The sequence below is a fragment of the Artemia franciscana genome, chromosome 3, assembly GCF_032884065.1.
Source record: "Artemia franciscana chromosome 3, ASM3288406v1, whole genome shotgun sequence".
NCBI classification, from domain to species: Eukaryota; Metazoa; Arthropoda; class Branchiopoda; order Anostraca; family Artemiidae; genus Artemia; species Artemia franciscana.
In genome coordinates, this window is record NC_088865.1 from 51,637,135 (window position 1) to 51,709,223 (window position 72,089).

At 35.5% G+C, this 72,089-nt stretch overlaps 2 protein-coding genes across 5 annotated transcripts in view; one reads left to right on the forward strand and one right to left on the reverse strand.

Moving 5' to 3' along the window:
* The first annotated feature begins 934 nt into the window (after positions 1 to 934).
* Positions 935 to 30,174, forward strand: LOC136024659 (uncharacterized). The gene is made up of 6 exons (XM_065700087.1): positions 935 to 1,080; positions 18,344 to 18,461; positions 19,791 to 19,947; positions 22,401 to 22,522; positions 26,068 to 26,264; positions 29,911 to 30,174. Exons 1-6 carry the CDS (start codon positions 950 to 952, stop codon positions 30,065 to 30,067), a joined length of 882 nt encoding a protein of 293 aa, XP_065556159.1. The 5' UTR covers positions 935 to 949; the 3' UTR covers positions 30,068 to 30,174.
* A 32,614-nt stretch (positions 30,175 to 62,788) lies between these two features.
* Positions 62,789 to 72,089, reverse strand: part of LOC136025392 (uncharacterized) — a 79,323-nt gene continuing 70,022 nt past the window's right edge. For all 4 annotated transcript variants that reach the window (XM_065701383.1, XM_065701382.1, XM_065701384.1 and 1 more), the window contains exon 5: positions 62,789 to 63,188. In XM_065701383.1, the coding sequence (XP_065557455.1) occupies positions 62,995 to 63,188 (194 nt within the window). In that variant the 3' untranslated portion in view covers positions 62,789 to 62,994. The remainder of the gene's footprint in view (positions 63,189 to 72,089) is intronic.

Genomic DNA, 72,089 nt, shown 5'->3' on the forward strand with positions numbered 1-72,089 from the left:
GCTATAAAACTTTTTATTTAAATATAATCCATTTATGCAAGAGAAAACGATTGTTTATTTGACAACAATTTAAAATACTTTCAGCTGCAGAAAATGAAGTCAAGCCTTGTATAATATATGCTTTAAATCAAAATATAGTTTATCTGCCTTTAAAGTGAAAATACAATGAAAATTTATTTAATCTGCACGAAAACAGACATTGTTTGCGAATAATCATCTCCATATGGTAAGTCAAACAGTTTCAAGCATCATATAATCGAAGCTTTGAAGAATTTTGTTAAACCTACATGCGTCTGAACTTAACATAAAAGTTAACTCTGCAACTCCAAGCACAATTGAGGGAAAATTATTTACCCTTGGCTCACACCGCTACGCTCTTACGCAAAAACTGTGTCAAATTTTATTCATTTTTGACGTAGATTTATGCGTCATAACGTTTTAAAGCAAAGGTTAAAATGCTTTTATTGAGCTGCTGAAAAAAAATCATCCGTTATTTTGAATTGAAAACTGTTTTGATCAAAACATTGCAAATAACAGAGAGACTATTTATATTTATCAGAAATCGTCAGCGAATTTACCCCAAAGGACGTAAGGCCTTTTCAGAGAAACATTTAATTACTAAGAACTGGGAGGATAATTTCAGGAAAGTCAGCATAAAACATAAATATCATATAATAAATTTGGCTGACGTAATATAAGTGAGACTTTTGGATTATTTTGTTTGACTCCTAGAACTTGATTTAGCTAATTTTCTGTGTCTCTTCTGTTTACATATATTACTAGTTTCCGTGCTTCAACGGCTGCAAAGACCTTGGATTTCTGTGAACATTATTGCAAAAAATCACGTAAATATATACCAAGGATTAGCGAAAATCTGTTTAGTATGTTTCGGAGAAAATTTTCGACTGGAGCAAAAATTTACATGAGCGAAAATTTAAACTTTAAAAGCATGACCTGGGGATCTATAGCCCAAAAGTTCAAAGTTAGTGCAGATGATGTGGCCTCTATTATAAACAACATAGAAGTGAAGTCTCACGAAACTCTGAAAACCCACAAAGATGATGTTCCTAGCAATATCGTGTAGGTATTCTTAGATCTTGTTAATTTAACCCAGGGTAGGCAAATGGTGGGCTAGGCATATTTATCTTACTCTTGTGGAAGTGGTTGAGCTTGGAAATTAATCTTCCAGGGATATGTTTATAGTTAACCTTACTCCATAAAGTTGTTTCTGAGTTTTTTCTACTTGTCTTCTTTTCCGAGGCTTTGAAAATACATGCTTAGGAGATAGGTCTTAACTTTGTTTTTTTGCCTACTGTCTTGACTCTAGTGATTTCTTTGGAAGATTTGCTGAAATGCCAGTTTAGGGGCTTTTTTTATTTTAGAAAATAGAGTTAGGTGAATAAAACTCCTTGAAATTATTCCAAAGTCTTAATAATTCCATGGGAAGATGTTTGAAGCACTTACAACTGCTTGTTTAAAATGACAAAGGAGTGGACACAGAACCATAAACATGATCATTAAATTAGTAGTCAAGAAATGTCTCTCTTACTGTTCTAGTGTGTCTGTATCTAGAGAGCTGCTATTCAAGACCTTTATCTTGGGTGTTTTGCCTCTTTTTCCATGGCCTATTAATAGTATAGAGCTATGGCTCATTTGAATAAAACCTGATAGCCTAATAAGGCTTCTTGTTCTATGCTTTTTCAAAATTAGCCTACTTCCTTTTCTGATAATAAATCTTGTATCCTACCCACTCCTGACTCAAATATAAACAAAAAAAAAAGCCAAATCAAAGTGAAAACTTAGACCAAATTAGGGAATTTCCTAGCTGCAGTGCCCTCCCAAGCCACAGTGCCCAAAGCAACTGCCCTCTTCCCCCCCCCCCTCTAGAAGTAATTCTGTCTTCCAATGGTTTTACATAGTTCTAAATATTTGTTATTATTGTTTTGCCCCTCCATCTGTTTTATATTCATTATGAATAGGTTTCTTGACCTCTCAAAATCATTAGATATAGAAGAATTTAAGATCCATCATATATCAAATATTATTTTAAAATAAGTTAAAGGGTTTTGGGAAATTTAGAGATGACTCCATGAATTACATAGAGACAAGATGAATACAGTATGAGGTGCTGTTTTATGTTTGTTCTAACTATAATAATTGTTTCAGTTGTAAACTAATTTGAAGCCCTTTCCCACCAATAGCCTTATTGTAAATAATGAATTGGGTGTCACTTTAGGGTCTATTTATGGGCTTTAAAGTGAATGTGGTAGTGAAAGGACTATTGCATTTAGAAATGAATTATATAGAGACAAGGTGAATACATTGATGATGGTGATGATTTTATTAAGTGATTAAACCTTTACAAGTATTTCACTGCTAAATGTCTACAAACTAACACTACATAGGAAGAAAAAAAAACAGACAATAGAATAAATGAAATTAATAAATGCTACAATCAAAGGCACCAATCAGGTATAAATATCAAATATTAATATCAAACCAGTCTTGTAGTTCAATACAAAAATCCATCCAAGCATTTCCTTAATACTTTATCAGAAATTACTAAACTAGGACAAAATGGGAAATTAATTCCTAAAGAATGCAGTTCTAGTTCCATACTAAAACATTGTAAGAAATAAACAGGACAAGTAAACAGATAGTGGCTACAAGTTTCACTTTCACCAAAAATGCACTCTCTGGTTCTAGCTTTTCTAATTTTATTTAAGAAATAATTAGCTGACAATGTCCTGTTATAATTTGGGTTAGCTGGTGTGTAATATTCATTTTAGAAGCAGTTATTAAATGGTCTTTTGATGGAAAGAATTGTATTGGCCATGAGCTCACTCTATTAGTGAAACCTTGATACCACTTTTCATAAAGAAGGTGAATAAATTGCTCAATTCCTTTTTATGCTCTTTCTGCATAGAATTAGTATTTCACTTGTAAGCCTAATTTAAAGACATTGCCTGGTAAAAGCCTTATTAAAAACAAGGAATTAGAAGTCATTAGGGTTTTACATTGCATGTATATTTAAAACGATTATTATATTTAAAACTTCCTTATTTAGATGGAAGGTGAATACACTACTTGATGCCTTTATTGATGTTCTGTCATATTTAACATATTTAACTTTGAAGCAAAATAAGGTCCAATGTTGAATATGTTTGGCTCCATTGTTGATATGGCAATTAAAACAATTTACACAAAATATAAAACAACAGGGTTGTGACTATGTTTATAGCCCATTGACACACCTTCCAACTAAGAGTGTGCTAGGATAGATACAATTTAAGCCCACTTAGGAATGGTGACCACATATAGGTATGATAAAGGGGACCATTTTCCTGTAGTTTAGAGTAGACACCACGGCAAAACATCAACTTTCTGATAGAGTATACAAGTGAGTTGAGTATGACAAGCAGCATCAGCATTCTAGCATAACTCTTATATATGCATATATATTAACCACTATGTATGAGACACAGACAATGGGCAGCTCTAGTTGTATCTTGAAGGTTTGGCTTCCTGCTCTTTTGTCAAGTCTCCTTTTAAAAACTTCAGCTTATGCTGAAGATGCTGTCTTCTTGCTTAAACACTTCCAATTATTGATAACCCTTTGGCTAAAGAAGTCTTGTCTAATTCTACTGTTAAGCCTGGGCTTATGAAGCTACTTAGAATGATGTTGTGTTTGTATTTTGTTGGGTAACTGGGTAAAGAGATTATTTAGGGGTTGGCTGACAAATTTATACATGAGTAGCATGTTGTTCCACTTGCATTAAAGGATCAAAGATGAGAGTTTTATGTTAGATAGCCTTTCACTATATGGTTGCTCACAATGTCCAGATATGCACTTGGTGGCCCTCCTTTGTATATATTCAATGAATTGTATATCACCTTTGCAAAAGGACCAGCAAGGCAGGTTTCAAAATCAAAACTGGTCTCACAATTGCTTTGTATAGCTTTAAGAAGATTCCATGTGATTGGCTAGTAAGTGTTCTTTCCATAAGTCCAAGGCTAGAATTTGCTTTGGAAACAGTTTATGCAGAGTGTTCATGGAACTTCAGAAGATCATCTATAGTGACCCCCAGATCTTCGCCACTGGTGCAAGTTTGGAGAGGTATGGGGGATGATGTCTAGTTATCATTCATAGTGTATTGGTGCAGAGGACTATTGTGACTGAATGTGGTCAAGGTCAGATTGTATTTAGGATTTATCAGGTACACCAAATAGTTTTGAGCCATCAGCCAAGCCTAGGTCTGAAAATCAGAACACAATTTGCATTTTATTCAAAATAATCCTTATTTTGAGCTGAATCTTTCTATTTCTCATAATATTAAAAAAGAAAATACCATTATTCTTAAATTACCTTAAATCATATCATCCAGCATATAGATATTTATCCTGGAAATAAAGTAAAAGAACAAGTGAATTTAGATTAACAGTTTAATATACATATACTCATATTTATTCCTTTAATTCTTAATGATTTTGGATTTATAAAAGTAAAAAAAGAAATCAATGAAAATGAATTTTATTTTCAGCAAAGTGCAAATTCAGTTCCGGTCTTTAGAAGGCATGGGGCCATCAGCCCTACTCTTCTTAGTTTATGCTTGTTTTGAGTTTGACTTGGTTATTTGAAGTAATTTCTGTCTGTTTTGGGTTTCATTTATTTATTCGTCATGATTTGTGGTGGTTTTACACTTAAAAGATTATTTGACTTAATTTCTGCTCATTTTTGGTTTAATGTAGCTCTTTATTACTTTTCTTTGAAAACTAATTTTATATAAAAAATCTATTAATTTCTATTTGTTTTTTATTTATATTTTCTTTTTCATTGGTAAATAAAAATATTCTGATTGTTTTTTTTTTTGTCTATAAGAATTCATATTTTGTCACACTATTTATATATTTGACAAAGGTTTTCCACAATTTTCAAAAGTATGCACTGTTTTGAAAAAATGAACAGATAGTATCATATCCTTTGGTTTAGTTTTACACCTCAACTTTTTCTGAAAACTAAAACTTAATGCTCTTCCTAAAACATTGTATATATACGATTTTGCAGCCTGGATTCATTTACTGTCTTTTGATTTAGTTCAGTTTGTAAAAGACGAAATAGTAATAGTGGCAGGCCTGAAAGTTTCAACTTAATACCCACAGTCATTCTTGAGATATTGCTAAGATGATGCATTGACAGCTGGCATGCCCACAGTGCCTTTGATTCTTTTTTAAAGCAAGAGACTTTCCATCAAAGTTTCTACTTAATACCCTATTCTACTCTTGGATGCTCCACATGGATGCACTTTAGCCATTTTGATTTAGTTCAATAGTTGCAGTAGTAGTATTTGTAGAGTATATATTATTGTCAAAAGTGGTAATAATTTTGGTAGCTCTTGGAATTCCAGCTAAGCTATACCTGTACCTAATACCCTAAGCTGTTGCTGGGATATTGGTAATACACCTCTTTTACAATATACGTGTGCATAGACTGTACCTATTCAATTCAGCACCGCCCTTACTATTTTCTGAAAGTTTATAAATACCTTCAGTGTTAGCAATATTAGTATCCACAGTAGCAAAAGTAATAGTTGGGGGCATAGGAGTAGTATAAGCAATGGCAGTAGTGGAATTAGCAGTGATCAGTGATAGTATTCACATTGTGTCTTTTTTGTTGAGTTCAGAATCCCCCTCATGCCCTAGTAGACCTAACTAAATACATTTTGCTGTTTCTGAGATACTACTGATACATCCTATTGATAATCTGCATGCAAATAACATGTTTTGATCTAGCATGACATCCCCCTCAATATTCCTTGAGAGTTCCACATTAATACTATTAGCCTTAGTATTATTAGTACTAACAGCAGTAGAAGTACTACTACTCCTGTTAGTCATGTCAATGTGAACATATTGCATTTTTGTTAGTTCAACCTACCCCTCAATATGTCCTGAAAGTTTCAGCCTAGTTCTCTAAGCCATTCTTGATATACTAATGATACAGCCTTTTGATAGCCACATAAAAACAAAGTGTATGTAATACATGCATACACACAGTTTGTTTCAACTTAATTTAACACACCCATCAGCATTTCCTGAAAATGTTTCCTTAATACCCTTTGCCCTAGCAGTACAGTAGTGTTAGTAGTAGTAGAACCAGTAGTATGCATGTAGTACCTTTTGGTTGGTTTTACATCCCAGTTAACATGCACTGAGAGCTTCAGCTTAGAATTTTAAGCTCTTCCTAAAATATAGCTGCTACAGCCGGTCAATAATATGTCTCCACATTGAGTGTTTCAATTTAGTTCCCTATCCTCTGAAAGTTTTCCCATAGTATCCTTAGCTTCAATAGTTTTAATAGTAGCCATTGTAGTAGTATTTGTAGTTTAAGTAGCAAGGGCTTTATACTAGGTCCTCTTTTATTTTTAATATTTATTGATTGGATTAAGTATTATTTGTCAGAGGCTGGTATAATCCTTTTTGCAGACGATACTCTTTTACTTGTAGCTGCTCCATCAGTTGATCTACTTTTTGATAAAATGATAAAGGCAATGACCGAGTTTATTGAGTGGGCAGATTTCAATCTTTTGACATTAAATTATAATAAAACTAACTACATTCTATTTTCTCGGATATCTAGTATTGAAACTAATTTAGAATTAATCAAACAGTTCGTGGTAATGACCGCTAAAGTTTGATTCTTTCTCGCAACTCTACTTTTTAAAACAGTAAAAAACTTTAGCGTAAGGAGCGGGGTGTCGAGGAGGAAAAGCCCCTTTCATATACGGAGTAATTTCTGTTCGTTTTAAGTTTTAATGTCGCTCCTTACTTTCATTTAAAAAAACTTGTTTTTTTATTTAATAATAAACGGAAATCAAATAAAAAGAGTAAAGGTAACAAAGTATTTAGGTTTTATGATTGATGAAAATCTATCATGGAAAACACATTCAAATATTATAGCTTCAAAGTTGTCCAGATCTCTGGGTGTGCTTCGCCAAGTTAAAAACCTAGTATCCTATAAAATTCTTCGATTACTTTATTTTGCTATTTTTTACCTGTATATTTGCTATGGTTGCTCTTTATGGGCTAGTAATTTTGTATCATGTTATAAAAAAAATCCAAAATAAAGCCGTTAAACTTTTATCACCTAAAACTTTATTTACTCATAATATTAATGAACTTTATACTAAGAATCAACTTTTTGATATTTCAAAAATAAGAGACTACCAAGTTAGTATTTTCACATATAAATTTATTAATAATATACTTCCCTCTTCTTTCGAAAATTTTTTCTCCATTAATTGTGATCTTCATAGCCACAATACACGAGGGCATCAAATCTGGTACACCCATTTAGAAATACGGCTAGAGCTTCTTTCGTGATTAGAAATTTTGCCCCCTCTGTATGGGATATTATTCCAATTGAAATAAGAAATTCGAGTCATTTGGCTTCCTTCAAAGCTGTTGTTAAGAGATTCTTCCTTGCCAAAGAATAGTATGGTAATGATGCAAAAGTATATTAATAAGCGTGAGTGTCATAAGTAGAATCTTTGTATGTAGTAATATGTAGAGTAGAGATGACTGCCACCTGTTGCCAACAAGCCCAAAGGGGCTTTCTTAGCAGGTGCAGCAAAATGTTTTGTATACATGTTTTTGAAATAAATTAATCTAATCTAATCATTTATAGCAGTAGTAGTGAAAAAAGTCAGTAAGTATGACAGTACTAGACCCTCTAGGTCCAGATTGGTGGTGTTAATCTCTGTTTTGTGGCCCTTCAGCCAGGAAGTGCAATGGGGGTTTGGGGGCCAGCCATCCAGGTACTTATTCAGAGCTTGGTTGACTCTGGCTTAGCTTACAGAGAACAATAACAGTATTAGTAATAGTATCATTAGTAGTACCAGTCACTGCAGTAGTTGTATATACATTTTGTCTAATTCAACATACCCCTTAATATGCCCTGAAATTTGCAACTTAATACCCTAGAGGCCTAGACCATTCCTGGGATATTGCTGATATGTCCTTTTGACAACATAAATACACAAAGTTTGTTTTGGTTTAGCACAACATCCCCCTAAACATTCCCTGAATGTTTCACCTTTCTATCCTTACCCTCAGTAGCAGTAGTCATAGTAACAGTAGCAGAAGTAGTTGTTACAGCTGTATGTACAGAATGCCTTTTGGTTAGTTCAGCATTCCTCTCAACACACCATGGAAGTTTCAACTTAATGCTCTCAGTTATTTCTGAAAAATAACTTGTACATCTTTTGGCAACCTTTCATTTATTTTAACAACCCTCCCGCCCATAAATGTTTGCTTAAAGTTTCGCCTTAATACCCTTAACCTCAGTAGAAATAGTAGGTTTAGCAGTCAATATAGTTGCAATTGTGATAAAATGCACATAGTGCCTTTTGATTAATTCAAATTCCCCCCAAAGTGTCCTTGGTATATTGATCATCCCCTGAAAGTTTCAACTTGATACCCTCAGTCATTATTGAGTTTCCTGCTTTTTTGACAATCTGTATGCACATAGTGTGTTTTGATTTAATTCAACACTGCTTCAATCCTCCGTGAAATCTTTGCCTTAATACCCTTAGCTTCAGTAGCAGTAGTAAGTGTAGTTGTATTTGTAGCAGTAGTAGTAGGATGCAAATATTGCCTTTTGGTTAGTTCAACATTCTATTGAACAAACCCCTATAAGTTTCATCTTCACTCACCAAGCTATTTGTAAGGTATATTGTTGATGCAAAAATAACAGTTCGAATAGAGATAAATCCTTTGATTAGACAGTGAAAAAACAATGCCAAAAACTCTGGATATTTTGATCACATGTACTGTGATCATAATCAGCATCATCAAAGGTCACTGCATATGCAGTTGCTATATTCAGAGTTTTTGTCTTTTTTTTTTCACTATCTAATTAAAAGAACTTATCCCTGTTTGAAATGTTATTTGTGTGTCATAGAAAGGCGGTGTGGTCTTCGAAAATACCCATATTTTGCTAATATGCCCTATTTACAACCTGCATGCAGATGGTTTGTCATTCAGTTCTGCCTCCCTCCTCAATATTTGCTGAAAATTTCACCTTCATACCTTTAATCATGGTTGTAGTTACAGCAGTAGTAGTAGTAGTAGCAGGGCTAATTCGATTGGAAAGTGGAAGTTCTAGTTAAGAATCAAAAGTGATCAGAGGACAACTAGCCCCATGACCTTTTTTCCCAAATGCATGAGATAAAAATTTTTAGATGGCTATTTTATTAAAAATAGTTTAAAGGTCAGATAACAAAAACCCCGGTGTCGAAACAAGTCCCCAGGGCCAGGGGGAAAACGTTGTAAGCTATGCCATGAAGCCATATATGGTTTTTGTAATTTCACAGAGGGCTCATTTGATTGGAAATTGAAGTTCAGTTTTAAAGAGTCAAAAGCTATTGGAGGACACCTAGCCCCTCCTCCCCATGCCCATTTTTCCATGGGATACAAGGGATGCTTGTATAAAATTCAGAGGGGGGTCATTTGATTGGAAATTCAAAGTGGTAGTTCACTTTTTAAGAGTAAGACTGATCAAAGGGCAGTTAGTCCCCACGCCTTTTTTCCCCAAATGTGTCACATAAAGATTTTGAGATAACCATTTTGTTAAAAATAATTCAAAGATCATATAACAAAAACTCTTGTGTCACACAACTGCCCCCCAGGGTTCGAGGAAAAGTGTTGTAATTTATGTCATGGGGTCATGTATGGTTTTAATGGAAGGGACTCTCGGATAAACTTCAGAGAGAGCTCATTTGTTTGGAAAGAGAAAGTTCTAGTTCACTTTTTAAGAGTTGAAAGCGATGGGAAGGAAAATAACCTCCCCCCTCCATTCTGTTTTTTCCCCAAATGCATCAGATAAAAATTTTGAGATAATCATTCTGTTAAGAATAGTAAAAAGTTAGATAACAAAAACTAGTGTTGACAAAACCCCCCACGGCGGGGGGCAGGCATTTTAAGTTGTCCTGGGGGCATATATGGTTCTTATGGAAAGGGTGCAACTTCAGAGAGAGCTCATTTGATTGGAAACTAAAAGTTCTAGTTCACTTTTCAATAGTCAAAAGAGATCCGAGGTAAAATAGCCCCCCTCGCCCTTTTTTCCTCAAATCCATCTGATAAAAATTCTTAGATAACAATTTGAAAAACCATCATTGATTTTAAAAATTAAAGAGTTTTGATTAGGTTCAAATTAGAATCGGACCTGATATGCTGGTAATTAGGTTGACATACATAATTTGAAATTATTTTTTCGAAAATTTGACCGGTTTTTAGCAATTTGTTAAGCAGATTGTTAAACCAAGGATTTGTCTTGCAATTGGCTTGTTTTAAGGAAATGTTTGACGTTGCATGCTAGAAAATGAGGTTGACAGAGACAATTTGAAACGATTTCTGCGTGAATTTGACAGGTTATTAGCTAATGGTTCTGTGAAGTGAATATTTTTTAGAAGGTTGCCATAGACAATAGGTTGTTAAATTGATAAATATTAAAAATCAAGAATTTGTCTTGAAACTGGCTTCTTTTAGGAAAATATTTGATTATATGCTAGAAACAAGTTCGGTTCACTGAATGTACGCTGAGAAACCATCACTGATTTTGAAAATTAAAGGAACTTTTAACAGGTTCATATTATAATTGGACATGGCATGCTAGTAATGAGGTTGACATAGACAATTTGAAATGGTTTCCGCTTAAATTAGATAGGTTATTACTAAATGGTTCTGTCAAGTGAATATTTTTGGAAGGGAACCATATAACAATGGTTTGTTAAATCAAGGATTTGTCTTACAATTGGCTTGTTTTAAGGAAATGTTTCTCGATGCATGCTAGAAAATGAGATTGACACAGACAATTTGATATAATTTATGCCTAGGGGACATATATGGTTCTAATGGGAGGTATTCTCGTATAAACTTCAGAGAGGACATTTGATTGGAAATTGAAAGTTCTATGTCACTCTTAAATTAGTCAAAAGAGATCCGAGGGCAACTAACCCTCTCCCCCCCTACGTCGTTTTTTCCGCAAACCCATCCAGTAGAAATTTTTAGATAGGCATCTTTTTAGAATAGTTGAAACATCAGATAACAAATACTTTGGGTTTCACACATTCCCCCAAAACTGGGGTTAAGTGTTTAAGTTATGCCCTGGGAGCGTATAAGGTTTTTATGTAAGAGGTGGTCGTGTAAATTTCGAAAAGTGGCTCATTTAATCTTTTTATGACTCAGTAGTGATTGGATGGTATCTACCCCGCGCACACATATACACACACCCTCGTTCCCTCAAATGCATTCGATCAAAACTTTTAGATAGACAGTCTCTTTGAAATAATCCAACGATCAACTAACAAAACTTTGGGGTCAACATCCCCCCAGGATCCCAGGGGAAGAGTCTAACTTGTGCCCCGGGAGCATATACAGTTTTTAATGGAAGAAGTTGTCTTATAAACAGCAGAGTTTCACACATTCCCCCAAAGCTGGGGGTAAGTGTTTAAGTTATGCCCCGGGAGCGTATAAGGTTTTTATGTAAGAGGTGGTCGTGTAAATTTCGAAAAGTGGCTCATTTAATCTTTTTATGAGTCAGTAGTGATTGGATGGTATATACCCCGCGCACACACATACACACACCCTCGTTCCCTCAATTGCATTCGATCAAAATTTTTAGATAGACAGTCTCTTTGAAATAATCCAACGATCAATTAACAAAACTTTGGGGTCAACATCCCCCCAGGATCCCAGGGGAAGAGTCTAACTTGTGCCCCGGGAGCATATACAGTTTTTAATGGAAGAAGTTGTCTTATAAACAGCAGAGGAGATTCAAATGATTAGAAATCGGAAGTTCTAATTCTGTTTTTGAGAGTAAAAAATGATTCGATGGTAACTAGCCTCCTCCCCCCAACCCTATTTTCTCCAAATACGTCTTATCGATTTTTTCATATAGCCATTTTGTCCAACACAGACCAAAGATCATATACCATAAATTTCAGGGATAACACAGCCCCCAAAGTCTGGAGGCAAGTACTGTAAATTATGGCCCAGGGGCATATAAAGTTTTTATGGAAGGGATGGTCGCATAAACTACGGAGGGGGCTCATTTGATTGTCAATAAGAATTCTTAATGCCCTTATTAAGGGTCAAAAGTGGTTGGAGGGCAACTAGCTTTCCCTCCCCCCTCTCCAAAGCCCTTTTGTCCCAAATGCGTCCGATAAAATTTGGACATAGCAATGGTCATATAAACTTGGGAGGAAGCTCATTCAACCAGAAATCAGGATTTATCATGCCTCTTCTAAAAATCGAAAGTGATCAAAAAGTAACCCCCCCCCCTTGTGCCATCTTATTAAAAATTTTGATAAGATACGAAAAATTTTAATAAAGTTTTGACAAAATTAAAATACATCTTATCAAAATTTAGAAAAATCCATTTCGTTCAAAATAATCCAAAATTCAACTTACTATAACTTAGGGGCTGAGAAATCCTCCATAGTCCTTGGGGCAAGGATTGTAACTTATGTAAATTGCCTGTAATTAGAACATACAATTTTTTGGAAGGGGTGGTCGTATTAACTTTGGATGGGACTCGTTCGATCGGAAATTGAAACTTCTGGTTATTTTATAGGATTCAAAGTGATTAATGGACAAAACTAGCCCACGCCCCACTTTCCCAAAGGGCATCCGGTCAAAACTTTGAGATTTCCAATTTGTTCAAAAACGTTCTAAGGCCAAATAACTATGCTTCCGGGGTTGAACCCCCCGCCCCCAATCCCCGGGGAAATGTCTCTGAGTTATGGAACTTGCTTATTGTTACTTTGACAATTTATTAACTTTAATACTTGGTTTTATTGATTTACTTGGCAACTTCGATTTGCCGTGCAAGCTGGTTATTGTTACTACGATACCTTATTTACTTTGATGCTTTCATTACTTTGATATTTTTTCTTTGATATTGTTACTTTGATACTAGTTTTGGTACTTTTTGATGAACGGTACTTTGAGGGGTTATGCACTTTAAGTGCAGCCCTATCCTAATTGCCGGGACTTTCGTGAAATGTTTCCGAGGATTTCAAGAATGACGCGTTATCTGGTATTGTCTAACCATCGTCTTTAAGATAAGAGCATTCCTTGAAACAGGGGATTCTCCAGTAAGCCATAGATGGTATTATCATTAACTACTGTTGTAGATGGCGATATGTTTTCTTTTCCAGGAACACATTTTAGCTTCTAAGTAGCTTTTTCCGTCGATCTTAGCAAATTTAGGTCTGGTCTAGGAACTGATCATGAGACCCATGATTTCCTACGGTAAAAGAACTACACGTTACTCGACTGAACCTAAAAGTCATTGATGATATCATGTTCTTAGAAAATATATTCTAGGTAATCATTGTATTGTTTCTGGGCTCTAGCCAACTGGTGTTAAGCATCATTTTATTGTAACAAGTTAATTGCGCAAGCAATTTCTCAGTTGGTGTTAGATATATGATTAGTGCTATCAGTGATTTGTTCCCGGTCACAGTTTTGGTATCATTCCGAGAACATGCATACCACAGTAATTTCCGATAATTGCTATACGGACATATTCTTGCAATGGTCAATGAAACTTGTTTTGATCTCCAAAAACTGTAATGACTAAAACCGGCCAGGTATCACTTCTGTAATTGAATGGTCCCGAGCACATTGGTTATCCATTACTACGCTTGCGCATGAGTTGGGGTCCCTATGTACCCCTTCAAGGCCCCAATGACCTCCCCCTCCCAAATTAAAATTTTGTCCTCCAATCCCAAATTTTTGTTTTGAACGGAATTTTTTGAACTTTGAAATTTTTAACTTTTTTTTCCATGTCTTAAAATCAAATTAAATATATTTAAACAAAAACATTCACTTTTGACATTTAAAAAATGCAAAATGAAGATGATATACATTCTATGTCAGTCGTGATTTCTTTCTATTAGAAAAATAATGTTTGTTGTGACGTTTTTTTACTTTGTTTTTTTTTTAACTGAAATATTTTCAACTTTTTTTTATCATGTCTTAAAGTCACATTGAATATACTTATTACAAAAAAATCACCTATGACACTTTAAAACACAAAATGAAGATTATATGAAAATGTCAGTCGTGATTTTATCTATTACAAAAAAAAAATACTTGTTGTGATGTTTTTGTGGGGGTTTAGATTTTTTGGGGGGACTTAGATTTTTTTTATTTGGACTTAGAATTTGCTTGGACTTAATTTTCGAAAATGGGTAAAACACTCTCAAAAGAGTAAGTGATCTTGGTAAAAACTATATGATAAAATTCTATACATTGTAGAACACTCTTTGTAATGATTTCATGCCCGTATCTGCAAAAATGTGAAAATTTGAGTTTTTTCAGAAGGTTGATCATGGACTCAAATATTTTTTCCCTGGGATTATGGTATCAAACCAATAGTTCTAGACAGTCAGGAAAAGGTTTGTTTGATTAGAAATTCAAAGTTCGAGTGTTCTTTTTAAGTAGTAAGAAAGATTTTTCCCCTATAAAGTGATGCTTTCTGCCATCGTGTGCCATAAAAGAAACATTTTGTCTCAAATAAAAAGGGGAAAAACAATTCTTTGAAAATAATGAGATAGTAATTGATTTAAAATCACCAAAGCATTATGTATTGAGCTTCCTGGTTTCAGAGCAAGTAAAGCCATCCAGTAGTGTATTTTCTCCTCAAGAAGCGTGAAGTTGATGCTACTACCTCTAACAACTCACTTCAGCACTAAGGGACCTGAAACCAACTCAGCTATGCACACTTCTCTTCCATCCCAGTATATTCAAAGCCCCCCTTTTACATCCTCCCATGACGAAGTTCCTATATCCCTTAGATCTTCCTTTACGAAATCTTCCGATGCCATTTGGAGACAACCTGCTTTTTTGGCCCTAGACTGTTGGCCGATAATGAGAAGCTTTGGCCATCTGTGATCATTGATCTGCAGAACGTGTCCTAGCCATCTCTTATTTCCTCTCATTATAGCCCTAGAAAGCGGGGTTGAATCACTTTTTCATTCAGTTTACTGTTTGAGATATGGTCAGTCAGTCGGGTATCCAAAAAAAACTGTCGGCAATTTATCTGGAAAACATTTAGTAAATCCTCCTCTGTTTTTTGGAGCACCCAAACATCAAAACTATACTTGACCACTGTCATTACTGTAGCTTCCAATATTCAAATCTTGGTTTGCACACCTATTTTCTTATTCTTCGAAATCTTTTTTGACTGTGAAAAATCACCCTGGGTTATGACACCCCAGGATGATTTTTCTTCGAACACCTTCACTGTACTCACCATCTTTACCAATATTACTGCCTAAGTAACCAAAGTTGCCTACTTCATCGATCTTCCTGTTACCCAACATCGCTATTCACTTTCACTTATTCCTAGTCTGAATGAATTAGTCTTTGTTTTCAAACCCATTCTTGAATCCTGAACTTACACAACCTCTAAATATTCATTAATTTGCTAGTAATTTCATCTAGGATGCTTGAACATCAATATAATCTAAGTCTAGGAGAGTTTTACTTCCTCACTTGATTCTGTGTTCTTCCACTGCATATGTTGTGCTACTTAACTACTAACCTGTTAACTATAATAAAAACAATTCTTATTTCGAGCTATCTGCATCTATTGCCTTTAATATTAAAAAAAAGAGAGAAAAAAATCACCCCTCAAAGCCAAGATTACTGAAAAAAACAAGCAAAAATCAAATGAATACAGTTTAGTATATATACTAGCATTCATTCCTGTTCTTATAATTTTGTATTCCTTAACTTTATAAAAAGATGACATATTCAAACTGTATTTTGTTTTCACTAAAATATAAATTATGTTCTGTTCTTTAGAAGCTACTGGGGAAATCATCCCCACTCCTCTTAGCTTTTGCTTTTTTTTTTAATTTGACTCGTTTGTTTATAGTAATTTCTGTTCTTTTCAAGTTTTGTTTATTTATTTATTGTGGTTTATGATAGTTTTACGCTTGAACAATTATTTGACTTTATTTCTGTTCATCTCGGTTTAATATAGCTCTTTACTTTTTTTTTTCAAAAACTCATTTTGTTAGAAAAGTTTTTTAGACATTCCAGCTGGATATCTTGACATCTTGGTCTGTTTTGATAATCTAAATGCACTGAATATACTGTGATTTTGTTAAGCGGTAGCAGTAATGGTGGCATTAGCAGTATTAGAAAAAATAGTGGTAATATTTGTAGCCTTGGAAGTTTATGCCCAATACCATAGGGCGCTGTTGGGATATTGCTAATACACTCCTTTGATGACCCACGTGCACAGAGTTTGTTTTGATTCATTTGAGCAATACCTTCGCCATTCCCTTAAAGTTTTACTAATACTGTTAGTATTAGTAATAATAGTAATTATAGTCGCAGAAGTAATTGTAGGAGCATTTGGAGTAGTATTAGTGAAAGAATCAGTAGTATTAGTTGTACTATTAATAAAAGTAGCAGTGTAGGATGCAAATATTGTCTTCTGGTTAGTTTGACATTCCCTCACAACATGCCCTGTCAGTTTCAACTTAATAGTCCAACCCCTTCCAAAGATATTGCTGCTTCACCCTTTTAACAACCGTCTTTCACACGGTGTATTTTGTTTTAATTCAAATTCATCCTTAACATCTACTTTAATTTTCGCCCATATACCTTTAGTCTTAATAGCCTTAATACATTAACATGCTCCTGAAATGCGGCTTGTGTAGTAGTGTTATAGTTAAGGGCAGTAGTAGTATTAGTTTGTGCAGTGTGCGTTTTGATTAGTTCATCACCCCGCCCCCCTCAACATACTCTAAAAGTTTCGACTTAATGCTTTAAGCTGTTTGTGAGATATTGGTGATACGCCCTCTTGACAACTTGCATACACATGTTATTTTTTGGTTAGGCCAACATTTCCTGTAGCTTCAATAGTAGCAATAGTTGTATTAGTAGTAGCATTAATAGCAGTATCCTCATAGTGCCTTTTGTTTTATTTTTTCAACGTCCCCCTCAACATTCCTTGACAGTTTCAGCTTAATACCCTAACAAGTTCCTGCCTGCATGTAAATAGCTTGTTTTAATTTAGTTCAATATCCTCTCGAAATTCCCTGAGATTCTCACCTTGATACCCGTAGCCTTGATAGTAGTAGCATGCAAATATTGCCATTTCGTTCATTCAAAATCCCCCATAGTATGCGCTGTAAATTTTAACTTAATGCTCCAAGTAATTCCTAAGATGTTGCTGATGTGAAGATGTTGCTGATAATCCCTTTTAACAACCTGCATTTTCATACGTCTGTTTTAATTCATTTCAAATTCCTACTCTATATTCTGTATAATTTTCACCGTCATATCTTTAGCCTTAATAGTAATTCTCGTCCCAGTAGTTGTAACAGCAGTAGCAATAGTAGCAGTACACACATATTACCTTTTGGTCAATTGAGCATCCCTGTGGTCATGCTTTAAAAGTTTCAGGTTCTTGCTCTAAGCTGTTCCTAAGATACTGTTGATACACTTTTGATAATCTGTTTGGACATAGTTAGTTTTTATTCAGTTCAGCCCCTCCCCCCCAAAGATCCCTGAAATTTTCATCTTAGTCTCAGTCTTCACCTTAGTCTTCACACTTTCACACTTGCTCTCACCCACATTTAATAGACTGTCCATAGCAAGGTGGGCAATTTTATAACGTGCATTGGTTCAGGGCATAAGCCGTTCTTCTTCAGGTGTCTTGTTGGCTACAGTTGTCTGTTTAGGCATGGGAAATCATTTTCAAATCAGCATTATTAAGAAGATTATTTCTGACACTCATGATCATTCTTCTTAGATATATCCTGGAGAAAGATAAACATAGAGTACCTAGTTAAAATCAGAATCAAGTCAGTATTAATTACAGAGAGACTATGAAGAAGAAGAAAACATACCTTTTTTTTCTTCTCCAGCACGATTTGTATTACTGAGCTAAAATTACTCTGGCATGCTTATGTAAATATTTTTCAGTGTATTTATTATCAAATATTTTATATATGTCATATTATCATTTTCCAATCGGCATCATTGTGAAGATTATCTCTGATACCCTTGATCATTCTTCTTGGATATATCCTGGAGAAAGGCAAGCATAGAGCAATTATTTAATTCAGAATCGGGTCAGTATTAATTATAGAGAGACTATGAAGAAGAAGAAAACATAACTTTTTTTTTCTCTAGCATGATATGTATTACTGAGCTAAAATTACTCTGGTATGTGAGACATAGCTTATGTAAATATTTTTTTGTATATTTTATTGCTGAAGCCATCCTAATCTATTATAATATTACTGTATTTTTTCAGGGATCTTCGGCAAATTTGGAAGCTTGATTCAGAAAATGCACAAATAATACATATGCTACAATGGATTGACACACAGAAAAAGTGGTTGAATTCTAAAGAATTTGGAGCCTCATCATGTGTAAGTTATTATTTTGCACAAAATGAAACTCATTATATCAATTTTCTAGCTATATATTTTTTTCTTGTACTCCGTTTTGTTCCATGTGAAAAATACGGGTAATAAATATTTGATGTACTTTCTTACTTACTATGTCTATCCTGTCTAGCAATTAGACTTTACAGTCCCTACCGGTGGTATTGATCTCCGTTTCTTGGCCCTTCTGCCAGAAAGTGCAATAGGGGGTTGGGGGCCAACCATCCTGTGCTTTCGCACACTATTCCTGTTTACCTTCCCCATATTTCTCCAGGTACCCATTTAGAGCTGGCTCGACTCTGGCTAAGCTTACAGAGTCACGCCACTGACCCCCATCCCAAACTGAACAATTGGGTACATTGGGATTCGAACCCGCATCCTCTCAGACAAAGGATCCTGAATCCAGCGCACCAATCCACTCGGCCAGGAGTGGATTGATTTATTAGGCTGAATTTAATTCCAACAAAAAGCTGAGTACACATTCAAAGCAAGGAAATTTGACGAGATTTTATATATTCTTAAGTAGGTGTGCTTCAACTTCATTCTAGGGAAAAGAAAAGTATATTAACATCAATACATAAATGTTATCTAAGCTGTATCTCTAGAGAAATGCGGAAATTGGCATATTATTGTATACAGTTGTAAGGAGAGCAATTAGTGCATTCATAATCCTTTGATTCCTCCCGAAATACTGATGCAATTCAAATTTGAAGCTAATTTTCAAATCTCATAGTTTCAGTTTAAATATTAAACATAGCCACTTCAAATATAAAAATATAAAATAAAAAAAGCCACTTCAAATATAAAAAGCATTGTTGACTTGGTCTCTGAATAACAAAATCATCACAAGTCTTCCAGACATTGTTGTTACTCCATAAAAATAAAACTCACTATCTTACCAGTAAGAAGCTATTTACAGGCATTAAACCTTCCCAAGTCTGTTCATAGCTGCATAGCACGCTCACTCTTGAAAACTGTTGAAAACAGGATACAGTGGGGTATCCTGTGTGCAGTCTATGAATATGCAGGAGGAAGCAAATGTATTTTCAAAATTTGAAGGGGAAATTTCGTTATTTTTTTTTACGTTTTCTATAAAATTGCGAGAAAAGATACTTTTCTATAAAAAACGTATTTTTTCAAAATCTGAGAATTTCGGAATCCATAAATCCTGCCCATTTAAATCTCTGGGTATATTGATTACCGCCATCTTACTTCACAGTATTTCTTGTTTTATGTGTTTTTATCTATTTTACCGTAGTATCTCTTGCTTTTATCTTCGCAATATTAGAGATTACCAATGGAAATATTTAATAGGACATTGAAGAGGTACCTGCAATTCCAGAACTGGAAGTAAAACATGTAGAAAAGCCATCTACAAAACGTATCGATAAAAACAAATTGGATAAGGATATAGCCAAACAGCTCTTAAGAAAAGCAATATGTGTTCAAGCTTCCATGACCGGTTACACGTGTGAGTAAAACTGTTAATTTATCAGATTGTTCTTTTTCGTTAACAAACAGCACCCAACCCATATTTACTGCAACATGGTAAATGAACATCGGCGCCCATAGGGGAAGGAAAGGTAATTTGCACTCTCCTTCCATCTGACAGTAAAATCATCAGAAACTTGCTGAAAGTACTTGAGTTCAGAAGGACCTTTCTTCTTTAGGCATCATTTTTTAGTATTTATTTGTTTGTTTCCGTTTTGCCTGCTATGTTTAGCCCCCATCCCCATCCCTCTGGCCTCTCACTTGCCTAAAATTTAGTGGGTTAATGTGTTTTTTTTTTCATGTATTTTTTTTTATTTAGTGCGTTGACAACTTGTCGAGTTCTTCTCCGTTTTGACAAACTGTTGTGCCTTTTAATAAATTGTTTCATTCCTTCGCTTTCTTTGCTTAAAGTTGATTCCTGGTGTAATTGTGTTGCAAAATTTTGGTCTCCTGTTTTGCTTTTCTTATTCTGTCAATTTTAGTTTATTTTGAGAAAATTGTGAGTGTCTTAATTCCAAAGTTTTCACCTAAGGTGTGTATCTCTGATTGATGAATATGATATTACATTTTGGAAAGCCATATGCATTCTTGCCTGGAGCTAAAAAAAAAGGTTTTTGCTTGTCTTTTAGCAAGACCCTCCAGTGCGTCAGCTGAATCAATTATTTTAGTCTACAATGGAGTGAACTATGGGAAGTTGTTTCGTCAAGCTTCTGTTTCTTCGAGCCACGTTTCTGCTCTCGAGTAAAAATTTATGCTCAAGAAGGTAAGCTAGAGGGCAGACATTCGAGATTCAAGCTATCTTAAAGTGATCCAGATGTGCCAGGATTCCTTGGTTCAAGGGACAAAAAATAGTTTCTAGCAATAACAAAAAATTAGAGATCAAAAAAGGAGCATTTTCCCATGGGTCCCAAAGCTCAATTAGCTAGTTTATCATTTCTGTTGGGTTTAGTATTTCATTTTCTGTGTTTAAGTTTTGTGGCAGAGGAATGACGTAAAATGTGACTTTTAAACTTTAATAGTTTTCAATGCTAAAGAAATTCGAGGTTTCTCTTTGCTTCATTCTCAGTAGTGATGTTAGAAAGTTGGCCCAGGGTAAGAATATAAGTACTTGAACAAAAATCGGTAGGATTTCCTTTTACCTCTGGATGTTATTCCTTGAAGATCTGAGATATGCGCATTGCATCGATTTTTTGGCATAAAATTTTTTTCATGAGGTAAATCATTTTGAAAATTGTGAAAAGCTGACAACTTCTTTGTTTCAGTTACTACGCTCCTTTTTGGGATATATCATTTAGCCCTTCTCTTGAATTGTTCAAGACTAGCCTTTCAGATTCTGGAAGTTCTGTTCATACACTGACACCTGTGTTTCTAAGAAAAAATCCTGCTCTTGGTGCATTTCACTTTTTATAAGACTGTAGATTCCTCAGACTCTAGGGTAAATTAAGGAGGATCAAACGTATTAAGGTTAACAATAATCATTATAACACCCAGGGATTACCTTGTTTACGCTTAGAATAACTAGAGTTGCTAGCTGGCGGGAAGCCTCCTCCGCATTTCTCTTTTTCTTTTTTTTGCACTGCGGTGTTCTGAGAATATTGTAGCTCTCCTATGGTACATAGGCCTTTATCGGTTCTATTTGGGGTTATTATGTAGTTTACCAAGAAGTTACTTGCCCAAACAGAACAATCGCACATAAGCGCACGCATTAGGGCTGTATAGTAAATTAAGAAGTGCAACTGGGATCACTTTTTTCAGTCTCCTCCTAGTCTTTTGGCTGCTTTGATCGACACTATTTTGCAAAGCTTTTCTCAAGAAATATTGCAATCCCAAATACTCAACAACACCTAAGTTATGCTCACAGAATTATCCAGCACATTGTCGAGACTTTGAGGAACAATAGCATGACTAAACACCTTAAAACGTGTTTAAATGGGTTTTCTGTAAGACAGCTCGTAGTTATCAAAATATTTAGCCAGCGGAGGATACAAAAATGGCTGTGTTTTGGTGAGAGCAAAAATCATTAGTTATTGCAACATTCCTTTGGGTATCCCAGGGATAATTTTCCTTATTTTGTTTTCTTTGTAAATAGGCGTTTGCTAGTCTGTACTATTCCAAGAGAGGTGGTGGGCTGATAGGAAGGTGGATAGTGAAGTATTAATTAGTGTAGACTATGTGACCCAATCCCATCCCCTGTTATTCCCCTTATCGTTTTACCTAATGAACTACATTAGTGGGATTGGCCCTCTTCACTTTTATTTTTGAAACAGGGACTAAATTATGATTTTTTTAGGAACTTGAGGCCATGGATGGTATTTTAAAGCACATAGGTATACAGTATTTTAAATATCACGTGAGAAATACTCTTATGTATCAGGCTGTATGATCAAATATTTTTGCGTACAACTAATTTTTCCCATATTCTATTTATTTTAGATTCGAATCAAATGCCATTAGACGTCCTCGTAGATGTTGTTTCAGACTACATTAGTGATTTGGCAAATTTGTACCAAAAAAATGTTGAAAATGAACAAATGCATGCCTCTACTGGATTCTCTGTAAGCAAAGCTTTTGATGTCCTTACGTCTACTGAATGTTTGTTTCAAGTACTTTCTAGTCATTTGCTAAGTGTCTAATGTTTAGCTACGGTGATCCCCCTCCTACTCCTATAAGCTACATCATACATTGGTTTTGAAAGTTATCATTTTACTAGAGCCATCTATTGCATATTCTTTATCTTAGATGCGAGTCAATAATTGCGTATGTCTCCTTCTTTTATTTATTTTTTTTTTGTTTTTACCATTCTTGGTCTTTTATAAATTAATCTTACAACTTGAGCTTTAAAGTAATTAATGTTAGAGAAATAAATGAGATGTTCCCGTTGAAGCAAGTGAAAATGGTGATGAAATTCTAACTGCCTTTCCGTAAGCGAAGAAAAAAGAAAAAAAGACGAGGCTTTTTTTATGAAGACAATAAAAAGAAAATACGATTTCTTAATTTGCGAGTTATCTTTTTTGAAGTATGGCAAAACATTCAATAATTTTATTGGAACTCAAAAATAACAAGTATTGAAGGACAGGATATCTTGTCGCCTGGGGTGACTTGACACCAAAAGTCAAAAAAAAGTTTTGAACTTACCTAGTTCTCAACTATGCCTTCTACAATCCTAAAATAGCTAAAAATTATAAGTCAGATCCTGGATCATTATTTAAGGTTGTTTAATTGAAGTTTTGACAAGATGGGGATACAAGAAAAAAAGCGAAATTTGTTTTGAGCATGGAATTTTGCGTGTTGGTTAAAGGGGTGTGTAAAGCCCAGACTATTACTTTTTTCAGGAATTTTTTATTTTTTGTTTTTTTATATATTAGAGAAAATTAAACTGCCGTATGTTTCACTTTATCTGATAAGCTGGTAATTCCTTGAAGTAAATCCTTCCAAATTTTCATGTTGTAGGGGGCAGGGGCAAATCTTCAGCATTTTTATTGGGGAGCAAGAGGGGTCCATATCTGGATAATCAAGGGGCATGGGATATATAATTTGTTTCTTCATTATTGGAGGGGCCCCTTCCCTCTAAACGACGCATCTGGTAGGGGGTGACTTCAAACCACTATAAATTATGTATTTATCAATGATTGGAAGTGTATTGAATGGCAAAAGGACTGTGGATGGTATCCCGAGTCAGAAAAAAAAATCCTTGAGGCCACAAGTTTACTAAATGTCCGATATGCTTATGCTGTTCCCAAGATGCAGGAACTGCGTCTTGAGGAACAAAACCAGTATAAGATCAAGGGATATCTTATACTGTGACTGTAAATAGTTTACTTATAACATGAGCTTAAGTGAACAAACTTATTAGTGCTACCCACGGCTACCATCCAGTGACAAAACAATCAATCGATTTTAGTCATTTTCTGGTTGATTTAGTGATCTTCTTCTATAACCTAGTGATTTGTGTGCAAAATTAGGGATTTTCTTGTTTAGGCAATATAGAAAAAATCACTAGAAACAGTGATTATTACTAGGGGGTGACGACCCTGGTGCTACCTACAAGGGTTTGAAAGATTTGAAACAGAAACATAGACTGTTTTGAATCAAGAATCTGTGACAGCAGTCAGTGTTATAAATCAATTTTGTGACAATGGGAATTCGTATCAAAGTAGAAAAATTCGTCATTCCAATTAGCAAAATTGTGGTTAACAGGGAAAAAGGTCCTATCAATGTATTAGTAAACATAGGCTACTATTATTCTTCTTTAATAAATATTTAGAGAAGTCTCTATTTTATTCATTTTTATTGGAAGACTTCAGAGTATTTCGCCTTCAAACCTTGTGTAGCGACTTCGTTTGGTCGTTTTTATTTGAAAGCATTTATGACTTTGGTGACTTTTATTGAACAAGGGAGCTAGTAAATTACATTCAGGGTAATTTTGCAAGTCGTTTGCGAAGTATTCTGAAGGTGGTGTACCCTAAGATGGTCAAAGACTTGTATGACCCTTTAATTGCGTATAAATAGGAGAATCTGTTCAAAAGTGAGCTTGAACGAATTTGATTGGTTTCGGTTTTGTTGTTTTATAAAATCAGCTTGGTAAATTTTGCTCCAGATTTGTTCAATAAATATTTATTATTGTTGTTGAGTTGTGAAGAGCATTTTACAAAGGAAATAAATATTCATAAATATAAACTACCAAATAGTTTGTATTCTATTTTAGATTTAAGAAACTTTGGCGAAGGCGGTGGTTTAAAGTATTTTAATACAAACAAATAAATGAGAATGTATCAGCACTAAAATTACTATGTAATCTTTTTTTTTTACATTTTCAAAGTAGCAATATCCCAACATAGTTAAGACCCAGTATTTACAGTAAGATTGTGCTAATCTCTCATAGAAGACAGTAAACTTTATCAAGTGAAACGACTAAGTGGCGTCTATCGCTTTTTTCTATTCCTATTAATACTGAAAACTCATCGTAGCACCTAGCCGTCTGAGACCAGTACAACTGCGCATAGTCCTCTATTCCACTATTTAGAGATCCCCTCTTTACTCTTTCCTGTGAGAGGGAGGGATTAGAGCTCCTTCTTCCTTTAAATCGTTTCTTTTGACCTTATCAACCAATCATCTTTCACCTGCTCAGCACAGCACAAACATATACGAACATTAGCTAAATGTCCTATGAGGTTTTTGAAACACATATAAAACCACACAAGCTAAACCACTCTTCCTGTCCCCACCTTTGCGCACGCGCAATGACAAATCTTTAGCGCGTCGCGACGAGAAACTATTGCTCTGACGGTCTGGGAACTTCCCAAATAGCGGGCTATGAATTTTTCATGTTTGGAGAAACTCTTCGCCACTGTTCGTGTGTATATTTATACTGTACTGTAAAGTATCAACCATCTTAACCTTGCTTTCATTACAGCCCTAGAAAGTGGGATAATACCACATCTTTCGTACAGCTGATTGTTGTTTTTTGGGAATCCATCAAGGACCCAACGAAAAGCAGGTTGTACCAGAATGAGGTGGGAAGCCCCCATAAAAAAAAGGATTTAAAAGAAATTGAAACATCATGGGATAGAGTAAAGAATAGCTTGGAATTGATAGGGGTAGACGAAGAGTATGCGCAGATGTCCTAACCTCAGACGACTTGGTTCTGCAATTAGTAGTAGTAGCAATTAGTAATTAGTAGTTGCAATTAGTAGCATTATTAAAGTGGTAGTAGTGTCACAGATGCTTAGAAGCAGTAGTAGTTGGATAACTGTTTTGTGGCAGTTGGTAATGTTCTGTGGATAACTGATGAAACTTTTCCCCCCAGAAAATTAAGTTCCTTGTAAACACCATCTATCTACACGGACCTGGAAATCGTCGCCCCGGTGATCAGCGTGTTTTTTAATAAACACAATTTTGGCTATTGAGGGGTTACATTCGATGTTTTTTTGACGGTCGGACCCCTCAAAAATGGCCTCTTTAGCTCCATTTCCGCGTTTTCTCCATATTCCTAATAGGGATGTTTTCGATAGATCGTGAAGAGCTTTTTCCGCTTTTACCTTGTCCATTATTGTTTGTTTTTTTAACCTTATTTATCTTTCACCTATTTTGTATTTTATAGGATCCTTTCGAGAGGACTCTTTACGAAAATGGTGTTCATGGGATAAGAGAGTTGAGTTCTTTTTATCACACAAGAGTAAAAAATTATCGCAGAAAGCTGATGCAAAAATGTGAAGCTCTGAAAGGTCAATGTGAAGACACTGCCAATCATATTTACGGTGGATTTGGCGTCCCCGATGACAAGCATACTATAAAAAGGTATGATTTGCTTTTGATTATCATTTGTATCTGCGAAATCTGTTGCACTTAATCTTTGGTCTTTGGAAAGTAGGGATACCCTAAACATTGATTGGAAGCTTAGACCAGACGAAGTCTTCATGTCAAAAGCCTGGACACGGGCAAGGAACCTGGGGAGTGGCAATCCCAAACACTTCTTGTAATACGCGTATTGTCTTTTATGGTTCAGTCTTGGGATATGACTGAACCACAAAACCTGCTGCACTGAATCTGTAGTCCTTATAAAGTAAGTATACCCTACACATTGATTGGAAGCTTAGACCAGAAGAAGTCTTCATGTCAAAAGCCTGAACACAAGCAAGGAATTCGGGGAGTGACAATCCCAAACACTTCTTGTAATACACTTATTGTGTTTTGTAGTGAAGTCTTGGGATATGATTGAACCACAAAACATGCTGCACTTAATGTGTGGTCCTTGGAAAGTAGATATACCCTAAACATTGATTGGAAGCTTAGAACTCTTCATGTCAAAAGCCTGAACACAGGTAGGGAATTTGGGGAGTGGCAACTCCGAACACTTCTTGTAATATGCATATTGTGTTTTGTGGTTCAGTCTTGGGATATGGGTTCTTTTATTCTACAAGAAGGCGAATTTTATTGATTTATTCTCAAAGAGACCAGATCATGAACACAACAGTCTTTGCAACAGCTTTAATTCGAGCATGAGATTTTGGGAGCGTCGGCCCCAACACGTCTGATCATTTTTTGTTGATTTTATGGTTCTATCCTTGGAGCAGCCTTTTTTTACTCTATAAGAAAACATTTTTTTTTATAATAGCCTCTGATTTGAAAAGTGGACTTAGCAAAAAGAAATCTTAAACGTATTAGTATTATTATTATCTTCGTCACTTGCTTATATTTTCGTAGCATGGCTTTCAATCACGGCTAGTATTAAAACGGGAGGGAAGGGGAAACTTAAAGCAGAAAATTCTTATGTTTTTTTCTTACATTCTCCCAAAATTGCCGTTCATCCCCAAGCTTAAATATAAAAATAATAATTTTTTTTAAATGTTATAGTTTTGAAACATACTTTGGGGAATACTATAAGTATGTTACCCTTTTCCAAATATAAAACTTTGAAATTGACTTTGTTTTTTACCTTTCAGTAATGAAGCCCTTTTTTACAAACTGTTTTTTCTCATCGTACCCTTGATTCTCAAAAAGGTTGGCTGCCCCACTGATGTTTTTTATTTATTCGTAGAAAAGGGTACTCTGTACGATAAATTTTGGAATTGAGGTTCCTCTCTTTCCAGTAAGTAAAAAGTCTAAAATATACACTTTTGAACCGCCACACCTAACTTCCAATGCAGTAAAATTCCTAGGTGCTAATCACTAGCTTCGGATATTCTTATGGGTTGGAAAGCGAATGTACCTTTTTAGTTAGATTCTTTGCAGGCACATGAAATTATACTTATAGTCTTTGACGAGATTTTGCTGAATGTATATTACCGTACAGTAATTAGGCTGGTAAAGGGAGATTTCCGACCATCAATCCTTTCCGCTGTTTCACAGAGGCCTGATCAGTTTCAGACTATTATAAAAGGGTAAATATTAACTTAGTCCTTTGTTCCAACAAAATTTGGCTGAAATCCTATGTCCTCTTGTGCTAAATGTGCTTATGACAATAATTTTGGGGTTGCTCCCTTTGTCTTCCCTTACATAGGTTGAGCCAACGCTGGATTATGAAATACCAGAAACAGAATACTAACTGTAACTTCTGACTAAATTTAGTTGGGATACGACATTTCCTCTTCGTATATACCCAGTTAACTAAAATTTGAGTGCCCTGACCTCTACACATAGGTCAGTTTAGTTCCAAGCCCCACAAGCGATAAATTAGTACATTTGCTGTAAAACCACAATATAGATTGTACCAGGTCTCGCCTTCCGCCAATTTTTTTTTTGAATTCGACAGCCCGTTCTGGTATATGTCTCGAATACCAGAATGTAACCCCCCTATTACCTAGTTTGCCAGGAGTGACTGTAGAGCTCGAAAAAGTGCAAGTAGAGCGCTAGTTCTGTCATCCCGTCAAGGTTTGCTCGACGATAAGAATTTTGAGTTTCTCCCCTCTTTAAGATATTTAGTTTTAAAAAAACTTCCACAGGACAACTTTTTCAAAGAAAAATAAAGAGCTTCATTAAGCCAAAAACGAGAAAAAATAAACTCAAATAATCTTCCAAGTGTAAAACTATCACAAATCACAGTAATTAACTCAAAACGAACAGAAATCACAAAAGAGTTGTCTTTCAGTGTTTCATTTAATCTTGTGTTTCTTATTATCTGATACCACTTTCAGTTTTGTAATAAAGCAAGAAATTTTATTCAGGAAGCTTATCCCTTGGGAATTTAACCATCACTTGATCAAGAATCATTTTATTCTGTTTTATTTATTCTTTAAGTGTATGTTGTATTTTTTCTCAGCTCCATGTTCGTCCCTCTAAGGCCCTTTGTATTCCTTCATTTTTTGCTCTTATCAGTCTAATCCTCTTCAAAAGTAAATTATATTCAAATTTCCCTCTCTTCGGTAAGGTCAAATTTCATTTTTCCACCTATGTAATTTTCCGAAATTGTTATTAATTCTTTGGTTTCTCTTTGATTTTATTCCCCTTAGGGTAGGTGCGCTTAGGATAGGCTGAAGCCTGTTTACTGGTTTCTGCAAGGTTTTTGCCCTTGGCCATTTGTGATTCCCTTCTAGTTTTATCCTTCCATGTCTTCTTTTTAGTCAAATAACATGTTATCCCCCTCCTTTTTTACAGGCTACAGAGCTTTTATGGGGAAATTTCTTTTGCATTTATTTGTGTGGTTCTTTTTATGAATATCTTATCTTTACAAAGACAAAAAACAAGAAAACACTGTTTTAAACTCCTCCTTCTCCTAGGGGTCTGTGAAATAAAGTCCCTGCAATGTATGTAACACCAGAGAACTTATGTGTCTGTTCTTAATGTTTGAGATGGACAAAGAAAACTGCTATCACAATTACTGTCTCAACAATTATATTAATACAGATCAGCGTTATCAATTTGCATTGCCCCCTCCCCATCACACACATATTTCATACTATCATCAGCTATTGCAAAATGTTCGTGATAGCTTCAGACGCAAAATCCTTTTTTTGTTACATAAATGAATTATGATGTGAGTAACCAGGAACGTTAATGAGGATGCAAGGGACCAATAGGAATCCACAGAGCCGTACTGAACTGAAGTATGATCGGTTTTGCTCTCTGTCAATGTGCATTGACTCGATAGCCTTGGGTTTCTTTTGTCAGACATAGTGATGGCTTTTTCTTGGTTTTCAAAATATGACAGTCCCACTTAACTAGCTGTGAAACGCTTTTACTTTTTTTTATCATTTCAGAATTCATGCTATCTTCTTGTAGATATGTTAAATAATCATCTCATGTGTGTACATAGCAAGGCATCTAAGCCTACCCGTTACCCTGAAACATTGAGTTTTTCACGATTTGTGGTGTGATTTGTTAGGTTTTCCATGTAATCTGACTATTCTCTTCCTTTAGAAAAATTTTTGCGTGTTTCCCAGGATAATCTTCAGATAAACTGTTTCTGTTTATTGTTGTAATGAAACGTCTCCTGTTGCTTTTATAGTGAAAGAAGTGTGGCGACGCCTTTGTTCAGTTTGGCTGATGATGCGAGTAATGAATCAGCACCCCAACTTCGACTTGGAGATACAACTATACCTGGCCTGGAGCAGGGACTCCGCATGCTACAGAGCTTGGAAGAAGGAATTGATTTTGACTCTTGATTTTTTTTTCATTTTAAAGGTAGTTTTAATTTTCGAATTCTAGTTTCTAATTTGTATTTTTCTATTTCTGTTATATAGATACATATAAATTTTTATCTATACATCTATACATTTTTTTCTAGAGGTTTTAAGGATTTTTTTCTGATTTTTGTGCCAATTTAATTTGCCTCCATAAGGAGATCGTCACCCTGGCAAGAACGAAAAACTATAGTAACTGAAATTAAAACTAATATTTTAAATAATCATAATCAAATTTGGGAACAGACATTTATCAAACATTCCATTCCCTAAACATCATTCTTGTTGGCGATCAAAACATATGTGATGTTTTATAATTTTTTAGGAAAACGAAAATAGAGCTGTGATCCTAGCTGTGAGAATTTTTCTACGGTTTGAGTGAGAAAAACCGTGATTACCTGAATAATGTGACTATCGTTACTTATCAAAAGAACCAGTTTAGTTTTCAAAAAACCTAGTGTGCAGCATAGATTGAAGAAAAAAGTTAGCGCTTTTACGTAAAGTGTAAATTCTGGTGGTAAAGTTGAATAAACTACAAAATTTTGCATTAAATATGCTCATTTTATCATTTTTCGACAGGTTAGGTTTCATTCAAGGCCAATCTTGAGTTAGGGTAGTTTCATTCCAATGTTGCGATATTAGTCACTGTAGACTATAGTCCACTGATCAAAGTAGAGTCGAAGCTAATCAGTTGCTACGCGTAAATGCATTAAAGAAACTTTAAAGTGATGCTTAAAGGTACCAATATGATTTTACATCTGAATTACGCAGATGATTTTAGTGTCTCAGGTAAAAATGCAAGCAAAATGAACCAACTTTTCGAGTTTTCTAATCCATGATGTGATAATGGGTTCCAAAATTGATGGAAAAAAGAATTAATTCGTTTAAAAAAGGAAAATTGTGGTCGAAGAAGTGAAGGTAGGTACCTATAAAACCTGATCAAGTCGATATTTTTGCTTACCAAGTAAGGTAACTGGAGTAAGTCCAATTATAAAAATTATATATAGAGAAAGAAAATTGTTACTAGCGAGGAAAGCAAATGAAGTGAGAAGATTTTTTTTGAAACCATTAAAAGAAAAAAATTCAATTGAAAAAAAAAATTCTTTAATACTTCGGACAATAAGAAACGGGCCTGTTAAAATCATTTGCTAGACAATCTGATGTTTACTTTTGATACACAGTTGTTTTTTATAGCAAATCTCGGGTACACTACAGGTTGTAAGCCATAGTAGCTTTACGTTCACTACAGAACCTATTTAAAGTTAACATACACCGATAACGATTGTAAACAGGCCACAACCTTCACGAGATTCAGTTGTACCCATCTCTTTTCCACTCTAATAATGTTTCCAACTGACATTAATACCATATTTTGTACAAATAAAGGGTGGGCCAAAAGTCACTGACCCATTTCAATTTTAAATAACTTTCTTATTTTAATAGTTATATTCATAAAATTTTAGCCACATAAAGTCAAGGCAATGAAGTTTGATTTTCTATCACAAATTTAATTTTATTCTTATCGCAAATTTAAATCTTATCACAAAAAATAAAAATATTAAGAAAATAAAAATATTAAGAAAATAAAAATATTAAGAAATAAAAAAGATATTGGAAAATAAAAAGGATCAGTGACTTTTCGCCCCCCCCCCTGTGGACGACGTTTATGAGCTCTACTGGCGCTAAAAGCTCACTGCGTAAAATCAAAACTCAGTCTAAATGTTTCTGAAGACAAATGGCAAATAAAATACTTCCAACTACCGAGTAGCTAAATCTGTCGAATTATAATGTACTTTCAGGGGAGCATTCGTCAAACTTATGCGCAAGGACTGGGAAATGGAGGGAGTGGCAGCCCCCTTCGTTTATAGGATAAATTACTGTCCATTTAAGTGTTCATGGTGCTCTTTACACTCCTTTGAAAAAACCTCTGTTTACTTTTAGACAAATTTACTTTTTACTTTTCATCGAAGGCTATTCATTTGGTAATTCATAGGAATTAACAAAGAATACTAAACTTTTGAACCCTTTTTGCGTTAGTATTTTTCCTAAAGATTGATCAAATTAAATGAAACGGGTAAAAAGAAAACCCAAGGAAATGGATAACGTACATAACGACGATACTCTATTAGATAAAGTAATTATATTCACCTGAAGGTAGGAAATATGTTGTATCGAACTGTTTTTAATTTTACTCAATTGTTTTCTTTTTCTTTCAATATTGTTTTCTTGTAAGATTAATTTGGTACTTGTCTGAAATACCCCTTACCGCTCAAGTTGCTTATTCATTTACGCATTGCAGAACCTATTTTTCGGATTTGGGCTATATATTTGCTCATTAGGGGTGGGGGGTTAAGTATTTCGACAGTGTGAACTTAGAAAACAATTCTTACTACAACATATGCAGAATAATTACCTAACACATTAGACACACAGACCCGCTATAATTTACCCCCCCCCCACCCTAATGTGCAAATATATAGCCCAAATTTGTTTTATATTTTTATCCTACTTGGGTATAGTTCATTAGGATTGAGCGTCAGAAAAACATATTAGAAGAATATTAACTTGGGGGGTTTCATAAAAGTACCCCCAAATTATCTATTCCCCATCTATTCTGTCAATTCTCTTTGCCTTTTCTTACGCTAAGTTTAAAGAAACTAGCGAAGGAAACCGGTTTACAGTGTGTCAATGCATGAACAACTTGAGATGCTGGGGGTATTTCGTAAAAGTACCGTTTAGACAATCCATTCAGATATTTCTGCACAGAGTCAGGATTTTTCCTGCGTTTCGCATCTGTCCAAATTGACCTCACTGAACAAGAATCGATTGGTTTATTTTTACAGGCTTTCGAATGGAGTACAAATAAATACAGATCATCAAGTAAGACAAAGACAGAGTGAAAGATAAATGGAAATTGTTTATATCTCCGTCCACGCCTACATTTAATATCCACGCGAATTGACCTTACCAAACAATGGCTAGCTCTTCGTTTTTGAAGAACTTCGAAGAGTATATAAATATGATTGTCTTCAGGCAAGACAAAGCCTGATATTAAAGTAAGAGGTAAATGGAATCTTGTCCTTCATAGAGTTCCTGTTTCTTCTTCTTTTAGCAGGCACAGAAACTGACCTCACTGAACAAGAACTAATATTTTGCTTTTTAAGGAGCTTCTAACAGCACATAAAGATAAATATCTTCATGCAAGATAAAGTTTAAGAAAATAAATAACAAAAAGCGAATAAAATTACTTCAGCTAGTCCTCTACGGTGTCTGTGTTTTTCGTACATCTTACAGCCACGCCAATTTATCACACAAGAATCAATTCTTTGTTTCTAAGGAACTTCGAATGGAAAATAAACTTAAGTATCTTCAGGGATGACAAAAACAGAGAAAAAGGATAAATGGAATCAGTTTAGAGACGGAAGAACTCAAATTTCGTTTAGACAGTTCTCCACGGAGTCCGTATTTTCCAACATTTACCAACCATGCACTTTGACTTCGCTTACCAAAAACTCGTTCTGTTTTTTTTTTTAAAGGAACTTCGAACTGCATGTTAACACAAATATCTTCAGGCTAGCAAAAGCCTGGAAATTAAAAGGTGAATGAAATCCGTCAAGATAGTCCTCCACAGAGTCCGTAGTTTTCCTATATTTTGCAACCACGCAAGTTAACCTTTCTACACAACAATCAGTTCTTTGTTTTTAAGGAACTTGTACTTCGACAGACGCATAAACAGAATATTTTCAGGCAAGACGAGGACTAAGAAAAAAAGGCAAGGCAAATTAAATCCTTTTGTCTTCAATTGACCGCATTAAATTTGGCAGCCCCACAATTCGAACTAAGTGACAAAAAGACAAATTCTTGTTCTAAATAGGTTCAAGCTAGGTAAGGCACAAGGCAGATAGAATCCGTTTAAACGGTTCTCCTTGGAGTCGGTGTTTCCCCACATTGAGCAGCCATGAACATTAACCTTGCTGAACAAAATCAATTCTTGGTTCTTAAGGAGCATTGACTGGAATATAAGGATAAATATCTTCAGACGAGGCAAAGCCTTAAGAAAAATGTAACTAGAATTTATTTGAATGATCTGGGATTTTTTTACATTAGCAGCTGTGCAAATTAAAAATACCAACTAGGAACAATTGTTTTTAAAGGAACTTATAATATAATTCAAACAAAAGAAATTCAGGCTAGGATAATACTGAGAAAAAAGGTTTTTAGAATTCATTTAAATTGTCATCCATGGATTCTGCGATTCCTTATATTTACAAGTCAGGTAAACTGGGTCGGATTTAAAGCTCTGACGCTTCTAGACCCAAGCATTTTTGCCGCTCCGTTTTTGCGAGATTTTCTGGGAAATTCCGAAACTTCGGGGATAGTGGAAGCACTGAATAGCAAGTTCAGCGCTTCCCAAAACTTATTAGAGTGAGAGGTGATACCGAAATTCTGGGCAACATCTGACAGTTTATAACCGTCCACGGAATTCCTGTGTTGTTTAAAAATCACTTTTCTGTGAATAGGCAGCGCGGCGGCAGAGTACACTGGCACTTTGACGATCAATCACATCATTCCAGTTTTTGTTAAGTGAACATAAAAAAAAAACTAGTTTTCCTAACTGAAAGTAACGAGCGACATTAAAACTTAAAACAAACAGAAATTACTCCGTATATGAAATGAGTTGTCCCCTCTACAATCCCTCGCTCTTTATGCTAAAGCTTTTAAATTGTTTTAAAAAGCAGAATTGTGGTAAAGAGTCAAACTTTAGCGTAAAGAGCGAAGGATTGCGGAGGGGACAATCCCTTTCATATACGGAGTAATTTCTGTTCGTTTTAAGTTTTAATGTCGCTCCTTACTTTCAGTTATAAAAACTAGTTTTTTCTATGTAATTTCTGAACGTTTTTGAATTAATGCATGTTTGATTTTGGCTCTCCACACATAAATTATTAAAATGAAATTTACATTTTAATTCCTTTCTTGGCTAAATGCCTTTCCCTTAGTTCTGATCAGACAGTTTTGAGAAATATGGGATGGGGAAGGAGGCCTAGTTGTCATGCAATTTTTTGGTTACACAAAAAGTCAACTATAAATTTTAATTTTTAACGAATTTTTTTATTAGTAAAAAATATACGTAACTTAAGAATTAACTTACGTAACAAACTTTTATATTCTTAACTTATTATTATGTATATGAGGGGGTTTGTACCCTCGTTAATACCTCGCTCTTTACACTAAATCGTAAGTTTTGTGCCGATTCTTTAAGAATGACCCCTGAATCAGAAAGGCCGTAGAATAAATAGTTGAAATTACTAAAAATACTATAGCAGAAAGAGCGAGGTATTTATCTCCTCCTGAATACCTCGCTCTTTATGCTAAAGTATTTTTAGAACCCCTCATATGCGTAATAATCTCTGTTCGTTTTAAGTTTCAATGGTACTCCTTACTTTCAATTGAAAAAATTTTTCCATGTTTATTTTTTCAGTGTTTTTTTTTTATAGTAATTTTAGAAAATCCTGCGCCCTTTTCATTGAATTTCTGTTCCCCCATGACATATTTCTCCAAGGAAAGATCCTCCCACATAGCCCCCTCCCCTCAACCCCACCCCAAAACCAAAAAAATCCCCTGAAAACGACTGTACACTTCCCAATAACCATTATTATATGTAAACACTGGTCGAAGTTTATAACTTGCAGCCCCTCCCCCAGGGACTGTGGGGCAGTAAGTCACTCCCAAAGACATAGTTATTATGGTTTTTGACTATGCGGAACAAAATGGCTTTCTCAAAATTTTGATCTGTTGACTTTGGAGAAAAATGAGCGTGGGAGGGGGCCTAGGTGCCCTCCAATTTTTTTGGTCACTTAAAAAGGGCACTAGAACTTTCCATTTCTGTTAGAATGAGCCCTCTTGCAAAATTCTAGGACCACTTGGTCGATACGATGACCCCTGGAAAAAAAAAAAAAACAACAAACAAATAAACACGCACCCGTGATTTGTCTTCTGGCAAAAAATACGAAATTCCACATTTTTGTAGATAGGAGCTTGAAAATTTTGCTATAGGGTTTTCTGATATGCTGAATGCGATGGTGTGATTTTCGTTAAGATTCTGTGACTTTTAGGGGGTTTTCCCCTATTTTCTAAAATAAGACCAATTTTCTCAGGCTCGTAACTTTTGATGACAAAGACCAAATTTGATGAAACTTATATATTTAAAATCAGCATAAAAATCCGATTCTTTTGATGTATATTTTAGCATCAAAATTCCGTTATTTAGAGTTTCGTTTACTATTGAGTCGGGTCGCTCCTTACTACAGTTCGTTACCACGAACTGTTTGAATATCACTCAGTAATAATTTATTGCAGCTCCTGGATTTTTGCGCCCCTAGGCCCGGGTCTAATGGGCCTATTGGTAAATCCTGGCATGCAGGAAAATTGTCCTTGCTGAATAAAAATCAATTCCTCTTTTTTAAGGAACCTTGACTGGAATCCTGGCCGAGTTGGTTGGTGCGCTGGATTCGGGATCCTTTGTCTGAGAGGACGAGGGTTCGAATCCCAGTGTACCCAATTCTTCGGTTGGGACGGGGGTCAGTGGCGTGACTCTGTAAGCTTAGCCAGAGTCGACCCAGCTCTAAATGGGTACCTGGAGAAATCTGGGGAAGGTAAACAGGAAGGGTGTGCGAAAGCACAGGATGGCTGGCCCCCAACCCCCCATTGCACTTCCTGGCTGAAGGGCCGTGAAACGGAGATCAGCACCGCCGGTAGGGACTGTAAAGTCTAATGCCGTATCCTTTACCTTACCTTTTGACTGGAATATATGCATTAAACATCTTCACGCAAGACGTAAATTGCCCTTATTGAGCAGGAATCAATTCTTTCTTGACACAGATTGGTGACACAGAAATTTAAGATTTTCGTTCATTATTCCCTTCATTTGTATTTCTTTTATAAGTTTGACATGTTTCACGTTCTGCATCCATTATATGGTTTGAAAGCCTCCAAGGTATCTCCTTTTTTACTTATCCCATTTCAAAGCTAAATTATACTCTGAAATATGTACTGACGAAAATATGTACTGAAATATGTATGCACTGACGAATAATTATTTTACACACAAGGTAGTAACTTCAAAATATAGCTGCTTAGAAATTTTTTTTTGTTTAAAATTTGCTTTTAATTTTGATAGGCGGCCTAGGTCTTACTCCAGTTGGGAGTCTGAGAAGCCCCCAGATGCCAAATCCTATTTCAAAACTAAATATGCACTAGCAACTAACAAATGAAAAAGTAACCTCAAGAGGTAGTTGCTCAGATGTTTTTTCTTGTACACAATCTGCTTTGAATTTAAATGACTGCTTTACCTTTATGTTTGCAAAGTTAAATAAGCAGTGCTTCACGAATCAGAACCTCTGCACTAGTCCTTTCAGTTATATTATCATCATGAGTTTGATCTGCTCCTTCTTTAACTCCAGTTGGCAGCCTGAGAAGCCCTCAGATGCCAAATCCTATTTCAAAACTAAATATGCACTATTAGCTAATAAATGAAAAAGTAACCTCAAGAGGTAGTTACTCAGATGTTTTTTCTTGTACACAATCTGCTTTGGATTTAAATGACTGCTTTATCTTTATATTTCCAAAGTTAGATAAGCAGTGCTTCACGAATCAGAACCTCTGCACTAGTCCTTTCAGTTATATTATCATCATGAGTTTGATCTGCTCTTTCTTTAACTCTAGTTGGCAGCCTGAGAAACCCCCAGATGCCAAATCCTATTTCAAAACTAAATATGCACTATCAACTAACAAATGAAAAAGTAACCTCAAGAGGTAGTTACTCAGATGTTTTTTCTTGTACACAATCTGCTTTGAATTTAAATGACTGCTTTATCTTCATAGTTCTAAAGTTAAATTAGCAGTGCTTCACGAATCAGAACCTCTTCACTATTCCCTTCAGTTATATTATCATCATGAGTTTGATCTGCTCCTTCTTTAACTCCAGTTGGCAGCCTGAGAAGCCCTCAGATGCCAATTCCCATTTCAAAACTAAATATGCACTATTAACTAACAAATGAAAAAGTAACCTCAAGAGGTAGTTTTACTCAGATGTTTTTTCTTGTACACAATCTGCTTTGAATTTAAATGACTGCTTTATATTTATGTTTGCAAAGTTAAATAAGCAGTGCTTCACGAATCAGAACCTCTTCACTAGTTCCTTCAGTTATTTGATCTGTTCCTTCTTTAATTCCAGTTGGCAGTCTGAGAAGACCGCAAATACTAAATTATATTTTAAAATTAAAATTATGAGGCAACAAATGAAGAAGAAACTTCAAGAAGTGGCTATATAGTCGTTTTTTCTTGTACACAACTGTTTTGAATTCAAGTGGCAGCTTTATCTTTATGGTTGCAAAGTTAAAGCAGCAGTGCTTCAGGATTCAGAACCTCTTCACTAATCCCTTCAGTTATAGCCTCTTCATAAATTTGATTTATTTTGTACTCTAATATCGATGAAGGGTCTTCTCAAATCTTGTTTCTGAAAAGTTACTTCTCTAGATTTGGATCTTCTTTATTACTCATTTCACTTACATTCACTTCATAAGCCTCACTTGCTTGTACTTCTATTTGGATTTTTTCCCAAGTCTGATTGTGTTCATGACTAGCATAACTTTTACTTGTTACTCTAACTTTGCCTTCTTCCTGCGCCAGTTCTTCTTGAGTTTGAGTTTCTTGATCTTTCATTTTCTTATCATCTTCTTTTTGCTTTTCCTCTGCTTCGTCTAAAATGTCTAAAATTGCATTTCTTGCTTCCTGGCTATGTTCGGGATTTAGCAGACGTAGTCTGTAAGCAATCATTCTCCCAAAGAAAGTATTATGATCCTCATTGCCAGCTTTGAAGTCGGAACCTCTTTCTAATAAATTTTGGTCTGGGATTGTCACCATTGGAAGGGGAAATTGGTATGAATAGCGGGCTCTTGCCTGTTTTAGGTTGGCATTCTGGTGAATGTTAGGGTTTGTCACAGTTATTTCTTTTTCGTGTCCATTTTGTATTTCAACCACGGGTTGAAATACAAATTCCCTAACAATTGAAAAATGTGATACTACGATCAGCAGAGTCCACCATCTTCGGTATCTAGGAGTGATAGTTGATTCGAATTTAAGTTGGAAGGAGCACATAAATTGCCTGAGGGTAAAGGTTGCAAGGAACGTCGGTATGATCAGGCTTCTTAAACCTTTTCTCCCTTATGATGCCCTACGGTGTATTTATTTTTCGCTAATTCATTCTTACTTAAATTACTGTCCTCTTGTATATTTGAATACTTTTCGATCGAATATATTACCATTGATAAGGCAGCAGAATAAAGCTCTCCGAATTCTTAAGCTTTTTGTACCATCTCCTGATTCTTGCCCTAATAAGTCGTCAACTAAAAGTCTTCCTCTTTTTTTGAACATTTTGCCCCTTGAATCTTTTATTGTTTTTCATTCTATTTTATTTAAGAAAAAACATCATTCAAATTCCCTACCTGAATATTTTTATGAACCTGATCTATTTTCTGGAACTAATTCCGATCACGACCATAACACGCGTAATCCTTGTAAAGCCCGGCAACCCTTGGTAATTTCAGAAAGATCAAGATTTTCATTGAGAAACACAATATTGAGGGTATGGCAAAGTTATCATAATGTAACCAAACTTGAACTTTCTATTAATACGCTGAAAAACAAAATAAAATCAATGCTCATAGAAAATGTTTAAAGTAAAATGAAAAAAAAAAAGATTAAGTAAATAAATAATAAATGTGTGGTTTATAGCGGTAAATCCCAACTCAGTCTGATGGTTTGAATCTGGAACCTGGGTGGATTATGGTTAATTTATGATATTATTTTATGTTGATGTAGTTATAGCATACAGTTTATTTAATTGTCTGCCATTTGGCCTCGAGCCCTCTCTCTGCCAAATTGGCTTTTTATATTGTATTTATGTAGTAATAAACAGAACTTGAACTTGAACTTGAACTTGAAGAATGTCATCATCACCTGTATGTAATGAAAATGGCTAATTACATATTAAAATTAATAAAAAGGCACGCATTCCATATGGAATGTATCCCATATGGGAATCTTTACTGTTGATGATGGACACTGCATATGTGTCCGAAATATCCAGGTAAAAATTTTATATTTATTTCACTTTCGATTAAAAGATTTCATCCCTATTTTGAACTGTTATATTTTCATCATTAAACATATTAACTGAAACTTGTCAAATGTATTTAAAATTAAGTAAGGAGGACTTCCTCCTTAAACGAACCTCTAAATAACGAGTTAGATAAAGATTCCCATAAAAATAAAGATTCCCATATGGGAATCTTTACTGTTGATGATGGACACTGTATATGTGTCCGAAATATCCAGGTAAAAATTTTATATTTATTTCACTTTCGATTAAAAGATTTCATCCCTATTTTGAACTGTTATATTTTCATCATTAAACATATTAACTGAAACTCGTCAAATGTATTTAAAATTAAGTAAGGGGGGCTTCCTCCTTAAACGAACCTCTAAATAACGAGTTAGAAAATAATTCTCGTTCTCTTTATAGCTAAAAGGTAATACTTTGCTAAAAATTTACAGGTTTAATTTTGATCGCTTGGACCTTTCACTGAATTATTGTTGACTTTATCAAATCTTTAGATAAAGTTTTGTCTCCAATTTGTCCAAATGATTTGAAATGAATATTAGAGGTCCAAGTAACCAATTATGAACTATAGCTGACTTCACTGTAGTCTAAGTCAATTACTATCGCAGCAAAAAATTAGTGAATACATTCCTAGTCGCAAAAATTCTTTTCGGCTGCGAAATAACACGTATTCACTCGTATGAAAAGGATATAATATGTATACCCCTATCACTAGTATATTAAAGCCATTTCTTCTTCTTTATCTGGTTTTTCTCCTTCTTTCCTATTCTTGAAATTTTATTCCCAATTTTCATATGAAATTTTTCATATTTTCTGGGTACATTCCCAGTAGGGAAATAGCTGCTTATTTGGCGAATGTACTACTTTGCTTTGGGTACAGTAAGTTTGAGTATATTAATGAACATGAATAAATGCGAATGAGACCAGTTTTGCGAAAGGGGTATTTTAGATCATGTAAATCAGAGAAAAATGTCTTTTTGGGTAGTTTGTCCATACAACACAGAAGTGTAAATTTAAATTTGCTAACGTTTCAAAATAACACCAATAGTTTGCAAAAATTATCAATGATATAAGTGACATTACACTGCATCTCGATGTTTTTACAATGTCGATCGAGGAGGAGTTGGGACCCATAAATAACTACACAGAATTCCATGAATAATAGTAAACTAAATTCTTTATTACTAAACTCTGATTTTGGGCACGCGATAATTTTGGAAGACACTGACGACAACACTATAAAGGATTTTCATTTTTAACTGCGAAAATTAGATCATTTACATATATTAAGAACAAGACTACCCCTAGAATTAGTCCTTGAGGGGCCTCATGGTCAATATCTGATGGTGAACGGAAAAGCGGATCAACAAAAATTATTCTACCAGACATGGCTGACAAGAAACGCACAACCTCTTACGCCAAAATGAGAAAGTTTAGAAACAAGAATACAGTGACTAAAAAATCAAAAGCTTTACGAACATCCAGAAATAAAGCAGCAGGAATCAAAATTAAGTCTAGGGGCAGAGTAAAGATAGTTCAATAAGACTGCACAAGCATGCTCAGTTCGAAAACCAAATTAAAAATCGCGAAGCGATCTTTAACTAATTCAATTTATTTAATAATAATTATGGACAAAAAACGTAACCTAAACACATCCCCTTCAAATGCCACAACATAATATGGAGAAGGGATAACCAAACAAAAAAAAACACAAAAAGAAAAAAAACAACAAAAAACAACTTAACATAAACCTCAGAAAGAGTGTAAAAACAAAACACAACTACAACATCATATACCCTGCTACCAATTACTTAACAGTCTACTTCCAACTCCTTCCCTAACACACCTCAATAAAAATAAAACGCTACCTTTAATGATTTAATACTAAATCTATCAACTATACATCCTATTACACTAATCATTAAAATCATATTTAGAAAATAATTGATTCTTCAATACCCTTTAAAATTCATTTAAATTACTATTCTTAATATTCTCATTTAACGAATTCCATAGCTTAGCCCCTCTAAAAATAAGAGAAAACCCTAACCTAGACGTAACCAAATTCTTAAAATAAATTTTGTTCATCAACCTTGTGCCATCAGAATGAACTTCATTAACTTGCGTGGACACACTTGCTTCTCAAATATTTTGTTAAGCCCAAACAGAGAAACTGGGCGATTTTTAGCTGTATCATTTTGCCCGCCCCCTCCATATAACACATGACCTGAGCTGGCCTGAGACTATTCAGGAAAATACCATGCTGACAGAAGAGATTAAAAGTTTCGTCAAGGGGGAGACAATGGAAACAAGGGCATCGTTTGGGGGGTGGGCCCCCCAAACGATTCATCCCAAAGGATAAACAGAATCAGAAAAATAGAGCCAGTAGAAGATCGACAGGGTTCCAGGTGTTTATCCCCCTCGCGATTACCCCCCCCCCAGAAAATATTCCCCTGGAAAATAGCTCCTTGGAAAATAAGGCTTTCCAAATTTGAGAATTTTATTTGAGTTTGTTTTTTTAATTTGCGTAAGGGGAACGAATTTTGGTACTTGTGTATTATAGGCCACTCACTCAAGTTTACACTGTGTAAAACTCGAGAACAAACCGGTTTTTTTGTTAGTTTCTTTCAGCTTAGCGCGAGACAAGACAAAAACAAGTGACAGAATATATGGGAAATACGAAATACTAATTTGGGCTATATATTTTCACGTAAAGTATTTTACGATAGTATTCGACAGAAAAGTATTTCAACCGTTTGAAGTCAGAAAACAATTCTTACTTCATAATATGCAGAATAATTGTACCATACACATCTTGCATGTAGACCCGCTATGCTTAACTCCCCCCCCCACCCTTTAATGTTCAAATCTGAATCCCAAACTTGTTTCTAAAGCAACGAAAAACGTAATTTTTTCGACAAAATACAAAAAAAGTCACTTAATATGTGAAGGATGACATGCCAAACGTAATTAAAATAATAGTGCTTGTCTATTATCCTGACCATACTCAAGAAGTGAAGTTAGGTTAATCATTATCAAATATACTAAAATATGATGATAATATAATACTTCAAAAACAAAATTATGGAAGCTACAACGGAAAATTATGGAAAGCATGTCGCCCAGAACGCATTGCATGAATTACCTAACCAACTATTAAATATCTAATTAAGATACACCTACATCGTAGTTTATCTCATTCAGGCTAAGCTCATTATAACCAAATATAGACAGAGAAACCAGTTTTACTCAGATAAAGAACTTGAGTGTGGTTGGTATGATAGAGAAGTACCAACATAACCACTTAAAAATTTAAGCACAGTGGGCCAGATTACGAATTTTTCTAGTTACACCGTCAGGCTTTCCCGAAATTTGCCAAATAATTTCTATTTGCCAAATTTTCTAATTCAAAATTTGCCAAAATCAGTCCAAACATTTCTATGGCCAGATTTATCCTTTGCAGAATTTAAGATCTCATGTCACCTCTTTGTCAATGTTTCCGATAGGAAAATACCTCTTGAAGCAAACCTTGCTTTCGCTTTGAAGACTTCCCTTGCTATCACTGTTTAAAAATTTAACTTCAACAGGGGTTTTAGTTGGAGATAGTTTGAATTTGTAGGTATTCCTGATTTGGGCAGAATTAATACAGTCAGATTTATTTTAGTACCAAGAACTTGCAGGATTGTTGATCGCAGGTGAGATCCCGGCTGCTGCTTTACACCATGCAAAATTAGCGAATCAAGCACCACCTCTAGTCCAAACCCATCTAATTTCATTGTTTTTATGGCACTTGGTACTTACCAAGTGACATATAGCGATCACAATTTCTGTCGGTCTGTCTGTCTGTCGGTGCCGCTTTTGCTAGTTTGAGCACTTCCAGATAAGCTAGGACGATGAAAGTTGGCAGGTGTATCCAGGGACCAGAATAGATTAAATTAGAAATAGTCTTCCCTGATTCGACCATCTGGGGGGGGGGACTTAGCGAGCGAACAAGATAGTTGAGAAGAATTTTATTTGCCAACAAATGATTATTTTTCTTAAGTACGGCTTGTGGTCTGGGGATATGATTCTCACTTAGAGTGCAAGAGGCCTCAGGTTCGAATGTCGGACCACCCTAATTTTTACATGAAATAGATCAAAAACTAGATACGTCATCAATATAGCGATCTCTGAAAGTTGGCAGGCATATCAGGGACCCGGCCAGATTAAATTAGAAAGTCACAAAATTGCCATTAATTTTCCATTTTCCATTAATTTCTATTTTTATTATTCTATAATTATTTCTATAAACATTATTTTATAATGATTATAACCACATTTATATGTATATAAATTATATTATTTAATTGTGTTAAATTATATTATGATGAAGAAACGACTCTATAAACACTAAAAATACTTAATTTTTCTATAATCATTCTTATTAATAATTATTTTCCACTAATTCTCGGTTACTTTTCTCTAGGTCCAGTTCTTTAGAAATGATTTACCATTTGATGAAGCAAATAGGCTACCTGTAGGTGATCCTTTAGTTGGTAACGCTTAGGGCCTACAAAAAGATTTGCTTATATCGGTGAATTTTTCAATTCCTGAAATGCAGCCTTTACACCTGCAATTTGTTTAGTCGCAAATTCAACTAACGCTTGGGTTATACCCAGATAAGTAAGAACCAACGAGTCTATATTCAACATGTGTGCAAGCAAAAAAAAAAAAAAAAAAAAAAAAAAAAACAAGTAAAATATGATGGCTTTCCTTATTATCCTTGGACACTTTTAGTATCTTTACCAGGGATGCCAACTGCTGACGTCCAAAAAGAGTGCAAATTAAGGCCAAAAAACAGTGATTTTTGCTCAAAAAGAGTGCAAGTCAAAATTTTTTCATGCGTACGGTTTATGCTGCTTGCGCATTAGCTCTGAGGCATAAAATAAGGCATTTCAAACAAAAAGTGTGCCATTTTATAACCCTGTTCCTTGGGTTAATTACGCTTCTGCCGAAGTTGCCAACTACTGACGTTCAAAGTGATTGAAAACTAACACCCAAAAAGAGTTCACTCCTCCGCATCCCGTTTGAGGTTAAAAGGAGTGTATTTTACACGAAAAGTTACAGGCAACCCTGATCCTTACTGGCCAATAAGGAAACTTTTTAATCTTTGCTAACGTAATATCAAACTTTTTAAATTCAGGTTTTTCCAATTAAAAAAGGACAAAATTGAAAGCAACTTATCTTTACGTAAGGACAGAGCCTCACTAATACATTGAGCTGAAACAATGTCAAAAAGATTCCAAAATATATATCCAAAATATTCTATATTATCCACAAGTACCAGTCTCTTTCAATACTACTTGGCTTGACGCCAGAGGTAGACCCAGGTAAAGTCGCTCAAAGTACGTTTAGGCTACTCAATACAAACTGGAAAAGCCAGTGTGCTGAAGAGTTGTTGGGCATAGGGAAATAACCTACCCAGACCCCCCGACTAGATTCACTCTAAAAGTTATATTCATCGGGTTCAACAATGGTTCGAGTCAGCTATAGTAGTGTCAATTCACGACAATTTAGGGATAAGAGGCGAAACCTGTTTTTTGAAATACAGGGAAGGTAGTAAACAGGCCCTTTTTTAATATTTGTCCAGAAAATATTAGAAAGCACTTTTTTCCATGAAAATACTACTCTTTTGATGCCATTGGTCAGCAAAAAGCTACTAATATGATTCATTTTCACCAAATAAATTACAGATTATTCATGAAATTATAGCATTTGGGCTTTTGGTGAGAGAAACTAGTTGAATTTAGCAAATCAAACTTTCAGAAATTAATTCAGAGCTTAAATTACGCCCGGGAAAATATAACTTAGAAAATCACAGAAATATCCGGAAATTTAGTAGTCGAAAATCTAATTATGCAGCTTTTTGCGTTTAATTTAATTAAATCAATAATTTGCAAGGTCAAAAGGGATAGCCCAGAAGCTCAAATTCCGAACGGCAAACCTACCGTAAAAATCTTAATCTAAAATTATAACATGTAGCCTTTTCTGGTTTAGCTCATCAAGAATAACAAAGAGAACCATTCACAGACAAAAATCTACAAATTAAAAAAGATACAACACTCCAATTTTAGTATAGATCCTCTCGAAGGACATCTATTTTGCAATTATTATTGTATAATCTCTATAGCCTATATACATGGACAAATTTCAATACCTTGATGATAAATATCAATTGTATAAAAAAAAAAAAAACTGGAAAGGACATTCAATTCTGCATAGTGAAGAATAAAATCAAACAGATCAGGAATAAAGTGTTACTATTATTGGTACTTGTGTATTATTCAGAACACACTCAATAAGCGAAGTTAGGTTCTTTCATGAAACAAACTACGATGCAGGTTCATTTTAAGTAGATTTTTTATATATAGAGGTGGTTAGGTATTTAATATAATGCACCCCCCACCCCCACCCCCTAATGTGCAAATATAGAGCCCAAACCTTTGATAAAGCTAATGAAATAAAACAAAATATGATGAAAATATAATGCTTTATTAGGAAAATCGTAAAATTACAACCATTGACGCACTGTTTTGTTGTGGGCAACAACCCCTTATCCTGGAAAAATATCATTACCTCTTTTTCAGTCTTTGGCAAATCCCGAATCTTCACTTCAAAATCCGTGTTCAGACACTTCTATCACTACGCGTAGCAAACTAAATTGAGTTCTGTCTTTGTGGCTATGAAAACGGATTTTCGCATTGTAGTTTGTTTCAAGGAAGAACCTAACTTCACTTATTGAGTGTGTTCTGAACAATACATAAGTACTGTATTATTTTTCCCAATCGTGTTTTGGTTCTTTTCAAGGTACTTATCTGTTGTAGCGTTGACACTTAAGTTCTTGCTCCATTGACGCACTGTAAAGCCGGTTTCTTTCATTAGTTTCTTTCAGCTTAGCGTGTGATAAGACAAAGACAAGTGACAGTACAAATTGAAAACATAATTTGGGCTATATATTTGCACATTAGAGGGGGGGGGGAATTATTTAGACAGTGTGAAGTTGGAAAACAATTCTTAATTAATAATATACAGAATAATTATATCAAAGACATTTTGCATGTAGACCCGCTATACTTTATCCCCCCAATGTGCAAATATATGGCCCAAATTTGTTTCTAAGGGATTACATTTTCATAATAATTAGGTATATTTCATTAGGATTAACCTAACTTCACTTCTTTAGTGTCGGCGCTGTAGCACATAAGTACCCTTTTAAAAACAAGAAAAAACAACGAAACTGAAATTGAGGAGCTGTGTAATCTCTTTCTAAAATGTACCTAACATAACCTCTATATATTAAATATTTATTCAAAATATACCTACATCGTAGTTTTTCTCACTCAAAATAAGTAAATCATAACCGATTGTAGAGAACCAGACCGGTTTTGTCAGATCATACAGAATGAAATTCTTGAGTGTGTTCTGTATAATTAACAAGTTCCTTTAGTTTTTAAGAACTGAGGATTTAAATTTTATAGTCATAGATAATACAAGGTTAAAAATAGTAATTCTATAAAATCAGGGGCAAATCTCTCCCATACATCCCCGCCATACGAAAGGCCTACTTATGTGGCAAGATATGAGTAGATTTCGGCCTGAACTTCAAGGGAAAGATTCTACTAATGTTTCATGCTTTCCAGGGCCGTATTAAGCAGAGGGATTTACCGGGATCGAACCCTCACAAAGAATTTTTGTCCGATTCATAAAAATGTAAAAAGAATACGCATGAATAAATTTTTGATGCATCTTGTCAAGCTTTTTCAGTTTAGATTCATATACTGCCAGCGCGAGGACTTGAATTCGATTGAATCTTGTGAAAAGTAACTTGGATATAAGTTGAGCACCTTCATTTATTGGATATAAGTGTTATAGATTTTAATATTTGTCGGAAAAATATTAAGTATTTATTAGCGGCACTTCAAAACCGCCAAGACTATAGATGTGGTACCGTTGATACGTAAGTTCCTGAAAAGATTTTGAAAACTACTGTTTTTAGTACAGTCATTGTTTTTTTTTTTTTTTTGTGCGTGTGAAGGCTATTTGGTAAATTTATAGCAAACCATATAACTGACTTTCGGTAAAATTCTAGTTAATTGACTTCTTGCTATCTCGGAAAGGGTTTAGGTTAGGAAAATGAAACTTTCAGAGATGGGCCTAAAGGCTAAAGTATGTCCCGGGAAGGTATTTTAAAGTTCCCACCTCTACTCCTTCTCCCTCTAGAGGGCCCTGAAATTTGCCTAAATGACATGTCTATATCTATTGAAATTTTGACAAAACAACATTCTACCTTAAATTTCAGTTACTAGTTGCTTTTCCTCTGCCTTTAGTTCTGAAAATGCAATTCCTGGTATTTGAGTAGAATTTTGAGCCATATCAATGTTTTTTTTTCTTCAAAATTTAGGAAATGTATTTGCATATCTTTAAAACCTTATAAAATGGAATTGAGCAAAGTTATGAAGCTAAAAACTATTTTGCTGTACTTCAATTAAGCAGAAGATATATTTTGCAAGGTTTCACTTTTATAACACACATATTTCTAAAGGTCATCAAAGGTCAGGGCCCTCTAGAGGGAGAAGGAGTGGAGGTAGTTGCTTCACAATACCTTTCAAGGACATAATTTAGTCTTAAGATTGATCCCTGAAAGTTTCATTTTCCTAACCTACACCCTTTCTGAGATAGCAAGAAGTCAATTAACTAGAACTTTACCCTGGGATTCGTGTAAAAGTGAGTATACCACTCGATGCCTTTTTTTACGCTCTTAACGAATATAATAATTGCTTCTACCGCAAATTCAGATTTAAGGATTTTTTAACCTAACACAACCTAACCGTATTATAAATTATTTTAGCACTGAGAAAATGTAGTATTATTTTGTCAAAAAGGCGCGGAGAAAACGTAGTATTATTTTGCCGGAGACGACGGATAACTCGTACTTTAATTGAATTAAATAAAAAAAAACAAGTTTTTTAAATGAAAGTAAGGAACGACATTAAAACTTAAAACGAACAGAAATTACTCCGTATATGAAAGGGGCTTTTCCTTCTCAACGCCCCGCTCTTTACGCTAAAGTTTGACTCTTTCTCTTAACTCTACATTTTAAAACAGTAAAAAACTTTAGTGTAAAGAGTGGGGCGTTGAGAAGGAAAAGCCTCTTTCATATACGGAGTAATTTCTGTTCATTTTAAGTTTTAATGTTGCTCCTTACTTTCATTTAAAAACTTGTTTTTTTATTTAATTTCTGAACGTTTTTGAATCAATGCACGTTTTGATTTAGGCTCTCCGCATAGGAATAATTAGAACGAAATTTGTATATTTATTTTTTTATGGCTAAATGGCTTTCTCATAATTTTGATCGAATGGTTTTGAGAAAAAAAGAGCGGGGGAGGAAGCCTAGTTGCCCTCCGATTTTCGGTTAATTAAAAAGGCAACTAGAACTTTTAATTTTTTACGAATCTTTTTATAAGTAAAATATATACATAACTTATAAATTAGCTTACGTAAAGAACTTTTGTATTCTTATGTTTTTATTACATATATGAGGGGGTTCGCCCCCTCGTGAGTACCTCGCTCTTTACACTAAAGCTTAAATTTTGTCCCAATTCATTAAGAATGACCCCTGAATCACAAAAGCCGCAGAATAAATAGTTGAAATTACTAAAAATACTTTGGCGTAAAGAGCGAGGTATTAGGAGGAGGTGAGTCCCTCATATGGGTAATAATTTCTGTTTGTTCTAAGTTTTAATGCTGATGCTTACTTCCAGCTGAAAAAAACTTTTTCATTGTTTTTTTTTTTAAGTAATGCTAGTAAATCCTGCGCTCCCTTCATGGAAATTTTCTTCCCCCATGACAAATTCCTCGATGGAAAGTTCCCCGAGCATATTCCCCTCTTCTCAACTCCTGGCTCCAACCAAAAAATCCTCCTGAAAACGCCTGTACACTTCCCAATAACCATTGCTATATGTAAGCACTGGTCAAATGTTTTGAACTTGTAACCCCTCCCACGGGGACTGTGGGGGAGTAAGTCGTCCCCAAAGACATAGTTATAAGGTTTTTCGACTACGCTGAATAAAATGGCCATCTCAGAATTTTGATCCGTTGATTTTGGGAAAATCATTAGCGTGGGAGGGGGCCTAGGTGCCCTCCAAATTTTTTGGGCACTTAAAAAGGCCACTAGAACTTTTCTTTTCTGTTAGAATGAGCCCTCTCGCAACATTTTAGGACAACTGGGTCGATACGATCACCCCTGGGAAATAAAAACAAAAAAAACAAAACAAACAAACAAAAAAACAAATAAACACGCATCCGTGATCTGCCTTCTGGCAAAAAATATTAAATTCCACATTCTTGTAGATAGGAGCTTGAAACTTCTACAGTAGGGTTCTCTGATACGCTGAATCTGATGGTGTGATTTTCGTTAAGATTCTATGCTTTTTAGGGGGTGTTCCCCCTATTTTCTAAAATAACGCAAATTTTCTCAGGCTCGTAACTTTTGATGGGTAAAACTAAACTTGATGAAACTTATATATTTAAAATCAGCATTAAAATGCGATTCTTTTGATGTAGCTATTGGTTTCAAAATTCCATTTTTTAGACTTTTGGTTACTATTGAGCCGGGTCGCTCCTTACTACAGTTCGTTACCACGAACTGTTTGAAATTCGTCATTTTTAAGAGCACAAAAAGTGCTTAAATATGAATTTGTGGTAGAAGCGATTATTATATTCGTGAAGGACATACAAAAGGCATCAAGTGGTATGTTCACTTTATTGGTAAGTCAGTTATATGAATTGTCCTAATTTTTTGAAAATTCGTCATTTTTAAGAGCTAAAAAGTGGTTATATCTGAATTTGCGGTAGAAGCGATTATTATATTCGTAAAGAGCATAAATAAAAGGCATCGAGTGGTATATTTACTTTACACGAAAGCCAGTTATATGGTTTGCTATTAATTTACCGGCTATTTTCACTTAAAAATCTAAAAATATTGATTCCTACATAAAAGACATAAAGTCTGTCCACTTCGTACATTTTTGGTGGATTGTCGTTTTTCAAAAAAAATTAAAGGGGAACAAATTCAATGCAAATACTAAAAAACCACATTTTCCTAAATTAAGGAGGTGGGGCAAATAAATAATGGGGGGCAATCATCCCCAAATTAACACTACTAGGTGTATTGTTTCCTTTAGACGAGCCCATAGACATCAATGTTAACTCTTTATCCTTCAATAAAGCAGGCCTAGCAAACAGTTTTTGTGAAAAAAAAGAACCATTTCCCAAAGGAAATAAAGTTAAATTTCAAAACATAACCGTAAGCATTTTAGATGGTATACTTTTAAGTTAAAATTTTATTTTTTAAACTAAATATTTAACTACGAGAACAGGCTAATTAGGTAAAACTTACTTCTCATTATATCAACCTGAGGCTCTGTAGTTATTACTTCCGGCATTTCGATTGCCTCTGAGGATAAACTGCTATTCAAAAATGAAACTCTTCGTCTTGCTTCAACCCTAGCTGGATCAGGAGGGTGGGTATGATCGTGAAGTCGTCCAATGAGAATATTGTTCAGAATTTTAATTTTAGCACGGCATTGCAATTCGCTTTCAACACCTTTCCTTTTTCGCCGTCTATCACATTCGTAACTAACCACTCCACCGAGTAATTCTTTTTGTTTTACATAAATGAAACCATCTAAAGCCACCTTTCTATGACCACGCTCAGATTCTAAAAATTCAACCTGAAACATTCTTTCTAATTGAAGACAATTCACCGACTAGTTCCGTTCGTTCTACTTTGGATGCCTTTCCCCTCGGCGTAAGGCGCCCCTCGGGGGGTAAGGGGAGTCTAACGGGGCGGATTTAAAATTCTAGATCGATAGACGCAAGCAATCGATGATAACTAAAAGGCTATGTCAAAAAAAAGATATAAACATATATAAATTCAAGAAAGAATAAGATTACTCCATGATAAAGAACAGTATAGAATGAATATTGGCAGGTGTCAATGTTGTGACCTAATCTAGTTGAACCAAACATGATTTGATCATCAAGTTTCAAAGGCTAAAAGAGCGCCTTTCAATAATGACAAAATACGAATAAGAGTGGTAATGCCTAAGGTTAAATAAAAAAAAAACGAAAGTTTTTTTTTAGAAAAAAAGTAGACCGCTACTTTAAAATAAACAGAAACCATCCTTCAAATGAGGCAGGGTGCTGCTCCCCCATCAATTAAGCTAAAATTTTACTACTATTTATAAAAGCTTTATTGATGCAACAGATATAATTATTTTTGGTAATTACATGGGTTATATTTATTAATTGCCTTTCAAACATTTGAACAAAACATTTTATTGTATAAAGCTTATGCGAATCAATAAGATATTCCATTCCCGTAACATCGCTCGTGCGGTAGAGTCAGGGCCGTATCCAAGATTTTTTTTTTTTTGGGGGGGGGGGGTGGGGTACAAAAGGATTGTCTTTCGGGGGGAGGGGTTTTACAAAAAGACACACAATAAATTGTTTATAATCATTTTTGTAACGTTTTTGTGAGTCGGACAAACATTTAGGGGGACGGTTCAAACCCTCTAACTCCTCCCTGGATACGGCTTTATATCAGGTACTTGTTCTTGGAATATTAGGGGTAAGATTAAACTTTAGAGTAAAAAGTGTGTCTGAATTCAGACAATGATATCCCCCCTCCTTAGTTACAGAATAATTTTTGTTTGTTTGTTTTAGCTTTTGCTGTCGTCCATCCCTTCTATTGAAAAATACTTGTTTTTTATTAAAATATTTGTTCGTTTTTAATAATAATTTCTGGTTTGTCGTAAAAATACAGGGACTACCCCCCATAAAATATCTACTGTTTAATAGGGCATCAGTTGAAAAGGCCTAAAAGTGTATTTGCTTTTGAAAATCACATTGATTTTCTTAAATAAGAGGTAGTTAATATCCCTATATTTGATTTGTAAGGTACCATATAACTTTGATGTTTAGCTTTTCAAACAGTTTGTGGTAACGAACTGTAGTAAGGAGCGACCCGGCTCAATAGTAACCAAAACTCTAAAAAGCAGAATTTTGATACCAATAGCTACATCAAAGGAATTGCACTTTAATGCTGATTTTAAATATATAAGTTTCATCGAGTTTAGTATTAGCCATCAACAGTTACGAGCCTGAGAAAATTTGCCTTTTTTAGAAAATAGAGAGAGACACCCCCTAAAGTTCAGAGAATCTTAACGAAAATCACACCATCAGATTCAGCGTATCAGAGAACCCTATTGTAGAAGTTTCAAGATCACGAAGGCAGATCACGGATGCGTGTTTATTTATTTGTTTGTTTTTGTTTTCCCAGGGGTGATCGTATCGACCCAGTGGTCCTAGAATGTTGCGTGCACTTTTTAAGTGACCAAAAAAATAGGAGGGCACCTAGGCCCCCTCCCATGCTAATTATTTTCCCAAAGTCACCGGATCAAAATTCTGAGATAGCCATTTTATTCACCATAGTCGAAAAATCTAATAACTATGTCTTTAGGGATGACTTACTCCCCCGCAGTCCCCGTGGGAGGGGCTTCAAGTTACAAACTTTGACCTGTGTTTACATATAGTAATGGTTACTAGGAAGTGTACAGACGTTTTCAGGGGGATATTTCTTTGTTTAGGGGGAAATTTGAGGGGAGGTTACGTGGGAGGATATTTCAATTCAGAAACTTGTCATGGGGGAAGAGAATTTCAATGAAGGGGGCCCAGGATTTTCTGGCATTATTTAAAAAAAACAATGAAAAAATAAATATGAAAAGCTTTTTCTACTGAAAGTAAGGAGCAGCATTAAAACTTAAAACGAACAAAAATTATTACGCATATGAAGGGGTACCTCCTCGTTATACCTCACTCTTTACGCTAAAGTATTTTTAGTAATTTCAACTATTTATTCTACGACCTTTATGATTCAGAGCTCATTCTTAAGGAATTGGGACAAAATTCAAGCTTTAGGGTAAAGAGCGAGGTATCGACGAGGGTTGAACCCCCTCATACACGCAATAAAAACATACGAATATAGATGTTTGTTACGTAAATTAATTCGTAAGTTACGTATATTTTATCAATGAAAAAATTTGTAAAAAATTAAAAGTTCTAGCTGCTTTTTTAAGTAATAAAAAAATTGGAGGGCAACTAGCCATCCTCCCTCACTCCTTTTTTCTCAAAATCTCCCTATTAATTGCAATTAATTAATATGATCCAAGATAAAAACATGCATCAATTCAAAAACGTCCATAAATTAAATTAAAAAAACAAGGTTTTTTCAAATGAAAGTAAGGAGCAACATTAAAACTTAAAACGAACAGAAATTACTCCATATATGAAAGGGGCTTTTCCTCCTCAACGCCCCGCTCTTTACGCTAAAGTTTCTTACTGTTTTAAAAATAGAGTTAAGAGAAAGAGTCAAACTTTAGCGTAAAAAGCGGGGCGTTGAGGATGAAAAGCCCCTTTCATATACGGAGTAATTTCTGTTCGTTTTAAGTTTTAATGTTGCTCCTTACTTTCATTTAAGAAAACTTGTTTTTTTTTATTTAATAGTAATCCAATACCTCTGTAACCTATTTGAATTGGAGTACGCGCTATTCGTTTCAATAAATATATAATCCTTATATTTAAAACTTTTATAATTAAAATTAACATATAAAATCACTATTGATTATTACTTCATCAAATTTCCTAACATTATTTTTATGTCAATTTATTATGTGAAATTGGCAATTGCCGTCATGATGCCGTCATGTCGTCATGATTGGCATGCCGTCATGATGCCGTCATGTCATGATGTCGTCAATTGCCGTCATGACGACTTCATGGGTGCTGGTGATGGGGGGCATGGCCTCCCTGAAAATTTGGGACTATAAAGTTATTATAAGGAAAACCAAAGAAAAGAGAGTAGAATAGAGAAAAACCACGGGAAAAAATGTGTGTTGCCCCATTGTTGGCTGCCTACCAATAGATTTTGACCCTTTATAAGGAAATATAAGCTTAATAAGGAAAAAAAATATAATAAGGAAAAAAGTTTTAAGGTGTGACTGAGTGACCCCTTTCCAGTTTTCCACGAACATTTTTTCTATATGATTTGGTTGAAGTAACAAAAAAAGAAAATCAAATTCTTCATAGTATTTAATGGTAAGTAAATAACGATCATTGTCAATAACGAAAGTATAAGAACCTAACTAAATATAACATTAAATAAAAGAATCAGATTTTTACGGTGATCCTAAATATGTATTTCTTTATTAGTAATTAGTGTCGTTATAGTATGTGAGACAGTTTATATAATTATAGAAAACATAAGGAAAATAACTTAATAAGTGGCAATCTCGGTAAAAATAGGCCTTCAGCCTTTTTCTTGCATTGCAAGAGTACCCATGAGCTTACATATGAAGCCGCTATAATCCGAAATGTTCCCCCTGAACGGAATGCTGGGAATTTCTGTATTTTAATCCTGAACGGATTAGTTTTTTTGTGTGTTTTATTATCATTTTTTCCCCCAGTAGTGATTGTCTTTATCTAGTTGTCACTATGACCAAGATTTAATTTTTTAAGTTTATGAAATAGAAAGGTGTCGAATATATTTTTTTTTGCATTCAAAACTGAATAAAAAATATTGAATTAAAAATTTGTATTTGATTTTCTTAGTCTTAGTTTTGATGTTTTACTTTGAACATTCTACTTTGATAATGTGTTACATTTAACAAACGCTGAGTCAAAAGGTATTAAATAATTTGATGTTTGATATCAAAGCTCAAAACTGTCGATATTAAAAAAAAAAAAAATATCCGTTCAACGCTTTGACATTGCTCAACAGAACGGAATGCTGGGAGTTTATATCTTAGTTATTTTAAGTGGGCTATTGTTTTGCGTATATTTTGTAATTGCTTACTTTTTTTGTTTTTATGTACTTTTACTTTAATAGACATACTTTTTCCATTGCCTTTAGAAATTTCTTTGTCTCTAAGCTTCATTAAATAAAACAAGAGCTTAGAGTTCACAGGGCACTTGTGATGAGATTGGAAGAGCTGAGAGCTCATATGGTTTGAGCTCTGGAAAGATTCTAAAAATCAATACATTGCTTTAAAAGGAAAATCAGAAGCTTAATGCCGGTCGGGATTTAAAATAAGAGCTCTGAGTCACAAGGTCCTTCTAAATATCAAAATTCATTAAGATCCGATCACCCAATCGTAAGTTAAAAATACCTTATTTTTACAAATTTTTCCTCTCCCTTCAGCCCCCAAATGGTCGAATCGGGGAAAATAACTTTATCGAGTCAATTTGTGTAGGTTCCTGACACGCCTACCAATTATCATCGTCCTAGCACGTCCAGAAGCACCGAACTCACCAAATCACTGGACCCCCTAAATTCCCCAAAGAGAGCGGATCCAGTCTGGTTACATCAATCACGTATCTACGACATTTGCCTATTCTACCAACAAGGTTTCATCCCAATATCTCCACTCTAAGTGTTTTCCAAGATTTCCGGTTTCCCCCTCCAACTGTCCCCAATGTCACCAGATGTTGTCGGGATTTAAAATAAGAGCTCTGAGACAAAAGTTCCTTCTAACTATCTAATTTTATTAATATCCGGTTACCCGTTCTTAAGTTAAAAATGCCTCAGTTTTTCTAATTTTTCTGAATTAACACCCCGACCCCAACTCCCCCAAAGAGAGCAGATTCAGTTCAGATATGACAATCACGTATCTAAGACTTATTCTTCCCACAAAGTTTCATCCCGATCTCTCCACTCTAAGCATTTTCCAAGATTTCCTGTTTCCCCCTCCAACTCCCCCAACACCAGCAAATAAGATAGGGATTTAAAATAAGAGCTCTGAGAAAGGAGATCCTTCTAAATATCAAATTTCATGAAGTTCTGATCACCCATTCGTAACTTAAAAATACCTCATTTTTTTATTTTTCCACTCCCTCTAGCCCCCCAGATGGTTGAATCGGGAAACGACTGTCATCAAGTCAATTTTTGCAGTTCCCTCACACGCCTACAATTTTCATCGTCCTAGCACGTCCAGAAACACTGAACTCGCCAAAGCATTGGACCCCCCTCCCAACTCTCCCAAATAGAGAGGGTCCACTCCAGTTATGCCAATTACGTATCTAGAACATGTTCTTACTCTTCCCATCAAGTTTCATACCGATCCCTCCACTGTAAGTCTTTTCCAAGATTTCCGGTTTCCAATATTTCCCAACCCCCTATATCTCTAATTCTGACTCGAACTGAAAATGGAGCATTTTAGACATAAGATCTATCTAAATATCAAGTTTCATTAAGATCCGATCACCCATTTGTAAGATAAAGATACCTCAATTTTCACGTGTTCCAAGATTTCCAGTTTCCCCCTCCAACTCCCCCCCCAATGTCACTGGATCTGGTCGCAATTTAAAATGAGGGCTCTGAAGCACAAGATCCTTTTAAATATCAAATTTCATTAAGATCTGATCTCCCGTTCGTAAGTTACAAATGCCTAATTTGTTTCTAATTTTTCCGAATTACCCCCCCCCCCCCAACTCCCCCCAAAAAATGAATCCGGTCTGGTTAAGTCAGTCACGTATATTGGACTTGTGCTTATACTTCCCACCAAGTTTCATCCTGATCTCTCCACTCTAAGTGTTTTCCAAGATTCCCCCCCCCCCGACTCCCGCTAATTACACTGAATCCGGTCGGATTTTAAAATAAGAAATTCAAGTTATGAGTTCCTTCTAAATATGAAATTTCATTAAGATTTGATTACTCCTTCGTAACTTAAAAATACCCCCTTTTTTCTAATTTTCAAAATTAACCCCCCCCCCCAAATCCACAAAAGAGAGCAAATCTGTTCCGGTCATGTCAATCACGTATCTAGGACTTGCACTGATTTTCCCCACTAAGTTTCATCCCGATCACTCAACTCTAAGAGTTTTACAAGATTTTAGGTTACCCCCTCCAACTCCCCCCAATGTCACCAGATCCAGTTGCGATTTCAAACGTTCGTGGTAACGAACTGTAGTAAGGAGCGAGTCGGCTCAATAGTAACCGAAACTCTAAAAAATGGAATTGTGATACCAATAGTTAAATAAAAAAATAGCATTTTAATGCTGATTTTAAATATATAGGTTTCATCAAGATTAGTCTTACTCATCAAAAGTTACGAGCCTGAGAAAATTTGCCTCATTTTAGAAAATAGGAGGAAACAACCCCTGAAAGTCATACAATCTTAACAAAAATCGCACCATTAGATTCACCGTATCAGAAAACTTTATTGTAGATGTTTCAAGCTCCTATCTACAAAAATGTGGAATTTCGCATTTTTTTGCCAGAAGACAAATCACGGATGCGTGTTTATTTGTTGTTTTTTTTCCCAGGGGTGATCGTAACGACTCAATATTTCTAGAATGTCGCGAGAGGGCTCGTTTTAACGGTAATTAAAAGTCCTAGTGCCATTTTTAAGTGACCAAAAAAATTGGAGGGCAACTAGGCCCCCTCCCATGCTCATTTTTCGCCAAAATCACCGGATCAAAATTCTGAGATAGCCATTTTATTTAGTGTAGTCAAAAAGCCTAATAACTATTTCTTTGGGGATGACTTACTCCCCTGCAGTCCCCGTGGAAGGGGCTGCAAGTTACAAACTTTGACCTGTTTTTACACATAGTAATGGTTACTGGGAAGTGTACAGACGTTTTCAGGGGGATATTTTTTGTTGGGGGGAGAGTTGAGGGAGGGGGGTTACGCGGGAGGATCTTTCCATGGAGGAACTTCTCATGGGGGAAGAGACTTTCAATGAAGGAGGCGCAGGATTTTCTAGCATTATTAAAAAAAAACAATGAAAAAATAAATATGAAAGGTTTTTTATTCTACTGAAAGTGAGGAGCAGCATTAAAACTCAAAACGAGCAGAAATTATTACGCTTATGAGGGGTTTACCTCCTCGTAATGCCTCGCTCTTTACGCTAAAGTAATTTTAGTAATTTCAAGTATTTATTCTACGGCCTTTGTGATCCGGGGGTAATTCTTAAGGAATTGGGACACAATTAGTGTAAAAAGCGAGGTATCGACGAGGGGTGAACCTCTCAAATACGCAATAAAAATATACGAATATAGAAGTTCGTTACGTAAGTTAATTCCTAAGGTACGAATATTTTTTACTAATGAAAACGTTCTTAAAAAAATAAAAGTTCTGGTTGCCTTTTTAAGTAATCACAAAATTGGAGGGCAACTAGGCTTCCTACCTCGCTCCTTGGGCATTCCTTGGCATCGCTGGATATTACCAAAAGTTGGCCCGCAATTTTTCTTGTGTTGCGTCCCTACTGACGGGTCTTCTTTAGAAACGAAATACAAGCCACTTTACGCTGTCACAAGAGAAGAGAGTAGCCTTCAAGCCCTGAAGACTGCATTCACTACGCTGTCTCAATAGCCACTTTACCCTGTCCTGAGCAGTGCAGACTTTGCCAAAGTGTTTGTGCTTCAAACGAATGCTACAAACACGGGGATTGGAGCAGTTCTGGCAGAACGCATCGGAGAGGAGCATCCCGTCACATATGAAAGTAGAAACCTATCGCCAGCGGAACAGCAATATTTGACAGTGGAGCGTGAGGATTTGGCATTAAAGGGGGGGGGGGATTTTTGGTACTACCTCGAAGGTCGGAAGTTTACCTTCGAAACTGATCATAATCCACTTCGATGGTTGAACGTGGCTCGGAGCAACAACGATCACTTGACGCGCTGGTCCCTTACTCTCAAACAGTATCACTTTAATATTCATATTCGAATTGGACAAGAAAACGGGAAAGCTGAGGCACTGTCCCGTTTGTTGTAAAAAATTACTAATAATAATAATGTTTGTTAATATATTGATACATGAGTACCAAGTTCCTGCCCGAATTCCTGAAGAAGGTCCTCGGAAAAGGGAAGACAAATCCATTCCGCCAGCAGAAGGATATTAAACTCTCCCGTTTTTTCAACTGACAAGTCACTAGCCAGGCAGATGAAAAAGGAGCCTATTTCAAGCTTTGGGACAGTCTTTTATACCGGTGTACCAAAAGGAAAGATGGTCCGACTCATTTCCAACTTCCAGAGGACTACCGTAGTCGGCTAATCCTGCAATCTCATTGTTCGCCTCGAACTTCCCCAGAGTTGGTTCATCGAAGCCGTAACGCAACAGCGAGGATTTCACTAACTTTTTTCTTCTGGCTCGACATCTACCGTCAAGTCAAGAGTAAGATGGGGTTGTGTTTATGTCAAGGAAGCGATGCGTTTGCAGGATATGTGGTGAAAGTAAAATAGAGTGTTAACCTACTTATGTGTCTAAGGGGGAAGGAATGTGATGATTTTATCTAAAAACATTTGGCAACTTATGTATTTCAGCCAAATGTAGGCTTGAGTGAATTGCGCTGCGTTGAATAAAAAAGCTAGTAAGTTAGCTACCGGAGTTACAAGCGAATGGAAGGTTGGATTTTTATACATTGTACGGTAAACAAAACTTGTGTTTCTCTATAGGGATTACCACAGCTATCAAAATATTTTGGTGTCTAATCCGTGATTACAGTTGTTGCCGTACTTTGGAAGTTTTGTTAAGATATCCCATTTGCCAATCTGACCTTATAGATAAAAACAATCTAAGGATTTTGGTTTCTTATCTGTGATTTCAATTGTTACCGTACTCTGGAAGTTTTATTAAGATGTGAGTTTTGTTTTATTTGTTTTGTATTTTGTTCTTTTTTTTTCTCTTTTATTTGTATTGTTCTTTGTCTTTCTCTTTAGATGATTAACTAGGTTTTTTTCTTTTTTTCCGTGGATAAAGGCTCCCGAACGAGGAGTCAAAATATTCGGAGTTTTTTATTAATTAATGTTTTGTTGCTGCCTTCGTTTTTAGTAAGCTTGTCACTCCCTTGTTTAAAATTAAACCACTTTTTTCTCTCTTAAGATTTCTTTACACGTGACGAACTCGTGGTCTAAACCATCATCCACTACTTCCAAACAAAAGAATCAGTTTTTATCTTCACATCACGTTTCTCAAGAAACGTGACATTTTACTTCGGTATGGTAAAATTATATGTATCACTTGAATTATAAGTTCCCGTACTTTTGCCTCCACAGGAAATGAATGCAGATTCCTGAATGCACTTTCAAAATTTACGTATTGTTCTTTTTCTTTTACGTGACATCCATCATTTTCATCTTCGGGGGTTAAAAGTCTGTTTATATCCATTTTTATTTCTTTGCTATCAGGCATGAGAAGCCCTTTGTTGCAGTGGCATCAATATCTGAACTGAATCTTTTATGAAAGCTGGGGCATTGGACTCCGATTTAGATTGAGTAGGCTCATTTAGTATAGGCAACCGATTCTTGATTTACTCATTGGCCTGTTCATTGTTTGTGTGCTGTATATTCAAGTGTTCTAAGCTATCTTTACTAATATCAGGAATGAGGATGTTTAAAAATATTCCGTTGAAGAACTTCAGAAATGATGAAAATGATACAATTGGATTTTAGTCCAATTGCTGCCTCAATTACGATTTGAAAGTCTTTTCCTGAGTATAAATGATCTATTTGCTTTTTCAATTTTTTAAAAAGAAAATTCCTAGTCTTACTAACAGTAAAATTGATATTTTTAATATTCTTAGAACACCACAAATCTCCAAGAGAGAAACAATAGCCTTCATGAACTAATTCCATCCCCCTCCTCTCCACAATACTAATCCAGCATCCTGTGGCGTTATAGCAGTATAGAAGTAAAATGACAAGTGCTGACGTTAGATTAAAGTAACTTCGCGGGCTGCTGCCATAGGGCGTAATGTCCCTTTGAAATTGCAGATTTCAGGCTACCAGTAAAAAATATACTAGTATTAAATTTAATAACTTGCTGCTGAGAAACATGCACTTTTGGAATAAAAAAAACTTTTCTTTATCTGAAAAAAGAAAGCAATTGATTTCCATCACCGACAACCAGAGAAAATCATTTGCTTTGAAAGAGAATGTTTTTATTGGTTATTAATGGCAAAAACCAAGTGTAATCGATATCAATAAGCACTACTAAACTAGAGGTTAATACAAGTCAAGGCTTTATCTAAGAGAATTACGAGATTTGACCCCCCCCCCCGCAAAAAAAGCCTGACATGTAAAATCATAACATAAATGCATACAAAAAAATTTTTGATGCGTTTTTTAAAGTGATTATTTGTACCCGACTCCTGTTTCTTCGAAGTTTTGAGGAACCGAGGACATCAAAAGGAAATAATGAAAAGATTTTTCATCATTTGGGTCAGTTGTTCCTTCCCAAGCACGGTAATTTGTTTCAGATAATTTAGAGTTTCAATGGTCAGTAATAGCACCTTAAGTGGCTTAAGAACTCGAAGCTGGATGAAGGAAATATTTATTCAAAGATTAATTATCCCCTCCTCTTCCCCACAGTTGAAGCACTTTGCAAAAGCTCTTCAAAAGATATTGTACAACAACACTGCATAGACTGATTATAAGGCTGGTCAAGTAGGCTTTATTTCAAGACCAAAAATATTATAAAACAAACAATGCCTTACTAGCACGTAAGTAAAAGGATAAATTAGAGCACAAACAAAACTAAAATGTTGCTTCTTTACTTTTAAATTTTATAGTAAAAACAATAAAAAATCCTTAGCAAAATCACAGGCAATAAAAGTCGTTTCTAGTCCATACAACTTCAATCCTTCAAGAAAATGTTAATAGCGACTTCAAATCCGTCAGAAGCCAGTACCAGAAAATGAGATGGATTATCAAAAAGACTTAACATTTTGACTGGCCTTCTATCAAAAACACCCAGATAAATCTCTGGTCTCAAAAAATCCAGTGACATTAGAATCTGCTGAGATGGGACATAATAAAATAGGACCTTGCCTGAAAGAAAACATCAATTTAATCAGAGACAAAAACCCGAACAGTAAGTTTTAACCTTTTTCTATGCCAATTTTTCGAATAATTGACAATATGGTTCATTTGTTTTGGGACATATACACCAAGAACTTCCCTTAAAGAAGAGTATCAGGAAGGGTGTTCGAAAGCACAGGATGGCTGGCCCCCAGCCCCCCATTGCACCTGGCTGAAGGGCCAAGAAACGAAGATCAGCACCGCCGGTACGGACTGTAAAGTCTAATGCCGTATCTTTTACCTTTTTTTTTTCTTAAAGAAGAGTAAGCTCAGCTAGATAGAGACCCCTGAATAGTAAATTGTAAGCAAAATCTATAGCCACCCCCCCCCCCCTTCACAGGGTCATTTTTCTTCTTAACGGCAGAGGTATTATGAAAACCCTTTTCAACCTTCACAAACAGTTCATGGTAAGAAATTGTAAGCAAGGAGTGACTCAGTCCAATATTAAAAAAAAACTAAAAGAAACGGATAACTATTGATACAGCAACGAATAGGCTTTTTATCCTGATTCCAAATATATACAGTTAATTAAGTTTAATGCTGACTATTAAGAGCTGTGAGTCTTAGAAAAATTTAACTGATTTTCGAAAAAGGGGAGTAACACCCCCAAAAAGTTAAAAGATTTTAATGTAAAATCACACCGCCACATCCAGCAAGTCATAGAATCCTTTTATAGAGTTTTCAAGCTCATATCTATAAAAATGTAGAAGTTTTCTTTAACTGAAGAAAGAACAAGGACAGGTGTTTATTTTTTTCTCCTCGGGGATGATCATATTAAAACTAATGGTCGTAGGAGGTTGGGAGAGGGGTCACTCGAACGGAAATCAGAATATCGAGTGCTCTGTGTAAGTAGCCAAAAATAATGAAGAGCAATTAGCCCCCTCCCCCCCGCCACGCCTTTTTTTCACAAAGACATCTGATAAAAATTTTGAGATAGCCATTTGACTCAGAATGGTAAAAATGTCTAATAACTATGCCTTTGGGGATGAAAATACTTTCCATAGTTAGTAAGGAAAGGACTGTAAGTCACACAATTTACCCAAAGTTCACATATAGTATTTATAATTGGAAAGAATATGGTATTCTTTTAGGAAGATTTTCTTTGAAGCATTTTCCATGAGGGAGTCGGGAATCAATTTCCCGTGAGGAATTTTCGAGGAGAATTTTCCTGAGAAATTCCCCACGGGGGGGGGATGGAGGGAAGGAGATTTCCTGGAATGATTTGAAAAATCAGGTATTAAATTTTAAAGAAACAGGTTTTTCCAACTGAAAGTAAGGAACAAAAATAAACTTTAAAATGCACAGAAACTATCCCATATATTAGGGGGGCTACCACTCCCTCGACCCTCACTCTTTATGCTAAAGTTCGACTTTTTGTCCCATTCATTCAAGAAAGACTGCTAAAACACAAGAGCTATTAAAATCGAATGAGAAGTACTTTTAAAGAACTTTCTAACTTCAGCGTACAGAGCTAAGAAATAATTTCTGTTCGTTTTGAGTCTTAATGTTGCTCCTTACTTTAAGTTGGGAAAAACTTTTTTTTTTTTAATTTCAGGAAATATCTATTCAATCGATACATCTAATAACTAAACTGATAATAAGAACTTTTAGTCCAGGTCTTTAGCTCTTTCCAAGAGCTGGAGCAAGAGCAAAAAAAACTTTACAAAGCGCATCAAAACTTGTTTGTATGAATTTTTGTAGCCTTTTTACGGGTAGAATTGAACCTTCGGGTGACAAGAGGGGGGGGGGGGGGTTGAAGCGCGGTAACACCCTTCATACTGGATAATTTTTTTTGGATGTATTGTTCGAAGAATATACAATAAAACTATACAAAACGCATCAAAATCGGCTAATTGTATTTTGAAGCTTGTTAAGGAGTAGAATTTAACCTTTGGGCGATGAAGAGTGGGGGGGGGGGGAGTCGAGCTGAAGCATCTTAGACCTTCCTCTCTGGATACGACTGAGTTTTTATTTGAAGAAATATCATTTCTTTTGTTTTGCTTTGAAAGTACTTAAACTATATAGTGCTTTCAGTACAGCACACGTGGCACTTGCGCTATAATTGGAGTGCAAGGGGGATAATTTATCAATACATATCTAGTAGCCTCTTACCATTTTGATTTTGAGTTGAATATCAGCTTTTTTGGTACATCATAAATTCACTATTTGTTTCGTTTTATTTCAAGTATAACATCTGTCCTTTTAACTTTAACATTTGTCTTTTAAAATATATTTTTATGGCACTTGATATCTACCAAGTGACATATAACGATCGCAAATTCTGTCGGTCTGTCTGTCCCGGTTTTGCTACTTTAGGTACTTCCAGGTAAGGTAGGACGATGAAATTTGGCAGGCGTATATTAGAAATTGTCGTTTCTCCACTTCGACCATCTGGGGGGGGGGGGGAGTGGTAGAACGGTTAAATCGGAAAAAATAATAAAAAAGTGAGGTATTTTTAACTTATGAACGGGTGATCGGATCTTAATGAAATTTGATGTTTGGATTGATATCATGTCTCATAGCTCATATTTAAAACCCGACCGGATCCGGTGACATTGGGGGGAGCCTAAAATCTTGGAAAACACTTAAGAGTGGAAGGATCGGGATGGAACTTGGTGGGAAAAATGATCACAAGTCCTAGATACGTGATTGACATAACCGGAACGGATCCGCTCTCTTTGGGGGAGCTGGGGGGGGGGGAAGTGTTAATTCTGAAAAATAAAAAAATGAGGTATTTTCAACTTACGAAGGAGTGATCGGATCTGAATGAAATTTGATGTTTGGAAGGATATCGTATTTCAGAGCTCTTATTTAAATCCTGACTGGACCTGGTGACATTGCGAGGAGTTGGGGGGGGGGGCTAAAATCTTGGAAAACGCTTAGTGAAGTGATCGGGATGAAATTTGGTGGGAAAAATAATTACAAGTCTTAGATACGTGATTGACATAACCGGAACGAATTCGCTCTCTTTGGGGGAGCTGGGGGGAGGGTTAATTATGAAAAATTAGAAAAAATGAGGTATTTTTAACTTAAGAAGGAGTGATCGGATCTTACTGCAATTTGATATTTGGAAGGGTATCGTGTCTTAGAGCTCTTGTTTTAAATCTCGACCGAATCCGGTCACATTGCGGGAAGCTGGGAGGTGGACCTAAAATCTCGGAAAACGCTTAGAGTGGAGGGATCGGGATGAAACTTAGTGGGAAAAATAAGCACAAGTCCTAGGTACATGATTGACATAACTGGAACGCATCCCGTCTCTTTGGGGGAGTTGGGGGGGGGTAATTAAAAAAAAATAGAAAAAGAGGTATTTTTAACTTGCGAAGGAGAGATCGGATCTTAATGAAATTTCATATTTAAAAGGACCTCGTAACTCAGATCTCTTATTTTAAATCCCGACCGGATCCAGTGTCATTGGGGGAGGGGACCGGAAATCTTAGAAAACGCTTAAAGCTGAGAGATCAGGATGAAACGTGGTTGGAAGAAAAAGCACAAGTCCAAGATATGTGACGGAAATAACCGGACCGGATCCACTCTCTTTGGTGGAGTTGGGGGGGAGTAATTCGGAAAAATTAGAAAAATGAGGCATTTATAACTTACGAACGGGTGATCAGATCTTAATGAAATTTGATCTTTAGAAGGATCTTGTACTTTAGAACTCTCATTTTAAATTCCGACAAGATCTGGTGACATTGGGGGGAGCTTGAGGGGGAAACCAGAAATCTTGGAAAACGCTTAGAGTGGAGAGATCCGGATGACACTTTATGGAAAGAATAAGCGCAAGTTATAGACATGTGATTGACATAATTGGAACGGATCCGTTCTCTTTAGGGGAGCTGGAGGTTGTCAATTTGGAAAAAATTAGAAAAATTGAGGGATTTTAACTCCAGAAAGGGTGACCAGATCTTAAGCAAATTTGATATTTAGAAGGAACTCATGTCTCAGAGCTCTTATTTCAAATCCTAACCAGATCTGTTGACATTGGAGGGAGACGGAGGGGGAAGCCAGAAATCTTGGAAACGCTTATACATGTCGTAGATACGTGATTGACGTAACCGGACTGGATCCGCTCTCTTTGGGGGAGTTAGGGGGTGGGGTTCAGTGCTTTGGCGAGTTTGGTGCTTCTGGACGTGCTAGGACGATTAAAATTGGTAGGCGTGTAAGGGAGCTGCACAAATTGACTTGATAAAGTCGTTTCCCCCGATTCGACCATCTAGGGGCTGAAGGGAGAGGAAAAATTAAAAAAATGAGGTATTTTTAACTTCCGAGTGGGCGATCGGATCTTAATGAATTTTGATATTTACAAGGACCTCGTGACTCAGAGCTCTTAATTTAAATCCTGACCGGCATTAAGCTTCTGATTTTCCTTTCAAAGCAATCTATTGATTCTGAGAATTTTGCCAGCGCTCATACCATATGAGCTCTAGGCTCTTCCGACCCCGTCACAAGTGCCATATGAGCTCATAGCTCTTGTTTAAACAGGTGACGGCAAACTTTCTACCACTGCTTAAGAGATCCTTGAAGTCTAAAAATGGGGTATGATCAGGAGGAGAGTATGTTTGTCCCATCTGTAGGCATGGGCTGTACCACTATTTGAGTAAATACCAAACATTAGTAAAATCAAGGAATATTGTTCGTGGGTATGTACCGATGCTCCAAGGCATTGTAAGGTCAATTTTAAGCAACCTAATTAGTATGTTGGGATATGCTATAGAGAAGGGCGAGGAAGCGACTTAATTTTACTGACTTTACTCTTTTCGTTTTTTCCTCTGTTCGTGATTGTTTTTGCGTATATCGCCACTTACTTTTTATTTAAATAAAAAAAACAAAACAGTTTTTTCAACTGAAATTAAGGAGCAACATTAAAACTTAAAACGAACAAATATTATTCCGTATATGAGGGGGATTGCCCCTCCTCAACACTTCGCTCTTTACGCTTGTACTTTTTATACTTTTAAAAAAGCTTCTTATTGTTCTAGTTAAACGAGCTTTGTGTCTCAGGAGTCGTTCTTAAAGAATTGGGACCGAATTCAAACTTTAGCCTTTTTCTACAGCAGGGTTCTCTGATATGGTGAATCTGACGGTGTGATTTTCGTTAAGATTCCTTCACTTATAGGAGGTGTTCCCCTTTTTTCCGAAAAATGGGACAAATTTTCTTATGCTCGTAGCCAAAAGCCAAAAGTATCATTCTCTTACTTAGATAGCCAATTCTCTTCCTTAAAATTATCATTCTCTTACTGAAGTGGCTACAAAGTTCTGCAAAATTAGTTAACGTTTTTTTACTATTATAATAATTGGGAGAACAGAATTCAAAGACAAGTGAGAATTGGATTAGGTCTTGGTTGCTAGACCGTGGTCGTCTTTAGGGAGTAGGGGTTATATACTTCTAATGAATGGTGTCTTTACTACAAACAAGAGCATGGCTAATGCCCGTTTTGATAACGGTAAAAGTATCATTCTCTTTCTTAAATAACCAATTCGCTTACTTAGAGTAATCATTCTCTTTCTTAACTGGCTACAAAGATATGCAAAATTAGTTTTTTTTTTAGCATAATAATTGAAAGAACAAAATTCAAACACAAGTGAAAATTGCATTAAAGATTGGTTGTTAGATCGCGGTCGTACTCAGGGAGTAGTGTTATCTACTTCTACTGAATGGTTTCTTCACTACAAACAAGAGTATTATTCCTGCCCGTTTCTCTAACGGTAAAAGCATAAACGGTTCAGCATAAGGCTAACGAAATTGCCCGTACCAGCGAGATGGTCGATAATTCGCCTCCTGCTTTATGGCGTCTTCGAGCTAAGAGTAAATCTTCCAATGGCCCACCCTGCATGCCAGAAAAAGACTGGTGCGACTATTTCAGAGACCAATTTTCAGCCCCTAATTCCTACCTCGACAACACCTTTTGCCAGGCCCTCGATAAGGAGCTTCAGTTTGCAGTTAAGGATATTGGTGTCCTGGTCACTGCGTCCTTGATACGTTCCAAAATTGTTAGGTTAAAAAAAAAAAAGAAATCTAAGGACATCGATGGTATATCTGGTACCCATTTAAGCTTTGCCAGAAATCTTCTCCTACAGCACCTTTCTCTGCTATTTCAAATGATTTTCGTTACTGGCATCGTTCCAGACAGCTTTGGTGTTAGATTGGTCCATCCTATTCTCAAAAAAGGTAAACCAGCTGACCAGTGCGCTTCATATCTTCCGATCACTGTTTCAACTACTTTTTGTAAGCTATTTTAATCCCTTATTTTCGATGAAATTGCACTTCGATGCACTACTCCGGACGACCAGTTCGGGTTCAAAAAGCACTCAGGACGGGAACACGTTCAAAGCGTTCTTGCAAATCTTCTTATTGATGCAGATAAAAATGGTGATCTTCTCGTCTTTGGAGCGCTTGATGTTAGTAGAGCCTTTGATTCTGGTATCCATGGCCATATCCTGCTCAAAGCCCTTCAACGAGGTGTTTCTTCTTGCATCATTTCCCCTGTTTACAGTATGTACAACAAGCTCTCAGCTGTCATCCTGATCACCTCTCCGTCCGGTACTTTTCCTTCTAAAGAAATGCCGAGTATCAAGAAAGGCGTACGGCAAGGTGGCAAAACTTCACCATCACTGTTTAATAGCGCTATCATCGAAGCACAACAAGTAATAAAGCCGTCGTGCTTTTCTATGGGATTAATCCTTCGCTGCTGAACTTCGATGATGACATTCTTCATGTTTCTCGTTCGATATCTTTATTTCAATAAAATTACGACTCACTTGCAGCGGCATAGAAGCAGATCGGACTTTCCTTCAACGAATCTAAAACAGAACTTCTTTTCTTCTATGGTTCAAAAAATAAACTTTCAATTAACCTCTGCGTTAAAATTGGCGACACTCTGATTAAGCTTTGTGAGTCCCTTATGTATCTTAGCCTTCCTGTTTCTTCTACATTGAAGGACAAACGCTCAGCACTGACAAACCACCTCTATTCCCGTCTACGAGCGGCTTACGGATTACTTGTTGCCAATAAGTATCGTTTCAACCGTCCTCTCCTTGCCCGGCTATAAAATGCTTTTACTACCCCCCATCTGCTTGCTCTGGTTCCCTTCTGGAAAATATTCACAGCTACCGAAAAGAAAGCCATTTGCAGCGCATTTTATAGATATGCTAAGTTTCTCCAGTGTCTCCCTTTGTGGCATAGCAATGGCGACATCTCTAGGAAATATAAGGTCAGCAACCCTCCCATGGCCATAGAGAGAAGAATCTCCAAATTCAGTACCAATGTTTTAAGAGCCAACCAAACCTGGATTAGTGTTATTTTATAATATTTGCAGTGGAAGTGAATTTAAATGTTTGTGCTTTTCTTTCTTTTTCTTTTATATACTCCGTCTTTTCCGTTTTTGACGGGAAATAAATTAATAATAATAATAAAGCCTACTGCGTATTTGGTACTTTACTAAAAGGCATCATATTATAAATATTTTCTTTTCTTCTTGCTACAAGATTGAACATAAAATTAAAATTGGAGTGAAATCAGATCAGGATTTACCAATATGCCCACTAGGCCCTGCGGCTTTCACTATTTAAGAAATTTTGGGGATTTCCCCAAAAACATTTCAAAAATGGAGCGACAAAAACGGTTGGGCCTAGAGGCGTCAAAGCTTTAAATCTGGCCTAGATGAAACAAAATATTGAGCTGGTGAGCTTTCAGCAATTAATAGCAAAAATACATACAACAGGTACTAATATAAATGAATAATTAAATGTCAAAACGAGTCAAGCTTTAAACGAACTTAAATATTTTGCTACAAAGGCATAAATGAAACCCAAAACGAACAGAAATTAAATAAACAATCATAGCAAACAAACAAACAATAGTTACTAGTATAAATGAGTAAATTAATCTTAAGACGACTGAAACTTAAGTTGAATACGCAAATCCAGCTTGGAACGAAAAAAAAATATCTACAAATTAAAGTTTGGGTTTTGCCTCCTTCTTTCACTATAAAAGTCTAAAACCTACTGCATCATTGGCGCTTTACTGAAAACAAATATTTTCTTTTGTACTTAGTACAGCACTGAAAAGAAACATAAAAATTACAGTAAAATTAAATTTTGAGCTGATGAGCTTTCAGCAATTAACATCATTGTATATCAAATATTTAGTTTAATTTTATTCGTTCTTTCCAAGACTGTTCAAGACAAATATAGCTTCACTACAAACAAGAATTTGAGTACTGCCCCCTTCCCTAACTGTAAAAATCTAAGGCCTACTACGTCATTGGTGCTTCACTGAAAACGAATTATATTACAAATATTTTCTTTTCCAGTTATTACAGCATTGAAAATGAGAATAAAATTACAATGAAATAAAATCTTGAACTGATGATCTTTCAACAATTAATAGCATTATATATCAAACATTCAATTCGATTTTATTTGTACTTTCCAAGTACAAATAAAATCGTATACGAATACTATAAGTAATAAAATATGTATGGAACATATAACCATCAATATGTATGTTTCATGGGGCGCACTAGCCCCCACCTATCCCTATCCCTGCTGACGTCCATAGGAGGAATCCACACTAAAAAGGATTAATTTGAACACTTCACAATGAAATCGTGCAAATGATGGCCTTAGTCAATTTTGATATTCTAAATTCTCTCCCATTCCACTTCAAGAAAATATTCAGTGGAGGTTGCTTTTTCAGAGAAGATTATCATTCTTGAATCAGGTTTTGAAAGTCACACACTTTTTTCCTTAGCTAGATCCAGTAACGAATGCTAGAGAATTAGACAGAAGAGTTACTCAAATGCGACATCATATCCCGGAGAAACAATGGGACGTGTTTTATATAATCTTGCATATTATAATGCAGTTTTTTTT

What these genes read in the sequence shown, in the direction of transcription:
- LOC136024659 (XM_065700087.1), top strand. Translation starts at nt 950, where the DNA reads ATGACCTGGGGATCTATAGCCCAAAAGTTCAAAGTTAGTGCAGATGAT. An exon ending in TTCCATGACCGGTTACACGT is followed by an intron (nt 19,948 to 22,400) that starts GTGAGTAAAACT and finishes TATTTATTTTAG; the next exon opens with ATTCGAATCAAATGCCATTA. An exon ending in GACAAGCATACTATAAAAAG is followed by an intron (nt 26,265 to 29,910) that starts GTATGATTTGCT and finishes TTGCTTTTATAG; the next exon opens with TGAAAGAAGTGTGGCGACGC.